At 31.6% G+C, this 60,948-nt stretch overlaps 8 protein-coding genes across 8 annotated transcripts; 5 read left to right on the top strand and 3 right to left on the bottom strand.

The window, feature by feature from the left end:
• The first annotated feature begins 33,271 nt into the window (after nt 1-33,271).
• On the top strand, nt 33,272-35,926 carry Bctpp1. Its single transcript, XM_024692404.1, has 10 exons — nt 33,272-33,722; nt 33,773-33,963; nt 34,019-34,134; nt 34,187-34,504; nt 34,553-34,674; nt 34,727-34,866; nt 34,919-34,979; nt 35,038-35,180; nt 35,280-35,396; nt 35,452-35,926. The coding sequence occupies exons 1-10, from the start codon at nt 33,551-33,553 to the stop codon at nt 35,500-35,502; spliced, it is 1,431 nt and encodes a 476-aa protein (XP_024548179.1). The 5' UTR covers nt 33,272-33,550; the 3' UTR covers nt 35,503-35,926.
• A 3,273-nt stretch (nt 35,927-39,199) lies between these two features.
• On the top strand, nt 39,200-40,385 carry BCIN_04g01730 (hypothetical protein). Its single transcript, XM_024692405.1, has 2 exons — nt 39,200-39,913; nt 40,048-40,385. The coding sequence occupies exons 1-2, from the start codon at nt 39,876-39,878 to the stop codon at nt 40,349-40,351; spliced, it is 342 nt and encodes a 113-aa protein (XP_024548180.1). The 5' UTR covers nt 39,200-39,875; the 3' UTR covers nt 40,352-40,385.
• A 13-nt stretch (nt 40,386-40,398) lies between these two features.
• BCIN_04g01740 (hypothetical protein) lies at nt 40,399-43,199 on the top strand. Its single transcript, XM_024692406.1, has 2 exons — nt 40,399-40,826; nt 41,021-43,199. The coding sequence occupies exons 1-2, from the start codon at nt 40,448-40,450 to the stop codon at nt 42,295-42,297; spliced, it is 1,656 nt and encodes a 551-aa protein (XP_024548181.1). The 5' UTR covers nt 40,399-40,447; the 3' UTR covers nt 42,298-43,199.
• A 4,360-nt stretch (nt 43,200-47,559) lies between these two features.
• On the bottom strand, nt 47,560-49,570 carry Bcrtt106. The gene is made up of 3 exons (XM_024692407.1): nt 49,321-49,570; nt 48,867-49,202; nt 47,560-48,816 (listed from the first exon to the last, which is right to left on the bottom strand). Exons 1-3 carry the CDS (start codon nt 49,406-49,408, stop codon nt 47,894-47,896), a joined length of 1,347 nt encoding a protein of 448 aa, XP_024548182.1. The 5' UTR covers nt 49,409-49,570; the 3' UTR covers nt 47,560-47,893.
• Nucleotides 49,571-49,802: 232 nt separating this feature from the next.
• On the bottom strand, nt 49,803-51,089 carry BCIN_04g01760 (hypothetical protein). Its single transcript, XM_024692408.1, has 2 exons — nt 50,609-51,089; nt 49,803-50,553 (listed from the first exon to the last, which is right to left on the bottom strand). The coding sequence occupies exons 1-2, from the start codon at nt 50,903-50,905 to the stop codon at nt 50,035-50,037; spliced, it is 816 nt and encodes a 271-aa protein (XP_024548183.1). The 5' UTR covers nt 50,906-51,089; the 3' UTR covers nt 49,803-50,034.
• A 36-nt stretch (nt 51,090-51,125) lies between these two features.
• On the top strand, nt 51,126-53,647 carry BCIN_04g01770 (hypothetical protein). The gene is made up of 3 exons (XM_001546661.2): nt 51,126-51,481; nt 51,538-52,418; nt 52,467-53,647. Exons 1-3 carry the CDS (start codon nt 51,346-51,348, stop codon nt 53,421-53,423), a joined length of 1,974 nt encoding a protein of 657 aa, XP_001546711.1. The 5' UTR covers nt 51,126-51,345; the 3' UTR covers nt 53,424-53,647.
• A 185-nt stretch (nt 53,648-53,832) lies between these two features.
• On the top strand, nt 53,833-56,103 carry Bcach1. The gene is made up of 2 exons (XM_001546660.2): nt 53,833-54,202; nt 54,307-56,103. The coding sequence occupies exons 1-2, from the start codon at nt 54,042-54,044 to the stop codon at nt 55,736-55,738; spliced, it is 1,593 nt and encodes a 530-aa protein (XP_001546710.1). The 5' UTR covers nt 53,833-54,041; the 3' UTR covers nt 55,739-56,103.
• A 34-nt stretch (nt 56,104-56,137) lies between these two features.
• BCIN_04g01790 (hypothetical protein) lies at nt 56,138-57,127 on the bottom strand. The gene is made up of 2 exons (XM_001546659.2): nt 56,377-57,127; nt 56,138-56,324 (listed from the first exon to the last, which is right to left on the bottom strand). The coding sequence occupies exons 1-2, from the start codon at nt 56,512-56,514 to the stop codon at nt 56,226-56,228; spliced, it is 237 nt and encodes a 78-aa protein (XP_001546709.1). The 5' UTR covers nt 56,515-57,127; the 3' UTR covers nt 56,138-56,225.
• Between the last annotated feature and the right edge of the window lie 3,821 nt (nt 57,128-60,948).

Genomic DNA, 60,948 nt, shown 5'->3' on the forward strand with positions numbered 1-60,948 from the left:
GTTTGATATTCTTGTGTTGTTGAAAAATCTATAGTATTGTGTGAAATCTTGATGTTCTAAGTATGAGATCAATGTACAATATAACATAGTTCCTAATACAACGAGCTTTGAAAGCAACATTTCGACCTTTATATGTTTTTATAATTAAATCAATTATTGTTCACAATATCAGATTTGTTTCAGATTAAGATAGATATCCTTTAAAAAGAATCGAGTTTCTTATTGAATAATTCTACAGTAATAGCCACATATAGCAACGTTTCATATATTAATATATCAAATATCAGAAATATAACTAAAATAATCTCAAATAACATTTTTAATATTTCAATCTCAACTTTTTTCTATCATATTGTTATTCTGGTTTCAATTTGAATCAAATAATAAGTTAATATTCTAGTTTTAAAAATATATAATATTTTAATCTCAATGCCAATTTGATTTGATGTTTTAATCTTAAACATCATACATTATTCTGATTTTAGAAATCACATTCTAATTATGAATTATAAACTTAAAATGATTTTTAATGATTTTTTAAATTTATAACTCTTTTCTAACTCTAACTTTAATCCTGAGATTTTCTGATTTGATTGATTATAATTTAAATAGAAAATCCTAATTGTGTTTGGTATTTAGATTAATATTACCTTTGAAATCAGAGTATCAATATCTCTATATATTTGAATTAGATTAATATGTTTCAAATTGAAACTAGAATAATAACACTTTTAAAATTAAAATGACCTGAAATAGTATATATTAAACCCCAACTAGCCCTTTTGATATTTGAGGTATCAATATATAGAATATTGCTATATGAGGTTACCACCATCAATTCTAAGATAGATTTGATATTGATAATCAATAGCTTTATAATATTCCTATTTCTTTTGATTTTAATTTATTTTGGAGATGAATAAATCTTAATATTAAAGACTTGTACGAAATTGTAATGAATAAAAGAATTTTCCATTAGGCCATTTCGAAGACATTAAATAATTAACATATTAGGTAACGTGATTTATCAGCATGTAGGCTATATCACTATATGAGCAATTTGAAAATACACCAAAATTAGGCCTTTTCAATATTCCAATTTTAATAACTAATCATTATTTTCAAAAAGTAAAGAATATTAAATAATAATAGAAACTTAGCTTTTTAGAAATCTAGCTTTTGTATAAACGTTTCTATTATATTGTAAAAAAAGTGGAAATTGTTATGATTTTCATTACAAAGAATTTGTTCCTTCAACAACTACTTTAATAATTCGAATTTCTAATCAGAAATTAGATTTTTATGATAATTGTATAAATTAAATTTTGTGTTTCAGATTTTATAAAATTATATTATTAAATGAAGAAAGTGCATGGTTACGCACAGACAAATCTTGTATATAAAATGAGGTGGCCTATATGATGATAAACCACGTTATATGAATGTGAAAACAATACTTTTAAAATAAAGAAGTATTTAATGTATATTCAAGATTTATAAGAATTCTAGTTATCTTCATATTGTAAAATATAAGAGGTATTAAATTGTTTACAATTATCTAGAACTATTTCAAAAGATCAAAACTTTATTTATTATTTTCCAAAGTCAATATGTATCAACCCCTTCTGGTTCACTAAAAATGATGTATGAACACTACAATAAAATAACCCCATTTTGAAAACATTATAGTAATTTTCAATTGAATAGATAACCTTGAACTACGTAATCTGAATACTAAAAAAGAAACTGTCAAATTAGGTCAATTGAAAGCTTTCAGAATGTAATTTTGAATTCAAATTAAGCTCTATAATGGTTTTGAATCAATTTATTGAAACTCAAAAGAATGATTGGAATAGATTTGAAGGCGCAATTGGAAGCAATAATATTAATGTACGAGGCATATATGATTTAACAAAATTAGAATCAGAATTTGCATTACAATGTGAATTTAAAAAAAGTGTGTTTACGGGCTTGAAGAGAGCTTAATAAAAACCTTGATAAAAGTCTATGTGAATGAAGAATCTAATAGATAACAGTAAGCAATAACTCGAGCAAAAAAATCTAATCACCGATAATGTTTATTTAGGTAACTTTGAATAAAAATCTAATATAACTTAATAATCTAACAAGGGAACGTGAATAATACTTCCATTATAGAAATATAATATAAGTATTATCAGAATACTATATGTTCAATTTTATTATTTCTTTCTTAATCTTTACATTATTCGACGGTCATTTTAATAATATTTTTATTGTTTTTGCATTGATTATGACATTTTTTATTATAATACTTGATATTGATTATCATTCTATAATATCTCCATTATTTATGGAATTCGATAATTATTGATTAATATTCTTACTGTTTCTATATCTTTTATATATAATTTTGTCACATAAATATTTAAAATCGAATTATTTTATAATGAATCATATCATTATAAAAATAGAATAACATTCAATTTATCTTTGATAATGTTGCAATTAAATCATTAAGAAACTATATATACATAATTCATTGAGAAAACTCCTATAAACTAAGATTTAGAAATTTCCATTATAATTCTATTTTGGAAATCTTTTAAATTTTTAATATTACCTTCATACTTATCCAGATCATTTTTATAAGATCATTTAGGGTTTTTAATATTCAAAAAATCGAAAAACTAACTCTATTTAAAGAACATGATTTTGAAACCCAAAAAGATTATATTTCTCAATAAACTCAAAAGACTAAACTATTACATTAAACTTTACTATATATATAGAAGAAGTGAAATTTTTATTCTAAATAATATTAATGTGTTTATAGAAAAAGATTATTATTAATGAATTTTAATTTTTAATTTCTGATAAATTCCATTAAATATTTACTCCTATATTTATATTTTTTATTATAATTCAAACCAAAAAATTGAGAATTGTTATTAATTTTATTTTGAAAAACATAATTACTATATGATTAGTATATGTGTCAAAATTTTAGAATTATTTATTCTGTATTGAAATACTTATTGAGATTCTATTCGTAAAGATTTTTAAAATAGAAAATGATATTTAAATATATGATTCATTTCTCTGTTTTGAATCCTACTTTCGATTTCATTTGGTTCTTCGTATATTCAATTACAGTTGTAATATTATAGATCTAAGTGTATTATTCTTCATTTATCCAAATTTTGTTATTTATTATAATTTATTAATTACTCATATTTCTCTATAGAAACTTTAAAATCTTTGAATTAATATTTAAAGCCTTTAAAGGTATAATCTCAATAATATTAATAACAATATTGATAAAAACATTACACAATTAGTTAATATCTTATTATTAGAACTCAAAACTTAAACGTTTTGATGTCAATTTCATAATTTTATAAAAGGAAAGAACGTTTTATTGATTATTAATAGCTGTTATCATGAAATATGTTTGAAAGATATTTTGTTCATCAATTAAAAGCCGTTAATTAAATTCATATCGTACATTATTGTAAGACATTATGTGGTATTTGTGCTGATGATTATAATCAATTGAATATTTTAAATCAAGAAATTTAATTTAATATTTTATTTTTAGTTCTTAATTTGCTTGCTATTCTTGAAATTTTATATATAATTATAAATTCTAATGTTTCATTTGATTATTTATAATCTTTCATAGTAATCTTAGATCATATTATTCCATAGTTTTTATAAGAATTCTACAAATATTCATACAACACTCTTTAGTAATTCTTAAAAAATATCTAATATATTCAAGCAAAGTTTATGAACTTTATACAAACATTATATGATACTATCATTCTAATAATTATTAAGTATCGAATATTATTCTAATAAATACTGAATTTCTGATATTCAAATATAATAATATTAAGCTTACAAATCATAAAATTTTGCTTAGACATTTTAATCTTATATCATTAGATTACAAAATTGATTTACAATTAAATGATTTGGAATAATTGAATTACTGAACATTATTTAATCAAAAATCAGTTGATCTAAAGTATCTCTCATGATTATATAATATTAAACTCTATGATATATAAGCTGCTTTGATTAAGAAATGAAAAGTTATTGAAAAATTTAGAGATTTAAAGAATAGCAAATTGAAAGGATATTAAAAATAAAATAATTATTATAATTTTTTCAATGGTTCTTATATTTTTGAGAAACTAATATATATTGTTATTATTGAATTCTGTATTATATCAAGGTCTCTATATATCTAATACCTCAAGTTTTAATTAAAATAGTTGATTTTTTATAATTATATAAAAATCATGATTATTTTAGATGTTTCTCTACTATTTGAATTATATTTTAAACATCTTGTAATATTTTAAGCTATGTTCTCAAAAGTATTAATAATTATCAATGAAACTTTATAATTATTGAACTTTTACATATTAATATTTAAAAAAAAACAATTATTTATAGTATTAAACAATGTATTTTAGATAATTTGTAAAAATGTTATCGAGCCTTCATTATTTTATTTTATAAACGTATCTATTTTGATTATAAAAAACCTAATTTTATAAAGGAAGTTGTGTTGATAATTAAATTATGTATTTGAATTTCAAATCTCTAAATTATTGTTATTCAGAATAACTTTATTAAATTTATTATATCTATTAAATTAATAGTGAATTGAATCAATACTGAATGAATATCAGCTTTTCGCAATAGTTTTATCAATCCAAGTTACTCATAAGTTTAATTCAAATTTGAATTTTATTATATACAAGTTTAAAAATTCAAAAATGAGAATTGAGTTATTAATTATTATAATGTGGCTTAATAACAAGTGGAATATATCAGTGGATAGGTTATTTTATTTTATTTTTATTTTTTTCATTTTCGATATAAACTTTAATGATAGTTTATAATGAATGTGAATAATTAAGAAGTTTGTACAGTTTTTATTATTGAAATTATTTAGAAAAATAGAAAATGAGTATATAAGAAGTTGTAAAGATATGTAGTATTTGGAATATAATATTGTAAGATTTTATCTTTTATTTTGATTAATGATTCAATTTGTTTAATTTTTTTAGAATAAAAAAAATAACTTTTTGGAATATTTGTTTAATATAGATTCGAAAGGTATTTTATTTAAATTTAAGAGTACAGGGAATATAAAGAATATTGAAAATTTTTCTAATTGGTCTGTGAGGTTCTGAATCGAACTAAAAACATGTTCTGATTTTGTTTATAATTTTCAAAATGGGCTTGTAAATATTGTAAGTTTATTTAAAAATACTTTTGATTAGTTGTAAATATATAAATAAAATATGACACTTGAATAATGATTCTTATAATTTTAATAAGACTGGTTTTATAATAGGGATTATATATATAATAGTAATTGTTATGAATATTAAAAAATATGATAGAAGTGAATCAATATGATTAGATAATTTCAAATGAAGCATAAATAAACTATAATAATGATATATAGAAATGGAAAGAATAAAATCATCATTTTATCTTGAGTAATTGAGATTTTTTTTTAGTATATTAAAATTCATTTTTTGTATAGAATTAATTATTAACTTAATATCTAATAAAAAAATGAACAATAAAATAGACTTGAATTAATGAAAGAATTTTAATCAATATATTAGAGATTGACAAAAAAACTTCAAATACTAATATTAAATAAATATAAAAATTATAAATCAATAATTTTTTCGGTATGTTACATAAAGAATAGTAAAATAATCTCACAACACTAAAATTGATATTTTTCTATTCTTATACTATTTATATTCTAAATATACTAATTTATATATTTGATTAAATCATAGAATCTATGGATTCTATTCTATTATTAAAGATTCTATTATAATAAGAAAGGGAGGAGGTGGATAGTTAAGATTATATAGATATGGTTTTTATTTTTTTGAAAAAAGAAGAGAAGAAAGAAATAGTAATAGGGAATTAGAATCTAAATGATATGAAAGTAAAAAGATTTCAATTTTAATGGCACAAAAGTAATTTATTAGACTTTTAGTGGTGTGAGAGTAATTTACTGATTATTGAAAGATGTTGAATGATTAACATCTTGTTAATACAAAATTAAAAAAAATTAATGATTGAAAAACAGAAACTTAAGTGTGTATTCAGATTCTTGTAAATTCTAATTATTTGATGACAAACATTTTCAAACTAGTATCAATTACCTACGTAAATATAGACTTATTATTATTTGCTTTCAGTTTGGATATATATTCAACAGCTTTTCAATCATTTTCGAAAACTTTTGTATCATCTCAAAATACTCAAATTGTATTAAAAACAAATAAAAAGCATTGTTTCTTACAATATTAATAATCATTTTCTTAATATTATTTATCAGATTCGAACCACATTTTGAAAGGAAATGACATGATTCGTTATTGACTGATATATGTTATCAAATAGACTGTCCTTTTCTTTTATATACAAACTTCGTTTATATGTAATTATAGGTTCGTTTTACCTACTAATATAATGTGATTAATTTTTTAAATTACATTATATTTCTTTGTTCAAACAATTATCTATAACTCAATTCAAAAATAAGAACAATGAATCAAACAGAATATTATTCAAAGAAATAGAAATCTTTAATATAAAATATAACATCTCTTAATATTAATATCTTTGTAAAACTTCTGACTGTAAAAATAACTTTTCAGATATTTGATTATTAGTTCTTAGCAAAGATTTCAAAACAGAAAACCCTGTTTAATTATAATAATAAAGAGATTAAGAAAAAGCCAATCGTAATGTATTTGAAAACGATCTGCTTAATTATATAACCTGCTCAATAATATAGGTCACTCGATGATTAATCATACTGTTGAGATTGTGATATTAAACAATACTATGTTATAGAATCAATAGTTGAATAAATATCCAAACAACTTGATATTTGATATAATCAACATTTTATTTTTGAAAGAGATATATATATTTATTTGTTTTAAAAAAATAATTAAAACTCAAGTTATCGTACCTATATATATTCTGTTTATAACTCAATTTAATAAATTATTCATTTTTTATCTCTCGTATTAAGAAATTTTATTATACATATATATTTGACATATTGATATATGAACCAAAAATATGATGCATGGGTATTGTATATAAACAAAATCAATTTGTATTAAATATATAACTTGATTTTGTTGTTCATTCCTATATGAATCAATATTTTAAAATATTTGTATAGATATCTCTCCTATAATTATAAATATGCTTACTATATAGAGGATCATTAATTTTGTTTTCTTTCCTAATATAGAATTTTTTATTAATAACGTTGAATCTTATCTTGTGATATTTATTTACATGTTTGATATTTTCTATTGTATAATTTGTTGTCGGTATTATATCTAGACTCATTATCAAAGGCGAAGAGAATAAAGAACAATAAATCTAGAATAAAAAAATCTAGTACCTTAGAATAATACTTTTTAGTAATATTAGAGTTACATAATAATATATTTATCATTAATAATATAGTTCAAAACACAATCACTATTGTTTTCAAATAAACTATTTTGGTTTTTTGAAAGTAAAACAATTCAATTAGTTATATTTTATTCATATTGATCTTTTACATGATATATTAGAATTTGAGAATTTCATAGTCTAATCCAGATATGAATAATTGTTAAAATTACATGAAAGCTTTATACTTCGTGAAATAGATAATATTAAATAAGACACAATAAAAATAAATTACCTCTTGAACCATTCTAGATATCAATTAACATTGAAACGTAGTGAGTAAAATATGTGAATAAATTAATCAATACCTAAATAAAGAAAAGTTTACCAAGTTCTTTTCTTTTATTGACATGAATATAATTCTAATGTATGTTTAATTAACTTCATTATATCGACAAAAATTTTGATTTATATAGTTAATAGGACGGCTTTTTCTTTAAAAAAAAAAAGGAAAAATCATACCAAAAATAGACATTAAAAAACAAAGAATATACTTAGAGTTATTTTATGAATACAGTGTTACAGGTACCTAGGTAAAGTAATACTATTGCTAATCAAAGCAATCTGTTTGAGGATGTATTACCTAAATAAATGAAATATTATCATTTAAAGATACTACAAATTAGATTAAAGATAATAAAGCATTTTAGAGAATTCTTAATAAATGAAGTTTGAAAAGAATTCCATATCAACCTTTAATTATCTAAATCAATCATTCTACTTTCTGATCACCTCTGTTTTGGGCCATCCTTTTATACCAAAAATTGCTTTTTTAACTTATTAATATCTCTATCAAAATATAATATAAATTAATAACATTTTATATCTATATGATTTAACTCGTTTTAAACTCAATTACAAGTTTTCAGATTTTTCAGATTTTTTTAGATTGAAAACTAGAAACTTAAAATATCAAATAAAAATTTGTTCATATATTTGAGTCTGTTTTATTGAATATAGTTTAATAATATAATAAGATTTATACTTTATTCTTAAAAATTTTTATTGAAACTTTATAAGAGTTTTAAATGGAATTTTGAATTTGTGTATAATTTATATACAAATCTAAAAATCGATATTTTGAGCTGTCAGCTTTCAATCCAGCAAAATCCTGAAAATCTGGAAGTTTATAATTGAATTCAAAACAATCTAAATTATATTATATTTAAATAGCGATATTAGTAAGCTAGATAAGCAATTTTTAATATAAAAAGATAGCCTAAAACAGAGGTGGCTAGAAAGTAGGGTGCTTGGTTTAATATTTATAATGATTCAATTGAACAATGTTATATTAAAGATTGAGATTTTTTGTAGAGAGAGAGACGATTGATTGTTTTAATATTGATTCTGAAAAGAAATTTAAGTAGATCAGATATCTTAAATGATTTTTCATTTATTTTAGTGAAAATGATAGAATCTAACATCAATTTCCATATATCAAATAATAACGATTTATTCTATAGCCTATATAATTCAAATGTTTATTTCTTTTTTTATCAACTTTGAACTTATTAAAGTTATTGTATTATTTAAATTAATAATGCTAACTTTACATATTTCAAAAAACCTAAAAATATTATAATCATAGCAAAATTTCATTGCAATAAGTAAATGTACCACTCATCCATGATATAGAAAAGCTTCTTTAAAAGAATTATTATAATGCCGTGGTATACTTTGTTAGTAATGTAAATTAATACATGTAAGCTTTTTCTTAACCTTTTATAACTGAAGATGATAATGTGTTTATTAATACTTGCTATAGTTATCTCTTATATATTTTAAAATCCATATTTATGTTTATATTCCACGATTTTGAGAACTATTTGAAGATTTTGGTTTTTTGAAGGAAAAAATATACATATCTTTTTATTTGAATAAAGTAAGCTATTAGAACCTTCTTAATTTTAATTCCAGATCTAAGTATGAGTATATAACAACAAAAGTTAATGACAATTGTTATCCTGTACTTATTATTTGTCTCAAATTTGAACAGAAATATCAAAAGTATTTACCCATTCATTACATGTTAAGATTGTTAAATTTTCAATAAATCTAAAGCTATTCAAAGATTTGAATTTTAATGCTTATTTAAGTATAAAAATCCTATTAAAGACAAATATAAGATTGATATTTACCTACTCTTAGTTTATATTGATCACTGGTTTTCGCTTGAGGCTCAAGTAGAGGCACTAACGGTGCTTTCAAGTGTGAAATTTACTCTCGTCATTAAATTTGCTAACCATCAAATTTGAAGTTATTTGATTTTCTTTAACCTTCAAGTCTATATTTGAATCTATCCTTGAATCTATACTTAAGTCTCTAGTTAAAACCTGCATGTGAATCTTCTATACAAAATGTCAAGAATTGTCTTTTACATTTATTTCTGAATCAAAGGCTATTCTTTGGCCAAAAGTCTTCAAAATAATCAAAAATGTATTATCTAGTTAGCTTTAGACTTTTGAAAATAATTTAAATAATTAATAAATAATAAGTAGGTAAATAGATACCTAGGTAGTTAAGTACTAAATAGAGAATTATAAATGCACTAGATATTGAATCTTCTAATTTAACAATCGATTTAACTTCTTTTAATATCATCTTATGAAATAATTCATGACTATTATGCTCGTTTCTTTTTTTTTTTTGATATTGATGTTTGAGCATTTCATCCATAAAAAATTTATTCTTTTCTTCACAATCAATCAACCTCTAATTATGAAGAATGTTTTGCATTATATGATTCAAAATTGATGATAATTATTACTTTTAATTACATATAGTATTAGTTTGTTGAAAATCAAAGATTATAACAAGTGTTATATAGTACTATACATTAAGTTTGTATGAATCGCCTTTTTACACCAAAACTCATCTTATTCAAAATATAACTAAAAACAAACCTATTGTTTTAACAATAAAAAAACGTCAAAATTAAAGAGAATTCATTAAAATTTTGATAAAAAATAAATAGATTATTTTTATTAATTTTTATTTTAATAAAAAAAGTCTTTGAAAAAAAAAAAAAAAAAAAAAGTTACAAAATTCGCTTAATTTTAATACAGAAATTGATTTCCAAAAAATATTCTATCTCAATTCTATATATAATATTAATCAATAAATACAAAACTATAAGATTATTATATAATTAAATTTAAATGATTCCAATTTTATGAATATAAAATTTATTAAAGAAATTCAATATATAGGGATTGATATTCAATTAAAATCAAAGTATTGATTTCTTTATTTTATAATATAATTAGTAATGATTCTATTCAGATTCCTTTTTATATTATAAACTTTTTTTCGTTATATAATATAGTTAATTATTTATGAGAATAATAAGTTTTGAAAGAGATATATTGAAATAATAATTTAAAATCATTTATGAAAGCTATTGAGTTTGTTTGTAGAATCAATTTCGCACGAATTTAATTAAGGTTATTGTATTCATGAAAATGAAACTATTGAATTTAGTGACTAAATTATTGAATTTTTATAGAACTTTGTATATTACATCAATATTAATAGAAATACAAAATAGGATGTCGGTAAAGTAAATAGTAATGATTTTTAATCAAGATTTATGTAGATTTCAATGGCTTTATAATTATGTTTCACAAGAATCATTTGGTAAGTCACAGTTACAAAAAATTAACTACCTAAATTTCAACTTCAACGAAAATCAAGACGATATTCAATATTGTAATCGTGGGCTCAATTACTTTATAAACAAATTATTAGCATCTTACGATATTTATATACCTAGGTATACAAATAAATAAAGACGGGTGTAGAAATACCGGGTGTCATTACCTAGGCATTTGAATTATTTAGAAAATATTATTCAATATCGTTTACTGAATTTAGTAAATTTTATAAATATGATTCATAATCCTGATAAATTTGAATTATGATGCTCTTTTCATACCTAATTACATTGTACTTCAAATGTTGTTGTATAAAAAGATTTAATTAATAGTACATTAATTGTATTAAAGATTCTATATCTATGAAAAAAATTGCATATTTTCTATTTCCAGACCTATCATTATATAGCTTTTGCTCTTTCTTCTTTGAGCTAATCAGTTTTATAAAAAGTATAATTGATAATATTCATCTTTCTTATTTTCTGATGAATAAGAAGAAATGAATCAAGCAAAGAACATTCTTTTTTTTCGATTGAATATAAAAGTTTGATCCATTTTTTTGGCATTTCCGAAACATTATTTCATAATGTAAAGTCAATTCTACTCTAAAACGATGATTAATTTCTATTGGAAATTGCTTGACAGTGTTATCAACAAAGAAAGGTTCAATCCTGTTAAAACCCGAATTTTATATTATTATGAAAAAAATTCTTTTGTTATTTAATTGATGGATAATATTGAGATTTTATCAACTATCTAGATACCTAGGTATATCAATTAAAGCACTCTTTATAACTAAAAACTGATTGATCAAGAAAAGTATGTAAAGTTCATACATTTGATTTATATTTTCAAAAATTTGAATTACTATCTTAAAGTGTATTGAAAACAGATACAATAGTTACCAAAAACATTTAAAGTGAAACAAAAATTATGTAGTTATTCATTTTGTGAACTGTTTTTGAATGATTTCATTTTTATTACTTCATAATTAGCAATGGTTTATTCCTTGCATAATAAATTCTTTTGATAAAATTGTTTTAATAATTTCTGAAAACATTCAAACTAAATGACTACCTAGGTAACACATTTTTGGTTTAAGATATTTGGGGTTAAATAAATTACAAGTAAAAGTAAAAGAAAACACTTTACTATACCTACCTAGACATCATACGCATACAAATTCAGACTTAAATTTTAATTCAAATTCAAAAACTTTATGTAATCTTTAGATGTAATAATCTTTCATTTAAATCTAAAAGTATTTGCAGTGCTTTGATCGAGTCTGGAACAAGTAGATAAGCAAGATACCTAGGTATATAGATTTCAATTTGAGGTTTGTTTCTGGATACCAATTTTGATTTTAATTTCGATTTTCATTTTATATTAGATCTCCGAATAGCTTCAAATTTCAAAGCTTTTTGGACCAATAGTATCTACAATATCCCTACTCTAGTCCAAAGTGAGATACTAGATTTACATTAATATTTGAATTCAAACATATTTATATTTAGATTTCTTTAGACTTAGATTTTAGAGAATCATAAAAGTTCATCTCGCTTGAATGAGTATATAAATCAGCTCTTCAAAATCCTAAGATCTTGGAATATCTAGGTATCTTCAAAATTCAAATTTAAATAAAAAATAGTTTTCAAAATTTTTCGAATTTATACAATTCTAAGAACCATATAATATGAGTATAGATGTAGCTCTGAGAGGTATCAAGAATAATTATAGAGAGTATTATCGAGTCTGTTGTTAATTTTAGACATACAGAGCAGAGAAAAAGCATGTTTATGTATAAGTTGTATCTTATACTTCAAATATATTATAATAGATAATAAAATTATTTTTCCTTAAAACCTTACAGAGGTACCTAACAGTTTTTACCTAGGTATTGTGAAATTTGTGGTTTTGGTTACGTTTGACTATTCATATTATCTATACAATAAGATCCTTATTCTATATATTGATATCGTATTTCTTGTAGACACTATTTGGAATTGATTTAGTTAAAACAACTTTTATTGACGTTTCTCAAGATTCAATGATTTTTTCAATCCATTTCTCAATTTTTTATCCATAAAATCCTCAAATTATAACTCCATAAAATAATAATAATCTACTTCTAATCTTATTTTTCTTATTTTTTTGCAAGAAATGAAGAATTCTGGAGAAATATCATAATATCCTAGAAAACTTGATGAAACTTAATCTAAGATATTTAGGTATCTTCATTCAGCAATTACTTAAATAAAGAATCAAATATCAAATATATCATATGCATTAATTAAAACCAAAAACAACGTATTTGAATAGAAAATATTAATAATTTGATAATTTGATACTAATTATTACATAGGTACAATCAAACTAATAACTTACCTGGATATATTTAATGTTATTACAAAGAAATTAGTATCTTTAAATATACTACAAATTACTCTGATATCTCTTCAATATCATTAAATTACTTTTATTTTCTAAAATCCACATTTGTCTTACTCTTATATTTTATATGAAATACACACAACATATGTAATGCAATGAGTAGATGTTTTAGTCAAGAAGTGTAAGTATAGTGAATGAGTTTTGTTCAATAGTTATAATAATACGATTTTCAATAACAATCTCATATATTATCATTTCATAGGTTTATAAATATCTACCTAGATAATCTATTATACAAATTGAAATTTTCAATCCGAACTAACATATTTGATATTTCAACGTCTATTCTCTTGAATTCTGTTATTCTAAGTTCTTAACTTATAAATAGAGAAATAATAGATTTTTGGGTTTTTTCGATAGAGAAAATTGATTAAAAAATTAAAGAGATAAAAAGAAAGATACAGAAATGATTCAATTCGAATTCTTCTATCTAGGAATAAAATAACTATGTTCTATGTTAGAATTGCATTATTAATATCTTAAATAAAACTATAACGTGGTTTATCAGCATGTGAGTCATATCATCATATGGGCCACTCCTTTTTACATACAAAATTCGTTTATGTGTAACTGTGCACTTTCTTTATTTAATAATATAATTTTATAAATTTTGATTATAGAAAAATTATAAGAATTGAATCATTTATTTGAAATTGTAATTATTAAAGTAATTATTATAGAAATAATATTTTTCTAACAAAAATCATAACAATTTTCACTTTTTCTAGAATATAATAGAAACTTTCATTTGAAAATTAAATTATTTAGAAACTGATTTTTTATTATTATTTAACACTCTTTTTTTCTTCAAAATAATAATTAGTTATTAAAATAAGAATATTGTAAAAGGCCTAATTTTGGTGTGTTTTCAAATGGCCCACATAGTGATATGGCCCACATGCTGATAAGCCACGTTATCTGAGTTAGTCCTCAAATATTATTTGTAATAGATAAAATATCAATACATAAAATGATAATATATGAGACTAGCTGTTTTAGTTCTAACATTTTTCATATCTTTATTCAAGACTTATCTCTTGAAATACATTCAATTAGCTTTTTAGAATCTAGTATTGTAAGAAGATTTATATTAATTAAGAAAAATATTTGTTTTTGTTATAACAAGACACAATTAAAAACTCTATTTTGATAATATTAATAAATAAATAAAAACAAGGAAGTAATTATTTCCAATTGGAAATAAAAATAGAAAATAGTATTTATGTTAATTTAATAATATTAGCATAATTGATTAAAAAGAAGATAAAATAGTGTAAGGAAAAGAAAAAGAAAAATAAATGAAAATTTGAATGATTGACATGTTATTATAAAATAGAATTCTATTATAGATAAATATTGATATAAAAGCTAATAGAAATAAAAAAATTTATAAATCCAAATACCAAGGTAGTTTCTTTAATAATTATAAGAAATACTCAATTTCTTTTATAATTATATCTCAAAGTATTCCATTATAAATAAATAAAGAATACAATATTAATAATGTACTTGTTTATATTACCTATTTTTATTCACAAAAATATTACTTAAAGTAAATTGTGCGCTTTCTTCATTTAATTTTATAATTTTATAAAATCTAATTGCTTATTAGAAATTTGAATTATTATAATAGTGATTAAAGGAATAATTTTTTTGTAATGAAAATCGTGACAATTTCCACTTTTTTTTATAATGGATTCGTACAATTAATGAAGACCGATTTGTATTACATTACATAAGCAGAATTATCTCTATAACTAGGTTATTTTTATAATGTGTGATTATAAAACCCTTTCTGATTGGTTATAAGTAATGTGTGAAACTTTTTATTGGTTAGAGTTTAGTTTTTCTGGTCGAATAGGGGGAAAATTGTATGGAGCTTAGTTTTTTCGGTTGAATAGGGGGAAAAACTGTGCGAAACTATTTCAATCTAGTATATAATCTTAAAAGAAAAGAAAATTCGATTGAAAAAGAAGTAATTAGATTAAAGCAATTAAGAGTTTTCTAATAGTTTAATTAGTTTTAGGGTAAGTTTTATAATAGTAGTAGAATTAATAGATTGAATGGATTGAATTGAAAGGAGGTGTATTCAGAGGTGTATTAGTAAGTAGGAGGTGTAAATGCCTTAGGTATAATTGTTTTGAATGTTTTTCAATATTAGAAAGAGAATTAGAAAAGAAAAGAGAATTATAATATTTTAAGGTTTTAAAGTTTAATTACATTTCTAATATCTTTATATATGTTAGAAGTAAGAGATTAGTAAAGTTTATAAACTATTATTATTACTATTATTTATAATTAAATCTCGAGCGTAGCGAGGATCGGGGGCTTGGGGGCTGCCCCCCATAAAGATTAAAGAAATAAAAATAAAATTTTATATATCTTAAAAAAAAGAAAAAAAGAAAAAAAGAAAAGAATTCTGCAATTCCACGGTCTGAAAAATTCTTTTTCCCCGATGACTAGTATAATAAAAATGTTTATACAAAAACTAGATTTTTGAAAAGCTGACCTCTTATTATTACTTGGTACTTTTTTTTGAAAATAATGATCAGTAATTAAAATAAGAATATTAAAAAAATCTAATTTTGATATATTTTCAAATGGCTCACATAATGATATAGCCCGCATACTAATAAACCACGTTAATTTAATTTTAAATATAAATGTTGAAATTTTGATTTATAATGCATTATTTGAGATTTTACTAAATTTATTTAAAAAAGAATTTCAATAAAATTGCAAATAGTTTAGAGGATGTATCAATTTAAATTGAAAATAAAAAGGATATAAATATATGAATTTAGGTATTTAATTCCGAAAGTAGAATCTAAAAATTAAATAAAATTAATTTTATCCCATGAAATCTTAATTTTGTATTTTGAACAATAAGTGATCTTTAAATATAATTTAAAAGGCTATAAAGCATTTAATCTTCGAAATATAATTAATTTTTATTTCTGAAATTGTGCAAATAATTAATACTAAATAATAAAGTTAGATAATTTTAATATAATAATAAACATAAATATATAACATCATTCTTTTTATAATATATTTGAAAAGCTATTGGTTTGTGGCTTTTACATTTATTTGATATCAATATTCGATATTTGTTCTTTTCTTGATCATTAATATATTTCTTAAAGTGTTTTAATTATTTTAAATTTATTTTAAATTTATTTTATTATTTCTTTATCTATTAAAGATTGAGAAAGTAAATCTGCTTCTGAATTGTTAAAAATCAGAGAGTTGTTTTATCTTTTTCTTCTATATATTATTATTGTAATTTAGTTTCGATTGTTTAGTTACATTAACTTACTTTTGTTATATTCCTCAATATTAATAACAATCATTGTTATACTTATAATCTTTATTTTTAAAGTTTCTGTTATTTAAATAATAAAAATGATTATTCGAAAAGTTATGTTTTATTTATATAACTATAACCAACCGAAATCACTTTTTAATATAATAAAACTAAGATATTTATGAAAAAACACTTTACAAGTCATTAATACGATGAAAACATATTTTTAATTTAATTTATTACCTTACAAATTAATATATTTGATACTTTCTAATACATTTTATGTTTTTTAATTCAAAAATAATATCTTCTTTGAATATCAAACTTAGATTGTTATATAAAATAAAGAATAACATTTTTTAATTTTTTATTATAAAATTATATCTATGATATGATATATCTGTAATTCTTTGAATACTTATTTTTTTTTCTTTTCTAAATATTTTTGATAATAAAAAGTTTATAAGCTTTTTGATTATTCGAATTTATTATGCGTTATTAACTAAATGTGTATTAAGAAACAGGAGAATAAATTGAGGTAAAAGTGATCTATTCATTAATATAACCCACTCCTTGATAAATTATGTTATATTTATAATTAAATTTCATATTTAAAAATCAATCTAGAATATACTTGTTACTATTAACTACCTAAGTGATATTATTTTAGCAATAATATAAAAACATAAAAAGTGATATATAATTAATTTAAAACAAAAATTATCAAGATATTATCAATTTAAGATTTGTTATATCGATCGTTAGTTTTATTTACATAAAGTTAATAAAATAATAATAAATAATAAGAAAATAGATCCTCTAATGAAATGAATGAATCTTTCAATAAATAATAGGAATATAAATTCTATAATATAATTGATAAATTCTTTAATAAACGATAAAAAGACACATTACCTAGGTATATTATAAATAATAATAAAACAAGTTTTATAATAGGTGATAGAAAAATGGATTCTATGATAAAGAGATAAAACCTAGTTATAAAAGACTAGAACCTATTCATTTAAATGAAAATCCTATTGTAGACTTCATAATAGACCTTTAAGTCGTATAAGAGTAAATTCTCTTTCAATTTTAGAGTACCGAAGTAATTAAATGATAGCTGGGGAGCATAAGTGTAAATTTCCATTAAATGTAATATTAAAATTTGATATGTACTCAAGATCAACCTTTTCTTCTTAAATTTTGTTTAATTCTTCTTGTCTATTTTTATTCAAAATAAGGTCACCGTTGAATTAATAAATAAAACTTCTTAAAAATTACTTATTAGAAACAATACTTTGTTTGATTTAATAAACTAATGCTTTGTTTAAAACTTATTCAAATTGTTAAAGAGTATGTATTCATCAATATTTCGAATATAATTTGTATAATTATAAACAAGAATTTTCGATATCCAACCCTAAAATACATATAATCAACAGGAGACATTACAGATTACTAGTATTATGAATTTAAAGGGACTAACATTTGATACTAACATTTGATACTAACATTTGATACTAACATTTGATACTAATATACGATAATAGCATTGACTTTTGTCTAGCGAGCGCTGATTTGTGAACTGTATTCTATGATTCCCCAGAAAGCATAAAAGTAAATTAAACTAAAAGATTTTAAAATCAGAATATATCAATAATTATAAAAAGCATTTCTTAATTATAATACACTTTTTTAATTTATTTGACTTTAATTTTAATACTTTATTCGAAGTAAACATACATCAATTCAAAACAGCATTTGCTTTTACTTTAAAAAGGAATACTCTGAAAATCTATTATAATATTATTAACAAACCAAAAAAAAAGAAATAACCATTTCAACCAAGAATATAAGTTTTATAAAAAACAGACTGATACAAAAATTGCAAATTGTATCAATTCAATATTACTAATACAGACATTTAAGAAGAAGGCAAAATAATAAAGGGAAAAGAAAAGAAGAGTATCTAGATAATTGATATATTAATGTAACACAGAGTTCTACTGAGGGCAGATACTGGTGTCGTGATATTGGAATATATAATATATTATAACGAAGCTATATTATGCGATCTCATAAGTAATTCTATTATTGAAAATTATTTTTCCATGATTTAAATGATAATTACTTTCACAATCTAAGTATCAGAGATCGATCACTTTATTGTTAATTCATAATACCGTCGAGTATTTCAAATGTTTTTAGAATAGTGATTATAAATATATAATTATATTAGAAATATAATAATTATAGTTGAAATATAATAATTATAGTTGAAAATGTAATCATTCTTAAAGTATAATTCTTTTCATTTAAATTCAATAAGCAGAAATCTCAGACTACGATACTTTTCTATTTCGAATATAGTTTCAGGCATTGAAAACTCTATTATTTGTCTATAAGAATGTAGAGTATTCCCGATACTTTCCTAATAGTAATCATATTATTAAAATTGTATCAGTTGATTACTCCCTTATATTAAGCTTATAAACTAATGATTTTTCAATCTAATAGATATTTAAGAAAAGATTTATATAGAAAGAACCGGTTTCATTATCAATTAGGATTCAGAAAATCAAGTATTATAAAAATCGTAAATTTAAAATAAAACTAGATTTTACATTAAACTTATTAAAGTTTCAATCATAAAAAAAAACACTTAAAAACGTCACTATAGACACATCAATCAAATTCGTAGGTAGTATATTAAATTAAAACCTCAATTTTAATTTTAAAGCTCTAAAATGTATCAATCAGCCTTTTAAAGTTTAATCATTATTCATGCAGTTCTGATTTTGTTTAAATGATTTTTTTTTAAGTTTGTATACAAGAGTAAAAAAATTACTTACTATTATAAATATCAATTTAACTCGAAAATAGTGATTTATAGAACAGAAAAGATATTAAGACAGATATAGAATAGTAATAATATAAGAGTATTATCATAGATTCTATATAAAATAAAAAGATTTAGTTTATTGATCTGAATATTGTATATTTGATTGATTTTAGAATGATGTTTACCTAGGTATATAGTTATTTATATTAATAAAGCTTTTAATTTGAAATTGATAGGTAAAATACTTATATGTAATTATATGGTTATATATTAAGTATTATATATGATATTAGAAAACTTTAATTAGAATCTATAGCTGAGATAATACTTCTGTTAGTTGATTTGGAATATTAATGATTTTTTTCATAAAAATCTTTTAATAGATTTTTTCTTTTAAAATAAATTTTCTATATAATCATTATGACTTCTTCTTAGTTTTATTGAAATAGATATTTGTGACATTTCTATACTAAATACCACTATGTATTTCTCTTAAATTATTATTAGATCTATAAAATGTAACACAATTAATACCTATGTTAGTTTTTCTTAAAGATGAAGAATATCAATAATTTCGGCTTTCTATAAAAAGGCATATAAAATACAGGAATAATAACAGCAATGAAATCAACGGCAAAACACTCTTATGCTCCCCAAAAGTGATTTAATTGCTCTTATATCGTAAAATTGAAAGAGAGTTTACTCTCATACCCCTTAGATTCTATGATGGAATCTATATTGAAATGAATAAATTCTAGTCTTTTGAGGCCATTTTCTGCGTTTAAAGAGAGTCTTTTTTTATCAGTTGCATCAAAGTGATGTAAAATCTATATGAAATCTGTTATAAAATCTATTATAGAACCTATTGAACATAAATACAAAGCAAATATGAGCTTTAGGGTATAAAAGTAATTTGCTGTAAAATCAATCATATATATTTATATCTATTTTTCACATTTTAATTGAAATATCTAATTTTGATCAATAATATTGAAGTAACAATCAAAGTTTTTCTTAATTATTCACGAGGAACTATACATATTTAATTTATCGGTAATAATATTATACATAACGTGATTTAATGTCGAGTGGACCACTTCAAAATACACCAAAATTAGCCTTTTGTAGTATCTACATTTTAATAATCAATCTTTTTTTAAAAAAATAAAAAGAATGTTAAGTAATATTAAAAAATCAATTTCTCATAAATCTAGTTTTTATACAAAAAATTTGTTATACTAAAAAAAAGGAAATTTTTACAATTTTTGTTACAAAAAAAACTATTTTAATAACAACTATTACTCTAAATCAAATTTCTAATAGATATTGTAATTATTTATCAACAAAAATTGAAATTTATCGATAAATAAAGAAAGTTCACAGTTACACACAGACGAATCTTGGATATATTTAGAGTGATCCATTCGATAATAAACAACGTTATTAATACTTCAAAAATCAAAATTATAGCTAATGTTATCTCAAATGATATTTTTAATATTTCAATCTCGATTCTTCATAATGATATTGTTATTTTGGTTTCAATTTGATTTAAATAAAATGTTGATACCTATTCTAATTTCAAAAGTATTTATTATTTTGGATTTAAAAATTATAATGTAACAACAAATGAGAGATTAAAAACTAAAGAAAGATATTATTTGAAATTGGAACGGTCAATATAAATCTAAAAGGAAATTAGAAAGGAAGCTTTTAATTCATTTTTAAAAGATTAACTAATGTAACTAATATAGTTAACTATATATGCCTTAGAGAGTAGTTATCTACATTTTTACCTAAGAAGTTTAGTTCGATTTGATTTACTTTAATCATATAGAATTTTATTACCTAAGCACAATAGTATAAATCTTAAATTTGAAAATAGAAGATATTATATGTATAAGATATATATATATTATTTTTTCAATATTTAAATTGAAATAATATTTTGAATTGAGATTAGAATATCAACATTTCAAAAAACAAACCGATCTAAACTAGTATATATTAGACCCCAATTAATAATCTTGACACCTAGGCATTTGAGATATTAATATATAAAATATCGCTGTATGAGGTTATTATTACTGATATATTAATACAAATTACTATAAAAAATAATGTTGTATAAATTCCGAATTCTTTTTTAGTAATTAATACAATATTAAAGTACAATCTATTAATGTTTATTTATAATTATTCACTTATAAATTCATAATTATATACTAATTAGCCCTGACCAGGAACTTAGCTGATCAAATTTTCCGAAAAAATTAACCTTTTGAAATCACTTTTAATAATGATATAATAGTTCATATAATGATATTCTTCTATGATCTTGTTTCATATATTAACATCTTATTTTAATGAAAATCTCAAAAATGAATTGCTTCATTTTTATTAAATCCTAATTAGAACTACATTAATACAAATCTCAAGCTAATAATACCTTAATATTTTCTATTTCAAATTAAGTATGAATCATTTTTTGCAGCTTTATATTATTTTACTTTTGTTATTTTTACGAAGGTATTATTTTTACAATTATGTTATTTAATAATGCCAAATATGCCTTGGATTTTTTTTAATTTGAAATTTAATGCAAAAAACTCTAAAAATCTTAACTATTAATAAAGTTGTGTAATTAAAAAAAAATTGTTTTATTATATTCTACAATCAACCAAAACATTTTTGATAAAAGAAATCTTTATTACTAATCATTTTAAAATGATAATAAACAAAAACGAATACAAAACCAAGGAGATGTGTAATACAATATTGATAGTCATATCATTCATTAATAATTCCATAATGTTTTATTGCCAGAAACTACTGGAATATACATTGATATATAATTTATCTCAAAAAATATTATTATTATTATTTCTTTTCTCGTAATAGGTTAATAGTAAAATATTAGAATGAAAAAACGGGGTTAGATGTAGTACACATAAAGTCTTTTAAATTCTTATTTATATAGATTTCTGATTGCAATTGTTTTCTACGCAGGTACCTAGGTAAACTTCTTGTATGAATTCTTACTTGAATTCTTATTAAATTACATTCCGATTTAAATTCAAATTCTAATCTTAAAAATTATAAACTTCTAAATCAAATATACCATAAATATTAATCCCCATATTTACAAATCCATCTTTCAATATATTCCCTAATACATCTTTCGAACTTCAATTAATTGATTCTAACATTATCATAGAATTTAAACTCATCATTATTTTTTTGATTTTTATAAGATTATATATGCCATTAAATAATTTTTTAATACTTTTTATACGGTATTTCTTTATATTTGATTGGAAAAATCAAGTCTTAATCAAATAAAAGTTTTATCCCTATATATTTTACATAACAAGCTTTTCCCCAGCCCTTTGCGACCAATAATAATAATGGGATTTGCCACCGCTCTCAATAGTTATTTTTTATCCTTCCTATAATTAACACTTACATTTTATACTTCACAACCTTAAGAGCTCTCTAATTTTAAAATTCAATTACTTATTTTATTTGAATTCGAGTTTTAAAGTTACTCAGAAATGCTAGATTTGTTTTTAAAGAAATTGTTTTCATATTTATTCAAATAAAATAAGCTCTTATAACTCTTCTAAATACAAGCCTAGTAAGTCTAATAAGTCTATGTCTAAATACATAAATACGAATATCAACATAAATTGATACTTTTCGCTTACTCTTCGCATTAATGTCAAATAAATGGATTGAAAGTGTTTTCAAATCTAAGAACTACTTTTTTCATTAAGTCGAAAAAACCATTAAATTTTAAATTGTTTAAAAACCCTTAAGTTTCGAGTTGGAATTGGGATTTAAATATAAATATGAATAGGAAGTTAGAAGTCCTGGATTTTAAATTTGAATTTATGTTTGAATTTCATTATTAAACTTAAAATTTTTGAATTAATCAGAGTTGTGTTAATCGCTTAGTTCTAAATTTTCCCAAAAACCATTAGAATAATCAATAAAACAATGTTTGGATGAATAACTATCAATTCAAAAACTATAAGATTTTAATTAAATTTTATTAATAAATCAAGAAATTATGTGGATATATATATACAAATCCTATATGAAAAAATGATTAGTACAACAGCTGATGTAATGTATATACAAAAATCATATTATGGTATTTTTAAATTGCTTAAGAATCTAGCTCATTAATATATTAATAATAAGTAAATAGTTCTATTTGAAATATTAAAAAGTCTTGAATAAATTCTTATATCGAGAAAAAAAAAGTAGATTAATCTAATACCTTAAACTCTAGATGTCTTTGAATTTTTGAATTTAATTTTTTTAAATTATTTATATAATTATTTTAAACATCACATTATTAAACAACAACTTTATAAATTCAATTTTCACTGTGGTGATGATGATAATAATAATAATAATAATAATTTACATCTAGTAAGACCTCCTGAGAGATATTGGGATATACTGCGCTAAGAAATTACAATAATATATTATCTATTCAAGGATTCAAAAATCACAAAGGGAAAAAGATATTCTTTAATAAATAATCCTGAATCCTTAATCCTACAATATTATAACTCTATTATTTATTCTAAAAAGAATTTTGAGCTTATTGTATGTGGCTTCACAATCACCTTTTATATATGAATGTAGTTATTGTTTATATAATCTTTTTATTTTATTTAAAACAGACATATATTGATTTAAGTAATAAAAGACTTGAAATTATTCGAATTTCTTTTAAATAAATTTTAAATCTTTGTCTTGATGTTCTTACAAGTCAAAAATTCTGAAAATTCAAAAATTCCCTTTTTACCTAGGTATATATTTAAATAATTTCTTTCTATTTTCTATTTAATATCCTTATTTCTTTATTTATTGTCTACTTTTCGATTCATACAATCGATCTCGTATTATGTGAAAACATTAAAAAGATTGATGAGAGGGTAATTGGATGTCTAAAAAATAATAATTCGAAGAAAACGGATTAATACAATCTGTGAATTAAGAGGAGGATCAATATTAATAATTCAATCTTAGTTTTATAGATTCATAGAGAGTATTATATACAGGTGTCGAGTCTTTGTCTTCCCGGCTAATTTTGATATAATTTTGAAATAATATATTTACTGATATACTACACATACTGATAAACCATATTAGTACTATTCTCAAAGAAATATTAAGAAATTTTATTATAATTTTATTGAAATATAGACTTATAAGGTTTTATAGAAGTAACATTTAATAAACTTCATATGAAGTTTAAATATAATATTATATAATAGTTATGATTAAATCTATATATATATATGATTTATAGGATGTTATTAATCTTAAATGATATAATGATTCATTGTTATTACTATTAGATTAATAACAAAACTTTTAATTTTTTTAAAAAATTATTAGAGAATTAAAAGATAAAATCAAAGAGTATTTTATATATTTTTAAAATACAAAAATTTCAAAAGTTAGATGAAAACTACTAAAAGCAATAATAAACCGCTTCTATAATATATACTTACTTCTATTCTATTTAAATTATAATTTCAATTCTAAATTTCGCTCACCATTATAACATATCTTAAATTAATAATGTCTTAATACTTCCTATTTCAAATCAATTACAGATTACTTTTTATGTGTCTATATTATTCTATTTTCATTATTTTTGTAATAGTGTTGGTTAGTGGCGTTAAGTGTACTCTAGATTATTCTTTTAAGTCTAGAACCCAGTTTATAGATTTTCAAGATCCTCAATTATTAATAAATTTATATAGCTTAAAAAAGTAAAGAATGAATAAAATGAATAATCTTACTTCCCTATACTTTTCTTATAATAAAGATATATCTGATAAAGAATTTCTTGTTATTAGCTATTTTAAAACAGTAATGAATAAATAAAACACAAAATCAAGGAAATATACGATATTATATTAATATTAATATAATTTATTGATAATCGCATTATGTTTTACGGCAAATTACTCTCATGCCCCTCAAATGTCATTTAATTACTCTCATGCTTTGAAATTTGAAAAAAAAAAAAAAATTCTCATGTTTTTTAGATTCTATAATCAAATGAATAAATCCTAGTCTTTTGAGGCTAGATTCTATATTTGAAAAAGATACAAAAATTACAAATTACTTTATTGTAGAATCTACCTTAGGGTTAGGATTACAGAAGAATAGATTCTATAATAAAATCTATCATAGAATCTAATCTCAAATGACTAGATTCTATAATTTTAAAGTAGATTCTATAATAGATTCTATTATAGAATTTAAGAAACATAAAAGTAAATTATTTCTGAATTTTAAGACATGAGAGTAATTGTCTGACATTTGAAGGGCAGGAGTATTTTATTTTAAAGAATCTTTAAAGTATAAAATAGTTTATAATTTGTTACAAAGAATGCTTTTATTTCTAATATTATTATTTTGTATTGAAATCAAAGGCTTTTTGTATATAATAGTTAATTTCTATAATCTTATATTTATAGTTATATTGAAAATGAATAAGACAGTGTTTTTTGTAAATGTATCTTAATTAAGTAATTTTTAGAATTTATTTTATTTGAAATCAATAAAATTATTGAAGTTATAAAAATTTAGTAGTTATATATCGAAAAAAGTTTTGTTATAAAGTTTTATAGTTAATAATATTTGTTTTAATTATAATCACAAAATATTTGATTATAATATTTTAATCAAATATGATTTTTAAACTTTTTTGAATTGCTTACAATCTTTTCTTTTATAATAATAGAATAATTGAAAATAGAATAATACATTTTATAATTTATATTATTACTACTATTTTATTATTATTAATTGAGCAATAAACCCTTTCAATATTATTATATGTAATCTACTATTTATTTAAAAGGATATAAAAGTGATGAAGTGAATCTTCAAAACAAACTTTTTTAAATTATTAATAGCTTAATATAATTATATAATTACTAATATTCTAGTAAACTATATAAACCTTTTTAGTAAATATATTTTGATTAATAAAGATTTTATTTATAAAGAAGTTAGAATACAAATTAATATTAAATTTATTAATTATAGCCTCTTAAGATGTAGGGTTAGTATAGATATTGATAAAATTATTTGAATCATCTTTTTCTCTAAATTTATGTACCTTTTTTAACTCTTTAGTATTGAAGATAAGATTAAAATTATTAATAAAAAGATAGCAATAATTTATTAAAATTTCGGATACTAAGGCTATTATAATTTGATATAGTATATTAGATACTCAAATGGATTAATATAAGAGGCTATTTAGTATCAATTACATTAATAATCTTTTTCATATTAATTATTATAAACTCTTCATTATAAATTATACAAATTGTTCTATTATCTTTAAATATAAAAATGACAAATATATTAAGTTTATTTATAAGGAATTTAATATTATTTACAAATATAGAATACTTGTATATAAATAGGTTTATTAAATATTAATTAATAAAAAACTATTCTTATTTTGATATAAATAATTATAAATATTTCGATTCTTTTTTCAATCAAATATTAATATGATAAAGTTACAGCTAGATATAAATAGATTAGTATAGTTATATAGAAAATAGAGTTTATTGAGAAAGTAGTTTTAATAAAAGGATTTGATTGTAGGATATTTATAACTTTTATTTGAGATATTCTTAAATATAAGAAAAAACCAAAGGCTACATTTTTTAAATTTTTTTAAAGAAAAAATAATGTTTTTATTTCAAATATTTTGAAAAATGTTTTTATAAATGAGAACAATATAAATAAGTTTATTATTAATTATATAATCTCTACTTTTTTATGATAATATATTAAAAAAATAACAATTAATATTATAATTCAAGTATTTCATATTTTTTAAACTTAAGTAAAGTATTAATCTTACTTTTATACTTAATATTATTATAAATTTTTGTGTCTTATTTACCTATAAAATTAATTCATTATAAAATATTGTCATTTATTTGAGAAATACTTTTTTAATTAGTTTTATTAAATATCTAATCTGAATTATATAAACCTTATTAATACTTTCAGGAAATTATAATTTTTGTACATAATCGATTAGATTTCTTTAAATCTAAAGTATATATTTTATTTAATAATTGATTTCAAATATTTTATAAAGTTTTTGAATATAATACTATAATGTTTTATTGAGTTAAATATAGCCTATAATAGTTTTTCTAAATTGAAAGTAATATTCAATCTTATATAAATTATAAAACAAATTATAAAACAAATTATATTATCAATTATTTATTGATATTTGTAAATATCCGTTAATTCATTATCTAGATACATAGATTACAATTGATTATAATTAGAGATTAATATTTTTCTTAGTATATATTAATTATAAGAAATTCTGAATTATATAAGTATAATGTTCAAATACTTTTTTTGATTTATTATTATATTAAACTTATTTTTTTTAATTTAAATAATATAAATATTTAGAATTTTACTTATCTTTTTCAAATTTTTAATATTAAAACAAACAAATAACTTTTAATAGAATTATTTGATATTATATTTTTATATTATATTAGTAAATAAACTAGAAAAGTATATTATTATATATAGATAACATTTCAATAGAAAGAAGAATAAATCACATTTAAATAAGTTATATATTAACTGATAAACTATATTATTATATATCTGAGTACATAATATTTTATTATATTTATCTTAATTGAAAACTAGTTTAAACCAAGTAATACTTTAAATAGAAAGGATCTCTTAGAAATCTTTTTTCTTTTTAGCTTTTTCATCATAGTTATTTAATCTTTATTGATTTGTTTTAGTATATAATCGTGATAGTTATAACGTAGTTTATCAGCGAGCGGATTATATCACCAAGCAGATCACTTTTATTTCAATTTACACCTTTCTCTTTCAATATGTGTTTTATTAATCAATTGAAATATAATCAAATAATAAAGAAATCCAAATAATCTTAACTATTGAAGTTATTCAAAAAGATAACAAACTTAATATTCGAAAAGCTATTAAGCTATATAATTTATTATATATATCATTCTATTACAAAATGAATGGTTTTGCTTTTTGTATTGAAACTCGAATTAATTTTTATAAATTTATAGAATTAAAAAAAACAATTATTATTCAATATATTTTTAATATAGATTTGAAAGGATTTCTATTTAAATTTAAGAATATGGAAAATATAATAAATTATATTCTCGAATCGAAAAGTATGAAATGTATTGGGAAGCTTTGAATATATCGATTTGTAAAATATTAAATCGAATTAAAGATATGTTTTAATTGTATTTAAAATTTTCAAAAAGCTTTTTATAAGAATTTTAAGTTTATTGAAAAGTGATTTCAATTAATTGTGAATATGTAAGCGAAATATAATATTTTGAATAAAGATTTTTATAATTTCAATAAAATAGGTTTTATAATAGGGATTATATGTATGATTATAATTATTATTAGTATTGAAAGATGTAGTAGAAGTAAATTAATATAATTAAATAATCGAAAATGGATTATAGTAATAATATGTGGAAATGGAGAGGATGAAATTATTCTTTTATTTTTAATAATTTAAAAATAGATTTATTTTTTCAATTGATATATTGAAAACAATCTTTTTATAAAACAGATTATTAAATTTATATTTAATAAATAAATAAATAATAAAATGGATTTAAAATAATTGAAATATTTTGATAAATATATTAAGAATTGAAAAAAGAATAAATATCGAATATTAATATTAAATAAATATAAAAGTTATAAATCAATAGCTTTTTAAATATATTATAAAAAACGATATTATATATTTATATTTATTATTATATTTAAATTATTTAATTTAGTTATTTGATATTAATTATTTTAATAATCTGAAATGTTTATATAAAAATCAAATTAATATCTTTATTAAAATATATATCAAATATACTTCAAAGATTAAATTCTTTATAACTTTTAAAACTATATATAAAAAATCAATCATTTTTCAAAATATAAAAGCAAAATTTCAAAAAACAAATTTAATTTTATTTAATTTTAAAACTATACTTTCAAAATTAAATATTCAAATTCGTATACCTACCTTTTCCTCTTTCAATTTAAATCAATAAATCTCTCAAACCCTTCACAATCTAATAAAAGCTCTTTTTCAATCAATATTAATTAAATCTTAAATAACTTATTATCAATTAAACTCTCCTATATCTATATTCGAAATTATATTAGTTTTAATTAAAAATACAAAAAGATTGATTTATAAAAATATATTTTTAAATATAAAGAATTATATATTTCAAACAATAAATAAAACATTAAATAAATATCAATATATAAAAAAAACTCAATTATATTAAAAAGGAATATTTATTAAATAAAAAACTTTTAATATATTATTTCAATAAAAGATTGATATTCAAATTCAATATAATAAATATCAAAAAAGAAGGAATTCTAATAAAGAATCATTTTCTAATTGATATTATAATAAATATAAAAAGATAAATTATAATACAAAAACCTATCAAAATAATATAATAGATTTTAGATTATTAGATTCTTAATAATTTCAATCAATTGATTCAATTGTTATTGAATAATATAGAATTGAAAATATAAATTGAGACAAAAGTGATTTGCCCAGTGATATGATTCGCTTGCTGATAAACTACGTTATATATCTTCTATAAAGATCATTTATAGAGAATTATAATATATATAAAATGACATAATGAAATAATTTCACAACTCATTAAAGAGTTTGAAATTTATCTCAGCAACTATAAGATCTTGATTTCGTATAAGTAAGATCCACTAAAACTCTTAAGTATATAAACATATAGTTAGAAGCCTACTCATTGAGTCATATGTTAATACTAAGACTTATACTCAATACTACTTCGGAATTTCAGATTTAAAATATTGCAGCCGGACATGTATAATATAACCCGAAAATGTAACTAAAGTATGAGATTATAAAGCTATTATTAAGTTCAAGCTTAAAGCGGGGGGAGGAGTAATCTATTTGGTGGAATAGAGAACTTTAGATAATCGATTCGAAAAGACGTCCTTCAGGAAACACTGAGATATTCTGGGGCCAGAAGAATAAGAATGGTGCTAACTTATAGTCTGAAGTCATACAAGAAGCTCTCAGATCGGTAAAGTTAACTCTAAAGTATTTCCCACTTTTGAGTTAGTTGTAACCGTTAGCCTATAGATTCACGGATATGAAATAAAAGATAACGAAGGTGTATTATACATGAATATGGCGTGTAGATATCTTTTATAGTTAGTCATGATACAAAGATAATTTCGGAACTCAAGGGTGTAGTTATTTGCATCAAAGCAGAAGATGACCAGGATGACGGAAACATCATGACCTGGTTGTTAAGTAGCTAGTCTGCGCGTTTTACATAGTACGGAGGAAATTTGAACTGCATATTAAGTATATAGGTAATAATACATAAATGTTCAGATAATAGCAAGGAATACTGTATTGGAGACAAGTAACTGCACTTACCGGTCAATTTTACTTCCCCCTTTTTAGTATAGAAGATGCCAGCCGAAGCACACAGAGTGACTTAAACGATAGCGTCTCATGATATATACCAAAGATAGGCTTCATTTACAAGCCTAGTTTCAGCATATCTTACTATCCGAACTCACACCTGCTAACGATACTGGCTCTCCGGAGTTTCTCAACTTATGTTGGCCCTACCTCAACTAGCCAGGAGGAGTCATTCAAGTGGGCCTAGACCCCTGTGCATAGAATTGCTTTCTGTAGCATTAGATAAGTTCATAGCTTAGCACATCTTCATATCCTAAGAGAGATTCCCAGAGTCAGCTCTATATCGGCTCACTGGATGTTAATAAATACTACAACTACTACTTACTAACCATAAGACCAACTCAGAATGGTCCGGGGATGGGCTCATCTGATTCGAGGCCACATGTCGCACAGAGGCCTGATTATGAATCAGAAGATGAACAGAAATTATTGGCTGAAAATGCTACTACTGAGTATTGCGCAATTCTCACCCTTCCATTGAATTCATTGACTGTGGATGGCCATTTAAAGATAGATTTACAGTCAATATCAATGATCTCATAATTGCTACATTCGATATTGACAGATAGACTGCGGACAGACAACAATTTAAGGGGCAGATAGTGATTTTCAATGGCTATATGAATTGTATATGGTTTAGGATAGTTGATCTGCTGGCTCGTGGAACAATGGACCAGGTATGCGACTTAACGGATTAGACAAGCGAGTGTAAACGGAGCTAGCTTCTGTGATTGACTAGATCTTCTTTAAGTAAGATGAGTTCTGATATTGATCCAATTGATCTGAAGTCTAAAAAAAAACCCCCAGAACACGAAGTGTTGACAGAGAACCACTGTAAAGATTGTTGGGATATTATAGCGGAGAGGAGAAAGTGAATCAACACAACCACTTCATCTGAAATGTGCATATAGCTTGACAATAAGATGCGCTACTTGAACAATGTTTCTTCATATCACCATATATCAAATCATATGAATTAATGGCAGTCAATATTTGGCTACCGGCGGGACGTGGCGAATGATCATAGTTTGTAGTATATATACCCCCTGTGGTGGCAGAATCCGCGATTGACGAAGTGGCCGCTTTATCAGCCCCAGAAAATATTCAATATTTTTATAATGTATTGAAAAAAGCGTTTTTAAAGTATTGATTAGGGGGCTTTTTCTTTTGTAAATGATTAGAAATTTTTATTCCAAAGGGACTTAGTGAAATTCTTGAATTCTAGTTTAAGATGATCAATACTTTATTTATATTGAATTCGATTAGTAATTGAATTGAATATGAATATATAAATTAAAGCTAGGTAGATAATGTATATGAATAGTACAATCTGTATGGCATGGTACAGTGGTAAAGCTTCTGATTGAAGAATAAATTGAAAGTGAAGTAAGTGAGTGATTTACTCTTCATTCCCTTCCCCTTTAATCTTTCGGTTAATGCCTCTCACCTACATTCTAGCTTTTATACTCGCTCCCCTCCTCCTCCTAGCTCTTACGTTTGCTTCTCCCCTCCTTCTAGCTCTTACGCTCGCTTTCCTTCCGTTCACCTTTCCTACAACTCTAATATCGATCCTGAAATCTCTAAAGGCCTTTCAGAGCCTCCATTTTCTTTTTTTCTTTTAAAAGTCAATACTAAATGGGTCTCAATTTGTGCTGATTCTATTCGTTATTAATGAATTGGCTATGTCGTTATTGACGAATTGAATATGTTATAAATGTAATGTACGAATGAAAAATTTGTATGGGGATTTATATTGAATTTCTTTTCGTCGAAAATATTAACTTTGCCACCACAGGGACCCCAAGCATGTCTTAATATGCCTTGAACCTATATATATATGCAACGAAACTTCTCGTCAAAGATCTTGACAATAGATATTCTAACGTGAACAAGAGGGAGGATAGTAATACTAAAATGCATAGCTCTCAGGGACTTACATATACTTCCAAAAGATGAACTTCATGGGGTGTACATAGAAGGGGTGATTTGAGGCTGGAATTTAGTTGTATGTGCTTCGTTCTTGTGGAATGGAAAGAATCTCAATGGTTGTGTGACACGTGACTTTCGTGATTTTCGTGATTGCCTCGTGCGCAGCTTGGACGGCCTGGCCATCTAAAATGTTTGTACCTGATCAACAAAAAGCCAGAAGCAACAAGAAAGTCTGGTAATACATGCTTGACATCAAGCTGGTTGCTGTATCAGCAAAATATCTCCCGACACCGACCTCAAGATTTATTTGGAGAACTATGGCAAGCCCTGGTAATGCACAAAAGAGAAAGTTGAGTACAGACCGCCCAATATCACCTCCACCATTGCGTCGCAAAGTACACTCTACAACAACAAGTAAGCTCCACCTGAACTATATGAGAGTCGATAACTAAACCAAGTGCAAGAGACTGATGTTGCGTCATTTTTCACGCCCACGTCACAAAAACCACCCGAGAAAATTTCCTGGCAAGAACGCGCACCAGATGAAGATTCACCAAGCACGTTGTTGGTTGGTAAATTTGAACCATTGAACAGCTCAGATAAGAGGGCATTATCACACAACTTGAAAAGAAACAAAGTTGCTGCTTTCGATTTTGTGAGTATTGAGTTTGCATTACTTGGAGTAGCAATCTAATAATATTTTACTATAGGACTCAACTCTCATACAAACATCCTCTGGAAAGAAACACCCTACCAATGGCCAAGATTGGAAGTGGTGGCACCCATCGGTTCCTACTATGCTCAGAAAACTATACTTGGATGATGGGTTGGTAGTACATTTTCTCGTATGTCGTTCCGAAATGCTAAATGTTCTACAGTTTTTGTGTCGTTGTGATCAGCAACCAAGCTGGTATTTCACTCAAAACGGACCCCAAACCCCCCAAAGCTCGACTTGCTGAATTCAAGTCGAAAGTATCTGCAGTCTTCAACCATATCAATATCCCAGTGAGCATATATGTAGCAACCGAGAAGGATATCTACCGAAAGCCACGAATGGGCATGTGGAAAGAATTACTTGAGGACTATGATATTCATCTCCCAGGTGACCTCAAACTTCAAGAATCCATTTTTGTTGGAGATGCTGCCGGGCGCCATGCAAGTACTGGTAAATCAAAGGATTTTTCTTGTTCAGATCGGTAATGCTATCGGGAATTCTTGATCTGGATTATTGTTGACATTTGCAGGAATTTCGCCGAGAATGTCGGGATCAAGTTCTACACCCCCGAAGAATATTTTCTCGACGAAACACCGAGATCGTTCACTCGCACCTTCGAACCAGGAGATTACAGCTCTGAAAACACCACAGGTTGGTCTCATTAACTTTGGCTGTGGCCGCTTCATTTTTGACGTTGTTTTAGTGTCTCCAAAGTACAAAAAAGACAACCCGAAAGACATAGTTATTCTTTGTGGTAGTCCTGGCGCTGGAAAATCTACATTTTATTGGAAGCAATTGGAACCTCTTGGCTATTCCAGAGTTAATCAAGACATCCTCAAAACAGTACGTGCTGCGTTTGCCAGCGATTACAGAACACAGGCTAACGTCCAAGAAGCGTGATAGATGTTTTAAAGTCGCTGGCCAATATCTAGATGAGGGGAGGTCTGTGGTTGTGGGTGAGTAGTCGAGCTTGCACCGCATCCTTATGAGGACAGCAAAACTGATATCTTCTAGACAATACTAATGCAGATCGAGATGTTCGCAGTAAATGGATAGCACTGGCTGCCAAGCATTCCGTGCCGATCCGCTGTGTTCATTTCCTAACAAGTGTACAAGTATGCGAGCACAACGATGCTGTGCGAGCCTTGAATGAAACCGTATGTCTTTCTTCACCCCAATGGATTGCCCTCTTCATTGACGAGAAGAATCCATGCCATGCTGTCTTTCCTAAGCCATGACTTTCTGATCCGATATAGATGAACCCTGAAAAGAGAAAGATACTTCCTAAATTGGCTTTCACAAGCTTTACTTCAAGATACCAACGACCTGAATTGATCGAAGGATTCCAGGATATTACAGAAGTGCCATTCAAGGTACGTCTCACTGCATACCCCTTCTCCCCTGTATGTTCAATGCTGAGATCATAAGTTCGAGGGAAGCGAAGCCCAACGAGGGATTTGGACTCAACATTGGATTTGAATAATCAATCAATGATCCCGATAACGACCTCGGTGGACGAACGTGGCATATTTCACATGGCAGGAGATTACCCGAGGGATTGTCCTAATACTGAGGTACTATCCCATGTGAACTAACGAATTTTGCTTCGTTCGATTGGCAGCCGTGATGGACTGCAGCAACGTTGCAATAGTGTGCCGGTATTTATTTGTCTGCCGCTTCAACGAGATTTAGATTTCTAATTTACAACGTTGAACATTGCTTGTTGTTGTGATGCAATACGGAATCTTGATTTTTCCTCAACATAATGATGTTCAAAGCGAAATATTCGTGTGCCCAGCCTATGTATTTTGAGTTGCACTTTATTTTCTCAAGTCGCGTTTACTCTTTGCTAGCTACCAATGGAGCTGTTAGGTGTTGAATTTGGTCATAGTGAGACGGGACACTCCACGCGAAGACTGGCTAAATCAGGAGGCTGGGTGTCTGGACCACGTCGATCGAACTCAACTCATCATTCATTTTGATCCATGTTTTGAGCGACCTGAGAGCTCTTCCCAAGAATCACCCAAACAACGGCAAAGCTCTTATTCGACTGTTCTGCAGTTATTACAAACGTCGGCAGATATTTAGTAGGTAAAGATGCTCTTCCAATCATCCACTTCAGGATACCCGAGACACCACCGTACTATAAAACGAACTGGAACCTGAGGTTGTTGGGTATGCTGTACTACTCATTATCTGCGGGACCATATGCAACGGATATTATTACATTTCTAAGGGGCTGCCTCGTAAAGAGTGTTATGCGAACAGTGCACTTTTTTTTGTTTACTTCCTCCAAAGATGAATGAATGGGAGCTTTCACTTTCCCACTTTTTTGTCCTTCTACCACTTCTGTGGTCCTGACTATGGGGTAATAAACAAACCCAAAAACATACTCCGTGTTACCAGCGGGTTGACGAAGCATCTGGTTAACCCGCCAATTAAAAGTTTGCGGCATCTGTATCCTTCCATTCCCGCACGGATTATTGATTGATTGAATCATTGATTTGGTAGGGGTCCATTTTAGTTAGCAAACAACTTGTTCTGGGTTGATTGAAGAAAAGGCGAGAAGCTTTACAACCAACTGAGTTGATTCTGTGACGCCCGAAACTTTGCTCACACAAATAACAAGATATCACACCTTTTTCGAAGTCATGCACATAGCGTCTCTTTTTATTAACGATAAGGCAAGGCGGGCGGTAATGTATTTCCTGGCACAGCTTGAACAAGAGATATCAGATGTGATGAATCGCGAGGCGGACTAGGGACGGGGTAGCACACATTGCTTGAAACAACGAGAAACAACGGCATGGCCCTCGATCATTGGATCGACGGTCGGGTTCCTGCACCAGGGGTGTCTCAAATGCTGTGGACTTTGACAGGGCAAAGCTTAGCCTCAATAAGGAATCTAGGCGATGCGCGCATAAATACATACGGAGGATCACCATTTTAGGTGTAGACTGAATATTTTCACGGTGCATATTTCTTCTGTTTGCACAACTTTCGTCATTATTACATCGCACATCCTACATCTGAAGAAAAGAAGCTTAAGTTCTGTAGAAGCTAGCAAAGATGTGACGATCCTTCTTCAGCGCAACGCTTTTGTATATATGTGTATAAATAACCGACCAAGGCTGGGTTGCTATTTAAATCACCGACGATTGTCTCAGTTTCGTCCGTGGTGGTATAATTAGAGCAATGTTAGGTCCCGAAAATTCTCTAGTTTGTCAAAGATTTTCCGTTCAACTATCTTCCTGGGCCGTCGAACGCATTCCTTTCCGCCTTATGACCTAATACCAGCAAAAGACCTTTCAACTAGAATTAACCACTGACAAAAACGGGCGGACTACGACCCACTACTAACTATGGATGCAATAGGTAATAAGACCGACTCTTTCATGCCACCCCTGTTCCCCGAGGCGTTGGGATCCGTCTTCCTTTGCCATTTTTCTGTTCTTTCCAAGTCGGTCTGCATGTCCGATACACCTTGTTTAGTTCTTATTCGATTGGGTCAGCCAGGATTATGGAAAGATGAATCGAATGCCCCTAGATTAAATCCATCCATACAATAGAACAAGATACTAATTATCACGAGCAAGGGATTTTGGATGAGCAAGCATAGATTGGACGGGTACGGGTACCGGTAGGGGTGCTGTCTGTCTGTCTGTCTGTCTGTCTGTCTGTCTGTGGTGGTGTCGATAGAATTCTGTACACTGTACGGCACGGTACGGATTCCGGAGCAAGAAAGTTAGTTTGAAAAAAGAGGATCGATTCACGACCAGAATAACGATATGACCCGCTCATTATGTGAGAAAGAAATCTGGACTTTCTCTCAACTAGGGAGGGGGAGAGAAATTCCGACGGCATATCGGCGTTTCCATTAAACCACATAAAGAAAGCCATTTGGAAGATCTCTTGCACGAAGGAAGTATATATGTAGAGTGCAGGTTGTACTACTCTGTGTACTACTCTGTATAGTTGACTCTTGAGTCTTGAGAGATCCGCCTATTTTTGGGCGGTGCTTAGGTCTTTCCTATCAGGGCACTGGTAGTGGTGCTGGTGTTGGCGTTGGTACAGTACTCAAAATGTCTTGCGCAAGCTCCGAACGAGCGAAGAAGAGCGGCAGGTAGGAAAGGGAGAAAAAAAAGAGGATATGTGTAGCGAGCATCGTTGTTGACATTACCTACGCCATTACCTACACTATTACATACACCATTACCTACACCATTACCTACAAATCAAGGTATGAAGGGATGGTAACATGTGACTAGGCATTGTGATCAAATGCCACACAGTAGATGTTCGTTCCCAGGGGTGTAGTAGTAATGCATCAGATATCCGTCGGCACTGTATTTGGAAAGAATGTTCTACCAATTAAATCGTCTATGTATTGATTGCCATCCATTCATCACTCTGTCCATCCGTCTCCTTTAATAAAGCTATGGACACTTCTCGCCGCGTGAGGTTGGTGGCCATTGATTGCAGCCTGCTTACTGACAAGGACGCAACGGCCGGTGCAAAGTTCAATGGTCCCGAAAGAAGAAGAAGAAGAAGACGAGGAAGAAGTAAAAAGTGGACTTTCCCGAGATACCTGGCTTGAAAACCGAGCCTGAGCCTGAGCCTGAGCCTGAGCACTTTCCATAGGTATTATGCGATGTATAGTGAGGGTGTCTATTAGATACGATACTATACACCTTGCAAAAGAAAAGGAATCTTGTACTCCGTAGAGTTTCTCAACAAGTCATGGATAGATCAGGGCAGGGCAGGGCAGGGCAGGGGAGGAGGGTCGGAGGACAGGAAGGAAGTAGGCAAGTGAAGAAGAGCACGATTGAGTCGTGTCGTGGTGTTAGTCGTGTCGTGGTGTACACCCAGGTACCTTTTTACTTTATTGTACAGAGAGAGGGAGAGGGTATATATCCATAGGGGTGATGGCGAAATAGCATAGTCGAGGATGGTGGTGGTCGAGAGTAGAGGAGAGTATGGCAGGAGAGTATGGCAGGAGAGTATAGTAGTAGAGTATCATAATAGAATATAATAGTAGAATACAATAGTAGAATATAATAGTAGAGTGAGTATAGGAGAGAGAGTATAGTATCGTAACATAGTATAGCATGGCTCCACAATCTTTTTTTTCTTTCTTTCTTTCTTTCTTTTCCAACCCTTTAACTTATTGCTAATTGATAATTGCCCACATCCACATCCACCCACCCACCCACACCCCCCTCGTGGGAATGCTCCGTACACCCACCTCCCTACCTTTCCATAAACAATAAATGGGTCAATGTCATATCAAAACACAAACACAAAGTCTGAATGACTAGGAGACGAGACGAGGAGACTAGATCCTCATCTACTCCATACCTACCTCAGCCTACCTAGAACTACCATCCATTCCCACGGGTCTGAGTTCTGAAAGGTCTGAGAGGTCTCGTTCACATTAACACTCTTTTGGAATCTTCCGCTTTCTCTCAAACTTCACTTCAACTTCCCCCCCTCCCCCCCATTGCCAAACCTTCAAACCTTCTGACTTGTTCATTGTCTTCTCTCTTCCAATCGCCAGAATCCACTCGTCAATCGATATCAATCTTCATCAACCAGCAGGACCCATTTCCAGCCAGTTAGACCTCCAGAATAGCCACCCCCAGACACTTCCGATAACCCCCTTCACCGTCGTACCCCGTCACGTACATCACTCCGCCCTCTTGTCAAACATTGCTCCCACATCCTACACTACATACATACAGACTACTACATACATACATACATACATACATACATACATACATACATCCATCCATCCATCCACCCACCCACCCACTCACCCATCCATCCATCCATCCATACATATCGTTTGGATGCAACAACTCAATATCAACCCATCCATCCAATCACTGTAAGTCTTGCCTAGTCCCCGAAGTCCTGCACGCTCTTTTCCTTTTTCTCCAAGCTAAATCCTCCACGTGAGGGTATTGGACGAGAAAAAAAAGAAGAGCGACTAGGGAGAGCAAGATCTAATTGGTTCCGTAGAAGAAAAACAGTTCGCGACACGATCCAGAACTCCCAACCACGCATTCAAGTCTTCAATCATCCATACATTTCTCCCACCGCCGCGCACACTTTTACTTGCTTACCTACCTATACACATAACTACGTGGTCCATTGGAAAACGCATAACTTTCCAAAACGTCCACGTATGATTCCAAGTTGTGAACAAGTTACTTGTGCAGTCTCCTCCCCCAAGTATCTCTACATCAATTCATCCGAAAGAAAAAGAGAAGAATTGCCTTCATATTATGTTGTCAATTGCACGTCAAACTCGCACCCGTTTTAATTGAACAAGTACACTCGCTCATCGACACCACGCAAGTCGCCTGTATCGACCAGCCACTAGCATTTCGAACAACTACATACCCGTCGACTCCTGAAAATGCCCACAGGATTAGCTGAATTTCGCCTTCCAGGCCATATTGCCGAGAGAAAAGCTAGAGAGAGCTTACCAGAATTAGATATGGATCTTTCGTGCTCAATTCATACACAAAACTCATCGGCATCGGAGCTACCATCACCAGTCACACCAACCTTCTCTACACGAGGACACATGAGGCATCCGAGTTCAGCTTCGTCAATTGAATCCCAATATCTCTATGAGAGTCCGTCTTCACCCACATTCACAAGTCACATAGCTGGAAAACGATCACTGCCCGATGTCCAAGAAGAACCTCGCTGCGAACGAGAAAATGACTTCGTGTTTGAAGATGACGACGATGACGATATCCCGGATTGCGATGAACTATACAATTGCTTGTGTAAGTCTCCTCCACACCTTTACTCGTGCCATGCACTGTGAATATCGCATAAAACACTCACATATTCATATGTTTATTTATTGTTTACCCTTCTTTTGATGATTACGCGGGGTAGTCGATCATCGCGCAATACATACATATTCATTGGTTGAGATTTGAAGGGCGATAGCTAATCCTTGCTTCTCGTGATGTAGGCGACGATCTGTATTGCTTGCATAGCGATACATCTATGGCCCAAAGCTCCGTTCAACTGTCTACGAATCATGACCTTGATTATGATCTTTCCGACGGATTCTTTAGCGATGGAGAATTTTCAATCAATTCGAGATACAAGAAGAGGAGAGGAAACGAATCGCCACTCAATGGACTCACATCTCGATTCGGCACCAAGTTCCCCTCCTTCGCACGCAAGTGGAACTCGAGAAAAGCTACGGGTTCATCGGCAGCATCTATATCATCCGACACACAAAGAGATTATGCGACTTCGAGGGCGCCGTCTAGTAGATCCTCATCAAGATCAAATTCCGGCCGCAGACCTATGGACGACAATTCTGATTTCCAATTACCACTCACTCCATCTAGAAGCTTTTTTGGGAGTCGTGATAACAGCTCCACAACATCCTTCCTCGATATCGAAAAGGCGAAAGCAAGCACATCAGAATTCGAAGAAGGATTGGCTGGCACGCCATTACTTCCACCTCTTATGACCGATGTTTTAGCCAATGCTCAATTCAAAATGCAATCACCTTTACAATCACCCTCTGTCGCCGACTCGAGCGATCCAATGTCTGGTACCAACACGCCAATTGATTTCATAACTACATACCAATTACCCGGAATCCCATCGCCGCCCCTTAGTACTAAGCCCTCGATTTCATCCTTCCATCGATCAACAATCAGATCGAATTACATAATTCCTTCCTCAGAAATTCCCACGATTCTTATCGCCGAGGAAAACGACGAGTGGGCGAACAAACTCGGCCATGCTAACTTCGTTATTCATCCTGAGCCTTATGTTCCAGAAACCTTTGATCTTGAAGCTTGCCGACAACTACGAGCCGACTGGGACCTTGCACGTTGTAACTACACCAAGCATGTCGTTCGTACAGGCGAACACTATGGCGTTACTTCAAAAACTTACAAGTTGACTGAGGAAAAATGGGCCCAAATAGATCTCCAGTGGATGAAAAACAACGAACTCACAATTGCGACCACAGCTCAGAGCTCCACAGACGCATTCGCTACTTTGAAACATAACACACTCGGCAACTCTTCTTCAAGCAACGTTATGACTAAAATTCCATCACTCAACGATCCACGCAGCGAAGGCAAATTCCCTCAGCTTGGCGACGAAGACATCGTTGGGCCAATGGTTCAAGCTGCCGCACAACTTCGACGAAACCCCAGCAAGAAAGCCAAGCTTCTTCGATTTCTCACTGACAAGTTTCCCGTGGGATTAGGGAAACCTTGAATGCCATCCACATCAAGCATCTTTTAGAAGCTTCTGGCCCTCACGAGCCATCAATTTTATTCCTGTTTTTACTTCTGGCTGGTTGATGGTTGTACCGTCCCGCCATATCTTTTTAACGACTTTACGAACGAAACGAATTTTTATTATACCCATACACTCCTTGGCAAGCAACTATGAAAAATACCAACTTGAGATCCGAGATCGTCACTATCCTTTTTTTATATTAGCATTGCTATTCATGTGTATTGTTTACTTTTCTATTCGAAATCATCCATACTCATACTATGGATCATTTCCTCTCATGCGTCTATTTCCTTTGTTATTTGTGTTTTCATATGAAGCGACGGAGCTGGAGCGCAAAAAAATTCACTCGGATTGGAGCTGGGTCTAGACTGGCTTGGCTAAGGGGGGTGAATAGGAGCTTGGATTATCGGATCGGATGGGATTAGGCAAAAGTCCCCTAAGCGGGCGAATAATGGGACAACAAACACCTGTGCGCAGTTCTTGTAATATACCGGTAGCAGGTGGAGGGAAAGATACCAAGAGGGAGGAATGGGACAGAACAGGTAGTGGAGTGGTGGGAAGAATAAGGGCGATCTTGTGGAACCGGGGTAGTGAAAGTGGACAAGCAGTAATATTCAACGGGAGGAATCTTTCGCATCGCCACGCAATGGCGGCTATCCTTGAAGTTATCTTTTCAACGAATATTTCAATGTGGAAAAGCGCAAAGGAAAAGGAAGCGTCCAGGAGAATAATCCACTACTAGCCAGTCAATGATGGATTGAACAAATGAGGAGGCAATCAATACGGATGGAGGATTTTTGAATACTAGTTCTAGATACCCTATCGCTGAAAAAAATGGAAAAAAAATTCTATCAAACAATATACACTGATCCTTGACAATTGAGTGGTGCCATGAGTATAGACGTGTGGAACGTTCACTAGTCATTGTAATCTCTCAGCACGATCTCATAATTCGAATATACTGTCAGAATCTATACATCTTTTCTACAATATCCTGATGATTTAAAGCTGCGATTTTTTTGATGTGGCTTTTAACTGCTGCACTAACGGTGTGCTGTAATTTCATCATATATTTAAAGCATGGGCACGTACACGCTCGAGACACGTTAAGAAGACTCAAGCTCGACCGACTAATAACACAAAGCAGAATGTATCTAGGAGATTTCTTGAAACCGTCCTTTTGTTGTTTTTTTTAACTTGAAGTGATATCATATCGGACCGGGTGTTCTCCGATTGTAAAAGGCAACTAGATTTGAAAGAAGCACCAACCGGGGCAGGATTTAACAATATGTTGCAAACTCAACATAAGAAATTTTTCAAGCACCTAGTGAGATCCTCGTAGCTTCTTTGCGATTCTATGGACAACAATGCATGGACTTCTGTTTAGAGAAGCATAGCTGGAATCTGGACATCCAAGGACGTGAGTGCGTAGCCAGGGCCCAAAAAAGTGTACCTGCAGTTCTGGGCAGTGAAGGTTGAAACAAGCCAACACAGTTGTAGTTAGCAGACTCTACCGAGTAGATAACTTAAAAAGAACGGATAGCCTCCACCGCTCGAAACCACTACTTATTTGAGGCGACTATCTTTTCTCTTTCCTGTTTAGGGGATCGACGCTGCACTTGGTCTGGAGCTGGATGTGTGCATACTGTGTGTATGTTGCTATGACGCTGTCGATGTGATCGGTGTGATCGGTGTGTGCCTATTTGTCTGCGTCCCCACGTTTTGGGGAAAGGTTGGGGGTCTGACTATTACAACACTTCATACATGCTAACAGCGAACATATGGGAAAATTCTAATTGGAGCTCTTAGACTATAATCTGGGAGTGCGATTGGTAAGGTTTGGTGAAGTAAGTTTTGAAGCGGATGAGTTTCCCCGGATACTAGATGGCAGGTAATGTTTACAATACAGAGGAGGAGACTGCATTTGAAATCAGGCACGAGTTTTGTGTTCACTATTCTTCAAAAGCCTATCTGATCTCGCCACTTAAACTTATCTGCAGATGCGGGCTGGAGAAGGGAGGGATTCTTCAAGGGACAAGCCTCGTCCATTCTCATTGACTCTCACCCTCACTTCATTCCCGTCTCTGGAATACAACTCAGTCAGCCGGAGCCCTAATCAGATGAGAATGCACGCACGAGCCAATGCGTACAGCCGGTATTGTGAATTGCTTTAAGGCTTGTAGCAACTTGTTGATCTGGGGTTGGACGGACTGATTGAACGGCTCGAGCACATTTTTCTGAACGTCCGTTTCTACGTACCCATGGCCCCATCATCCGTGATGTGAGACAGCGGTTATTATCGCTGTAGGGCTTCACTAGTGGTACGAAGGAAATGATATGTCGTGAAGAGCGGAACTGGCGATGTTGCTATGTACACCTCATGTACTCGTACCGTCAATACAGTATCATGCTTTGAAACGTTGGGCCTCTTCACGCGAGATTTGGCATGTTCATGTATTGTGAGGTACTCGAAATCCGCATACCATGCATCATATCATATTAAAGCTCATGTACTCGCCCCGTTGGCTTGCAGGTAGGAAGGTACATGCATACACACATACACGAGTATCTTCGGGGACGTTGATCTTGCTGCTGTGGTGTATACTGTAAGTTTATCAATACGTCCGAGTCCGACGATGATGGCGTTTCGGGGTCTTGAATTAGTGGAGGTGATACTACAGTTTGCCAGTTTTCTATTCTGAGAACCCACTGGGTGAGGGTGATTGATTTCCCGTGCCTATTTTTGATTTTCAACGCAGACACGACATGTCGTGGGCGTTATGGTGTAGTCTGGTAGATGCTGTGATATAATTATGATAGGGAACCAAGTTGAGTATAATATTGAATTGGCAAGTGACTTCTTGCATGCTGGTTTTCGAGGTCTTTCGCCCGATAATACTTACTGTACGAGAAGGTACAGTAGATAAAATCCTGAAAGTCGCATGACTTAAATTCACGTACGAGTACACTTGGGTTACAACTTTGCCCGTGAACTTTTCATCGGTTTTTTCACCACCTAATTATGATATTGAAGACTATTCGTTAACATCTCAGATAGATGTTGTTGCGTCTGCAACATACTGGACATTGCATGCAAATGCCAGTGTATTGACAAAGCACAACCTTTTGAAATGTCATTCCATATCCCACCCACATATTCCAATCCATTATCGACAACATGCACCTTCGGAGATATAGATTTATAACATTTCTTGGCTTGCCTCGAGACATCTTCACAGACGGACCCTTCAGATGTTGCGAACCAAGCCCACATGCACGGGAATACATCCGATACACAGAAATACGACACCGAAGCCCTTTCACCCTTCATTCAGCCCCTTCATCTTACCCGAGAAGGGTCTTTTTCTTGTATCGTATAATCACGGATGAGAATCATACGATACAATGTACTTTCCAATCGAATTGCGAAATTTCAATATGCAGGCGACAAGAATTGGAACCACGATGTAAGTTTATGCAGGTACAGAGGTCTAGACTTGGGGTTCTACGAAAAATCCTAGTATGAATGGTTTTATGTATACCGATTGTTGGGTTTTGAAGCTTTCTTTTTGGGGGTCACCTCATGCTTCTCGTGCTCATGCATCAATAATTGAGCATTAGGAACTGCAAGTCGACCTCCCCCCCCCCACGCCAACATGCTTTTCAGGTTTATTTCAAGGGCTACATGACACATGTGCTTTCAAGTACCAAGCCTGATTTATCCCAGTTCCAGTAAGGGTGGAGGAAAAAATCAAAAGTAGTATAAGCACCGAAGTATCCCAACAACTGGTTCTCGCCCGTTCTAAACATGCTTCTCAACGACGTCGTTCTTGATGTAGATCGAAGTTGTTTGGGAATCCATCCATACAGAATGTCTCGGTACTGGATCCCGATAGCAAGGTCTCTCGGTGTGCGCATCCGAATCCAACGACATACGGAAGGTTCTCATGCGCAAAATCCCTGTTGAGTATATTCCCTGCTCAATTTTCTTTGTTCCAGGCGGAATCGGCCGGTCGAATTTCTACTGCATATAGAGAGTACTCTCAGTGGTGGGGTATCCTGAAAATTCTATCGAGTGAAGAGTTTTCATTATCATTATTTTCTTCATGTGTGATTATGTATGTTTTGGCGTTAGGGCTGGATGTCGATGGCAGTGGGGTCCCCAGTAGTTCGAGATTCCAACTTTTTAAAGTTGTAGCTGCACAATGGCGTAAGGAGAAGATTTTTCATATCGGTGGGGTTGACAGTGGGGGTAGATGTGTCATGGATAGATGTGTCATGGATAGATGCTTTGTGGACTTTTATTTGTGAATATGCTACAAGTACACAATGAAAATTGTGAGGAGGTTGTCGATGAGCCGACCTTCTGAAAAGACTAGATGCACGTGTAAGACGATCGAAGATGAGGGCTTCTTACTGGGATGATGGCTCCACCGCAAGTGCATGGAATGAGTTAGTCAAGGTGAGTTTCGTTACCCAGTTGGCCCCGATGCTTTGATGATCCAGGCAATGAGATGATGACAGACATTCGTGGAGACACAACTGTTTAGTTTCAGCCTGTCTATCATCACTAGATCATTGTGTGCACTGGGCTCTACGTGGATGATGCAGAGCGTTAGCAAATTTGATCACACCAGTAAATATCATGTAGTTGTATGATATTGGTCCTGCTGGAATACGAACATGCCCCCTTTAGAAATTCAAAGTACCCGGTTTGAAGCTTCATAACTGAGATCAACTCTAATAATAAGACGACATAACAATGCCATTGTGAGATGGAGTCTAATCTATGTATGGAATAAGTATGACTTATGGAGCAAAAATACATACTACCAGAAGGTAGGGGTCTATAGTAGTTAGCGTAAGACATACTGGAAATATATTCTGAATTGCACCATCCAGATCAATGTCCACAATACAACAATCTGATCTAGACAGCAAAAGTCTTTTGGCCCCCTTATTAATGTCCATAGCATGTACACGTACGAAAGCCCGTTGAAATAGGGAAGAAATAGTTGGACCGTTTCCAAAACAAGCGCAACTACCAAACAACTGCACAACGGTGCGAATGATTCACTGCCATTTTCCCTTGTGCTGGTGGAAGAAAGCCCTGCGAACATCCCCAATACTTGGATTTGTTTAATACGCAACGAGAGAAGAGCAATGGGGGATTGAGACAAGCCCCTTGATAGAGCAAGGAACATCACAAGAGATGTGAGAAGTTCCATAATGCCAGAGTGATAAGTAATGAGATTCCAGAACAGTGATACTTACAGTCGATCTGAAAGTGTGAACTTCCTTGATCATTTCAGGCGACATAGTACTATTAGTGGATCTATGTTGGCACTGAGACTCGAAAAAATTACCCCCAAGATTCAAGATGGAAGAACGCACTTGTTCCATGAGTTAGACTGATGCTATTCTGACCCTTCATGCTACTTGTGTACTCACACAAAGGCTATTTAGCACCCCCGATTTGCTATATGTCCGTCTGAAGTTCTGAAAAGGCAGATCTTACCAGAAACCCAGTACCAATCACAATTTAGACGGTAAAACATGAGTCACTTCATTCCTACAACTCTTCCTCCTCCCCATCCTCATCATCCTCGTCGTCCCCAGCACCTCCACCCTCCCCATTCTCATCATCGTCCTCTTCACTATCGCTTGTGCCACTCCCTTCGCTTTCACCCTCGCTCCCTGGATCGTAATCTTCCTCATCTTCGTCCTCCTCATCCATCGCTGCCTGTTCCGCTTCTTGGGCTGCCCTTTCTAACTCTCCCGCTTCCGCATTTCCTACAACGTTTCCTTCTTCATCCTTCATCACATTCACATTCAATCGCTTGGCTTTACGCTGTTCGGCCATACTCTTATCCTGTAATCCATATCTCTGTACATACTCGTTTATGCCAGCGAAATCTTCTTGATCTATCATTTGAAATTCCATTTCCTCGGTGGTGTCTTCGCCGCCTGAGACTGACATGTCAATGTCGAGTGAAAGGTTAAAGGTACGCTGTAATACGTTTGTGAAGGATAGTGCAGCAATGCGGTTGTGTGGTAAGAATAACAACGGCTTTTTATATCCCCACAGGATTCCAGTAGGCAGAAAAAACAAGTATCCGTCTTTGGATCCTCTGAATGCTTTGACATGCACCGCTTTCTCGCTTGGTCGATGACTTTGCTTGATTGCACTCGCAAAAAGCTTAGGGTCTGATTCAGTGATCTTGAGGGTATTGCCGACGGCCTTCAACCGGGTGGTAATAGCCCAGTTAAAAAGGGTCTTGTAGTCATCGGAAACAGCCGAAGCTGCTGAACTATCCGTTCCAGTGATAGTTCCTGATTTTGGCGCTCCATCGGTGATGGTAAAAACTAACGGTTCAGGTACAGGCTGTGCAGTTGCTGAAGGTTTGGAGGGTGATATAATAGAGTTCTTTGGGAAGAGTATGTAATTGTATTGTTTTTGCGTTTTCTCTGGGACTGGGAGACAAAATATATATTCTATGATACTAGTCAGCAAAGTTCCAGTAACTTAAGAGTACGAGGAGTACCAATGTCCTTCCAGGCATAGCTCATGCCAGACGCAGGTTCCTCAGAGGACGGCAATCGTGCATAGAGATGTGTTGATGTGAAACAAAGGGTGTATTTCTTGCGCTGCGGTATTACCACTGAGATCTCTTTTATCTCAAGCAAGACTGGATCTTCTCCAGTAGCAGGCGCACTCCCAACGCTGTTTGATGTGCCATTTGTGCTATTCGGGATGCTTCGACTTGCGAGGCTCTCATCTATGCGACGTTTCTTTGAAGCCGGTTCTGATGCTTGCTGAGTTATTGTCTCGCAGACATGTAGGGAAATTTGATTAAATAGCTCGATGTATTCTGGACCAGCTATGCTTATAGGTTAGTTAGGATGTCAGAAATATCAATTCTTCCATGGTTGTTGGCGCGTTATTGCCTTTTCGTATATATTTATTTTTCTTGCAAGGCTGAGAGATATGTACTTTACCTTGTGATGCTGCCGCTATGGCGTTCTGTATATCTGGACGAGACTGGAAAGCCTTTTGTAGACTAGCTTGATCCAATTCAATACCCATACTGGAATTCTGAGTGAATAAGTACGTGTATGAGTAGAGTATGAGTATTAATGTGATAATATGTTGGGATTTTTTACGAGGCAACGCGAATCTTCCAGCATATGGAGAACGCGCTTGGGTGACAGACGGAGCCTTGTGATGATGTCAGGCTATGATGAGTTCTGATGCGAAGAGATTTGGTTTCTAAGGAGAACAAAACAAGCAATGTCAGCTATCTACCTAGGTGTTCTATAATCAATCAATCATATCCTGCGATAAAACCACTTGTTGTCTTAAGCTCATGTAGTTTGCCTTTGCCGCCGAATTTCCTAGACCTTAGCCGCTACCATTAGGAATATAGATCATTGGGGCAATTGACAAACATAGCCAATCAATCACAGACGAACAGCGTAGATGCAGAGGAATTTAATACTCGTATATTAGTTTCAAAGGTGATGGGAGGACGGTGACATGATACCTGATCCTATCACCCTCTCTTGCTTCATTGAAATCGTTCTAAAAACATTCTGACCGGCAATCGTACAAATGACAAGGAAAGTGTGAAGACATGGAAGCAGGATGCCATGGGAAAACGCCAAAACTCCCCCAAGGATATTAACACATAGAACCGTTCCAAAGAAATGCGCCTACCCTAAAGTGGCTGCGAGTATGATGATAGTGAGGATGACCGCCAATATCAATAGTAAGCAGCAAGCCTTTGACCGAGCATTCTTTTGATATCTTGCGGCACTCCTCAATTCCAGATCAGCCCCTCTAGTATCCGTATGTACGTTTTCGACATTATTGGCAATCGAATCAAGAGTCTCGCCCTGCTCATTGACAATATGTGCCACATCTCGAAATAACTCGTTCAATTCAGTAACGCCTTGTTCGATATTCCGGATCTCGGCCTCACGCTCTACTATCAACGAATCCTGAAAATCAACCTCATCCTGGGAAGCCAATCGAAGCTGCTCTTGAGATTGTTGTTGTCCAAACTGATTGCCCCCCTCAGCTCCTGGTGATTGCGCTTCTTCCATTGCCGTTCGTGCTGCAGTAGCAGAGGATCGTTGTTTCTCGAGAGCTCGGCGCTGTACATTTTGGAATTCGGTCAAGTTGTTTTGGAACTCGCGCGTAAGCTTTGTTTGTGTATACTTTTGCGATGGCTATCATGAACTATCAATACCCGATCGACATAATAGTGGACATCTTGTTGCTTACATTTACATCCTCCCATGATTGTATCTGCTTGACGCCATCGCCAATCTCTTTGAAGGCATCCTTTGAGTCTTCCAAGAGATCGTGGACTCTTTCCCGAACCCTCTCCGTGTCCCTCTTCGTTCCCAATAAGTTGATTTCATTTGAAAGTCTTGAGATATTCCCCGTCAATGAGAAGAGCTTCGTCATAAGGTCTTGCGATAATCGTTGGAATTCCGGATCGTCCGCATATTGAGGATCATCCTCTCTTCGCATTGTCGTCGGTTGCGACTCCAGCGACGACAACTGATCGAAGGACATGATTTGTTTGTTATTGATGGTTTGAGATGCTTTCAAATGAGTGTAGATTTTCTATGGTTTTTATGTACAGATTCGCTCGCTGCCTATTTCGACCACGAAAGTTGTGATAATCCGGAACGATAGGTGGGTGAGTGATGTTTGATGTGTGATATCCTAGGTTGGCTGACGTACGGTATTTCGTACCGTATATGGTCTGTACCTTACCTACCAACCTAGGGCGGGTCACCCACCAAAGTGCCCAAGTGCCTTTCGCGTCAACCAACTCTAAATTTATTTTACATAGAAAACCGAATGTCAACAAAAGCGTTTCCGTGTATTGCTATTTTGATTTCATTTTCCAACAACGACAACATGATCAATAACCTTTCATAGATTCCAACCTCTTCTATTGATGCGTTAGTCTTTCAAGACGCAGCAGCATCTTCACAACATTTCCCCCAATGCCACCCGCAGTAAGGATTCGTCCTTATAAGGACTTTTTAACTCCAGCCTTGCACAGAAGATTTGCATTGGCGACCGCTGTCTTAGCAGCAGTATGTTACGTCGAAGCGGTATGGATTGGGGAATGGAATTCATGTAGGTCTTCTTCAGCTTCACAGATTTCAATGCACCATGCTAATCAAGTTTTACAGTCCTTTGGTCATGGTTTCCTTTGGGTAGAGCTGGTATCCGAACCGGCCTCTTCTTCACCTGCGCATTTATGATATTCATCCTTCGAGTAGCACAATTACACGTAGGAATTCGAACCTCAAGCTCGAGCTTTCACACATTTACACAATATGCGCCCAAATATCAGACGGTTCAGACAGCACTTTGGTATCTCTTTTCAGCGTGGTTTTTCAGCGAGATATACGTTTGGTCGGTTCCTGAGAGCGCAGGTCTTAATCGCATCAAGCTTGCAGCAAAAACAAGTCGACCAATATTGAATGAGAAACCTATATATTTGACCGTCTTCCTTCTATTTAATGCTCTCGTCCAAGCCGGATTCCACCTTTGGTACGACTATGATCGCATCGACATTCCACTTAAGAAGACTGGGCCAGAAGTTTCATCTGAACAATCTTCTCACACAGCCGTACTGCCAATGATACAATTGAAAGAAAAGGCAATGCCTCTATTCATTCAGTGTCTCAAGCGTGTTTCTATAGTGGCAGTGGTATCTCCATTTATCTATTCTATGAATATCAGTCTTCCCATCCCATTCATCTTGCCGATTTACACTTTCAACATTAGAGAGAGCGTTTGGGGCTTTACTCGGTCATTTGCAAAGATTTTCTGGAATTTGCCCAAGGCTGCCACTCCTCCGAACGAGTTACCCTTTCACTGGACCATGGTCCTTAGGACAATCATTGCCGGACTCATGCTTACGCTATTGTGGGAATTTGGAAATCTTGCTTTCTCTATTTACGTAGCGCAAGCGCCTTTGAAGAACGACAGACCAATTACCTACGAATCTCGAGATCCAAATGGTAGCTTGTTAACTGGATTAAAGGGTAAAAAGTTGCAGACAAGAGTAAGTCTCTCCCCACAACTCCTACTAAATTATACTAACACCACTCAGGCGTTTGCATTTTGGGAACTCGTAGAAATTGCTCAGCGATATCAAGGAAGGCGAAAAGCCATATTTGAAGATATTGACCGTGCTGGCGGTTCAGCTTGGTCTCAAATCCTTGCGGCATGCCTTGAAACCGTTAATGAAATCAACCAGCGTATCGAGGAATATGATCCCAAAAAACAAGCACCTGTTATCAGTGCGTATGAGGAGCAGGATACACCAGAACCAATATCATCACTTCCTCGTTTACTAACCGAATCGCTCAAAGATGAACCAAGGGGCGGTCTTGTTGAGAAATCCGAGCCAGCAGAGTCAAGAAGCAGGCGCTATTTAGAAGCTGTGGGCTCATTTGCAAAGAGCCAGGGAGAATTATCACCGCCTGATAAGATATCTCGCCGCCGCCAGTTGAAGGACGACAAGAAGAGTGCAGCAATCAAAGCCGCACTTCCTACAAAATTTCAACAGTCCGAAGGACTTCAGAACATTTTACGGGAGCAGGCAATCATAATTCTCAAGTTGCCATTCGGAAAACCATTCAGGCAGGAATATCGAAAGGAGATTGCAAGCGTAGTATTGGGAACGCCACATGGCGATTTAGGTATCATCATTGATGCTATCGACTCGATAACCAGGTTTGCTGTGTGTAGTCTTGTTGAGGATAAATATGGAAAAGTACAGAAGGACATCAAGAAAATCGTGGAGACATATACAAAGACAATTTTCCAGGTGCAAGACTTCAGGACTAGATTGGGGGCTCATTGGACCGACGTGGAAGGGAAACAGGAGAGTCCCGAGGTTGATCTGCTCCTCGCCGTCCTCAAAGGCGGACTTCGAGAGCTAGTTGATGCATTTGGAGACTACAGTGTTGAGTTGAAAATAAACCAGACTGCGTTAAGGGCAGCAAGAGAAGCCATGAATATGGCTCCTCCAAGACAGGAGGATATGGAGCAAAGGCGTCGTTGAACTACTTGTACAGAGAATGAAGTGAATGAAATAAACGTATAATGATTCTTCGGATGTAGGCTTGATTTCAATGTGTAATGATAGTAGCACTGAACGAGATGGTCTCAATTGAGTGAGACTGGCTGACTACTTGCAAAGAGTACTTACCACCTATTTGTTTAGTTGCTGAAACTGCCAAGAAAGCTTTCTTTAACGTAATTTGATAATGTCATCCCACGCAGCCATGATGTTGATATCTGTTAACAAGAATTTCATAATCCTGACTTTCTCCACCAATCAAAGACAATTTCTCAAGTTTCCATGGCTCTCGAGTAGCACTGTAACAGTACAAGCACCATGTCAGTGTGTTTGATATGTTACCGAATAACCGAATTATTGCGATGACGGAGTGAAATATCTCCTTGTAACCGATCGTTGCGGGGCGCCGTCGTCCCAGCAAACCCGGTTGAGCTTCACGATTTGACTATGCTTGCCGAAGTAAACAGATCATACAATGGTTTATTAAATACGTAGATATCTCCTACCTTCAATCCTTATTTTCTGAATCTCCTCTCCTCTCTTGTTTTCTTTTTCGCTTTGTTTTTCTTTATTCCGTCGCTATAGCTCAATCTTCCCAAGATGGCATCTTCGGCAGCTTTGACAGCTTCTGCTGCATTGAAATCTCGAGTTAGGAGACCATCTTTGCTTAAGAAACTTGCTCACCCCCAAGATTTGATCCCTCTTTTCCCTAATGGAGCTTACATTGGGTGGTCTGGGTTCACGGGTGTTGGATATCCTAAGTGAGTAACAATTGCAATTGTGCTGAGGTGCTTAGCAAGAGAGGGGTCAAATGATAGCATATGATTGATTCAGCGGGAAACCAATACTGATCGAAACCGTGTAGGAAGATCCCAACAATGCTCGCAGATCATGTCGAGAAGAACAACTTACAGGGCCAGCTTAAGTACTCCCTTTTCGTAGGTGCTAGTTCTGGAGCGGAAACCGAAAATCGATGGGCAGAGTTGAACATGATCGAACGACGAAGCCCTCATCAGGTCGGAAAAGCTATTGCAAAGGGAATCAACAATGGCAACATCAATTTCTTCGACAAACATCTGTCTATGTTTCCCGTAGATTTGGTTTATGGATTTTACACAAAGGATCGTCCCAACAAAAAGCTGGATGTGGTTATTGTTGAAGCTACAGCTATTACCGAAGATGGCGGTATTATTCCTGGAGCTTCCGTTGGAGCATCACCAGAATTGATTCAAATGGCGGACAAGATCATTGTTGAAGTCAACACCTCTATGCCTTCTTTTGAGGGTCTCCATGATATTACCATGACTGAGCTTCCACCAAAGCGGAAACCATACTTGATCATGGCGCCAGAGGACCGTATTGGAACAACCGCAATTCCTGTTGACAGCGAGAAGATTGTTGCCATTGTCGAGTCTGATTATCAAGATCAAACTGTACCAAATGCGCCAGAGGATGCTACATCGCGTGCAATTGCTACCCATTTAATTGAATTCCTTGAGCACGAAGTCAAGCATGACCGACTTCCCAAGAGCCTGCTCCCAATTCAGTCCGGTATTGGAAACATTGCCAATGCTGTCATTGGTGGTCTAGCCGAATCTAACTTCAAGAACCTCAAAGTCTGGACAGAGGTGCTTCAAGATACCTTCCTTGACCTTTTCGATTCTGGACGTTTAGACTTTGCAACCGCAACCTCTATTCGTTTCTCCCCAGACGGGTTCAAGCGTTTCTACGATGGATGGGAGCAATACTTCGACAAACTTTTACTTCGCTCACAGCAAGTCTCCAATTCCCCCGAAATCATCAGAAGATTGGGAGTTATCGGAATGAACACACCAGTTGAGGTTGATATCTACGCACATGCAAACAGCACAAATGTTATGGGTTCCCGCATGTTGAACGGCCTCGGTGGTTCAGCTGATTTCCTCCGTTCTTCTAAATACAGTATCATGCACACACCATCCACTAGACCATCTAAGACTGATGCTCACGGTGTTTCTTGCATCGTTCCTATGTGCACACACGTCGATCAAACCGAGCATGATTTGGATGTTGTCGTTACCGAACAAGGTCTTGCTGATGTCCGAGGATTAAGTCCAAAAGAGCGAGCCAAGGTCATCATTGAGAAATGCTCTCATCCAGATTATAAGCCAATCTTGGAAGACTACTTCAGAAAGGCCGAGTTCGAGTGTATGAGGAGAGGCTGGGGCCACGAGCCTCATCTATTGTGGAACAGCTTCGACATGCACAAGGCATTTGATCAAGAGGGAAGCATGAAGGCACTTAAGACTTGGGGTTAGATAGTGTATAAAGAAACGAGATTACGTGGCGGGGAGATGTGGATATTGGAACACTGGAGCATGGCATATATCATTGTGGGCTTACTGGAACGGGGCGCACATGAGGATAGATTTATACTTTAAATCAAAAGGCAATTCATACCGGGGTTTTTTTCTTCGTGTGGTAGATTATTTACGTGATAGAACACCAACATCCAATACCGGTGATCTAAGACCAAATCAACCACTCGCACTAAATTATCTAGTCTCCAAGCCAACGAATACACAAACAAATGTTTATACCAGTGTCTTGGTCCGACCTCATCGAAGATTGCCAAATCCAAGACCTATAATTTGAGAATCGATCCTCCGGTCCGATCTGAGCATCTGATACCGTACCAAGTCACAACCAAAAAAACGTGCGGGGAGGCTACTTGATTCAAGTGATAGAAGTGGGCTACATAGCCAAATGTGAGAATCAAAATGTTGCATAGATCGAACGTTCAATCTAAGAAGCATCTGATATAGAGCCGGGCTCTTTCGATCCCGGCGTAGTTGTTGACATTTTGGAGCCAGAGCTGGAGCCAGTTCGTCCATCTCTCGCGGCCTTTGTAATTTGTTAGCGAATACTACCTGTCAGAAGGGTATAGTAGGCATACCATTTCGGCTATTCTCTGGTCTTCTCTTTTAAAACTGTCTTTTAGACATTGCTTTACGGTCAAGACTTTCTGGCGTTCGCTTTTCTCTCGCGCATCCTCAGTGAGCTGAACTTGGAAAAGCTTGGCGGCGGAGGGCATCTTGACTTCAAAATGCAGTTCTGTTGCGAATGTTTGAGATTTTTCGTTAGGAGAGGGTTGAGTTGTTCTTTAATAAGAGAGTAATTTGGAAGACTGTTCTGGTAGTGATATTCGAAGATATGTTGGCTTTGGCTTCTAAAATGTTTTGATTGTGAAGTATGGGGAGGTGGAGCAGGAAGGGGGCCTTAAGTTGAAGTTTCACGGAGAAGAAACCCAGTTATCATTACTCGAAGATAGTCATGACAATGAAACTCTTCCACAGTCATTCATTCTAGACCGAATGACTCAACTCATGCTTGGATCTATAAGCTTCGATATTCAAGCTTTATTATTTCCCCGAGTATTCAACACTGGTTGCATACATATACCACTTGATAGTCCATGCGAGTGTGATGAAGCTGCGAATGTTGGTTCTTCCCAACGATTCCTTGGAAACATATAGGCTTCAACTAAGTAACCATAATGCCTTGTAGAAGTGAAACGATGGACATGAGTTGCATGACTCGAGCACCTGAACGTTTGGATTTAACTTATGCAATGAATCTAGAATTCTCAATGACAAAGCAGAAATATGCAAGTAAACAGAAACTATTGGTGTGGTACTACTAAGACCTCAGAATGTGCGGTTTTCATTGACTATGTTTGAGATTCGCGCTGCACTATTATATATCCTGCTAGCTCATGATCCTTGAACCTAATAACTTCTTTAAAATGGCGACCAGGTCGACCCGCTGCAAGAATAACTAGAAGGAATTTCAGTAGCAATCCGACTCAACAAGTTGCCTTCTCTATGAAATATAAACTCCACCACTACGAGCCTGTCATGCCGCCAAGTGGACCAACTTTCAGTCTTTACCATCGGTTAGCCTTTGTCATTTGTGGGGATTCAGAGAAACATATTGATATGGCTTTCATGGTTTTGATAGAAGAGATACTTACGAATAGTAGTTCTATCTATAACTTAAGCTTCTTGATGCTTTCAGAAAGCTCTTTGACTGACGTCTGTAGTTCACGGATGGTTCTTTCTGCAATATCAAGTCTATCTTGGGCTTGTTGAAGTTCTTTGAAATGGGCCCTTAGCCACTTGACGTCTTTTAATTGTTCATCTGTGGGATTTGTGAAACGCCCCACCTCAGGCATGATGATGAGTCTTGTATTGGAAAACAGAATCGGAAGGAGTTGGTCGTGTGGTTAAGTAGTTGGATGCTTGTGGTACTATACTTGGTGGTTTGGTTATTTGATTTCAGTTCGATTCTAGAAATTGGAGCTCGATATGATGATTTCTGTTCTTTGTCTGAGTTTGGGTGCTCAAAGAGACTTTGTCCTTCCTTTATGGTAGATGACTATGAATACCTGCTAATGTGTGTGATTAACTACTACAAATGTATGAAATTACATATCTTAGCTATTTATGGACAGGGAGAATTTACTGCTGTGGCTATTGAATCTTTATAATCATATCAACATTTTATTCGTTCAAAACATGATTCACAAGTGTACCCTAAACAATTTCAAACCCGCTCAGAAGTTATTCGGACACCCAGGATTCAGATCGACATCTCAAGATTTACAATCAACTTTGTTGACAACCCAACAATCAGATAGAAATTTGCCTCGCCAGCGTATAGATAGTATTCTGAATATCTAGCTTACTAGGTCAATTTGATGGCTAGAATTCAGTGCTGCTAACCTGCCAACTGGCTGACTACCCTTTTCATTTACTCTGATACGAAATTCTGAACACACATAGTCACTTGATAAGGGATATTAAGTGAACTTGGAGGCTGGAAGATCAGAAATATTTAAACCCCCATGTTGCTTCATTTGAAAATGCATATTGCAGGTTTCCCACTGAATCATGATTTCAAGTCGCCTCTATGTAGTCTTATGCACTCGATCATTACCGAATACAACCCCCCCTCAAGTTTCTCCGTATGTTGAGTTACCAATTTACACACAAGCATACCATCACGATGCATTGGTCCTCAATGTCTTGTCCCTAAGTAGTAGCAAAATCGACAACGTTTCCGGAATCTCCAAATCGACCGCCAAAGCATACAAGCTTCCCATGTTCTGAAGTTGTTGTTGATCCGATGAGTATGCGGGATCAGTCTACAGGGTTTCGGTCTTGGCCACTCGTATTTGAGGGTCATTTCGAACGATAAACTGTAGTTTCGAGCTGCCTGATTCTTTTTTCAAAGTCTTGATTGACCCCCTTCAATTCGTTTTCAAGTGTTTTGACTTTGTTCCTTAACTTCTCGATTGTCTCTGAGTCCTTATTTCTGGACAATCGTGCTTCTTCCTGGGATTTCAAAAGATTGTTGACGAGTGCCGACACTTTCTGTAGCAGAGCCCAAGCCGAAGAGATATTCATCTTCGGCAAAGCTTTGGATTCTTTTTCGGGCATAGCGTTGATTCGATTTGGGGTACTATGAGAATGGTGAGCAAGCTGTTTGACCTCGATGAACAAATTGTAGACTCACTATTATGTGAGGCACTATTGCTGGATGATTGTTTCTGCAGTTGTCAAGTTTTCGGGTTCTTGTATGATTTTGCGTTTATCTGTGAGGGCAGTATCTGTCTAGGGAATTTTGTGACAAGCTTTATGGATATAAAATGTGCTTGTGCTATGAATAGATCTCATGACTGCCATGAATTTTTCATAATAAAGTGAAAATGACTCTCATTTAAATTCTCAGCCACCAAATGATACGCGGGAATAGTTATTCACTCATAATTGTTAAAGTTACCCCGTGAATGCGAGAGCTGGGAACTGCGAAGCGGTGTTTCGGCATTTTCAAAATAAATGCATGTCGGAGGATTCCTCTTTGAATGGTATCCAGAAGTCGAAAAATACTAGATTTTGCAGAAATCTGAAGTCAAATCATTATTCATAGTGGATAGAATCAAATTACTCAACAGGCGTATTATCCGAAGTTGTACCTCTGACACATAATCATCAGTTTGGTGATATTTTAGTCGATGCATATCTAAACCAGTCACGGCTTGCTTTATCAGATGAACCTTCCCTTGAGATTATCATTCTTTCCTGAGGGTTAGTAAAATAACAGATATCCAGGGCTCTCATACATATCCGAGGGATACTGTCGTCCCTAGTAGGGAATATGTTTTAATCTTCGTCATATTATGTTTATGGTATTTGGGGAACATCACACGAAAACGGTGTACTCATGTTCTTATAGAAGCCTACAAGAAAGCAAAAAAACACCAATTTTGGAGTTCCAAAGAATGAATATGCCAGAACGTAATAGCATCGAAAGTCCCATTACAATCAATACTTCGTAATGAAATCTGTGGTCCACTCGACAGCCTACATCATCCCGCAGCTCCTAAACCAGCATTTTGCTTCCTCAGTCTGTGTGAAAGTGTCAGTAGTGTCTTCTGAAATATGCTTCAAAAAGATCCCTCACTTGAGTCTGCTCCTCGTATGCAGTTGCCGACCTTACTTTCCCAGGAGGTAATAGCATTTCGTCGAACGTCTTGGCAGCTCCCGTATTCTTTACCACGCTCTGCAAGTCTTCATTGCTGCTAAAATCTTCGACAAATCTGGATGTTAGACCTTTCGCTATCATTCCCGAATGAAAGGTTTGTGGCTGCGCAGCCGGACAGGTGATGATGGAAGGGTTTCTAAGCACCGGGACCCGGCTTAGACAGCGGTTCCGCGATGGTGTGGATGTTTTTGGGGGGTTCCTCTCTGTAACTTTTCCATCTTCCCGCTTTGTAGTTTCGGGGTATCTTGCTTCCAAATTTTTGTTCATAATGTGAATGCAAGTCGAAAGTGTACTTCCAACAACATTTTTATGAGTATAGCCCCGCTATATATTCATACAAATATAATATTCTTTGATTGACTCTAGTCGTTTAAGTCACTTTCTAAGAACGATCCAGAATTGGAAAGACATTTCTTTGGAATGAATATTTCAATAAAATATGAGAGTCGAGCTTCCAGATTTGCAGGAACTGGCTCTATTGCTAGAAACTTCCTCCTCTGTCTTTATTGTTGATATACCGTGCGAGAAAATGCAGCATTGTTGTTTGGGTTTCAAATCTTCACATACATAGATTCAGAGAACACTAGTGGGTGTGCGTACTTAGGGATATCTCTTGAAATATTGAATTTTTATATCATGTGAATTTTTACAATGATTCGTTAGAAATTGAATGAAGAAATGATATAATTCTGATATTTTCTTTGTTGATTTTAATGATGAAACTGAAGTCTCCCGCTCAAAGAAATATCCTTAACTCTTGTTACATAAACTGTCCACTCCCAAATTACTGTTGTGCCTTCAAATCTATAAGAATTTATGATATGTAAGAGTTGAGGCCCCGGCTTATCGCACACTAAGCGAAAACACAGCAAAAACCCTCATTTATTCAACTTTTTAACTATATGAAATTTCAATAAATATA

This window comes from Botrytis cinerea, chromosome 4 (assembly GCF_000143535.2).
Source record: "Botrytis cinerea B05.10 chromosome 4, complete sequence".
In the NCBI taxonomy this organism is placed as follows: Eukaryota; Fungi; Ascomycota; class Leotiomycetes; order Helotiales; family Sclerotiniaceae; genus Botrytis; species Botrytis cinerea.

Coding starts and splice junctions, on each gene's coding strand:
- Bctpp1 (XM_024692404.1), top strand. CDS start 33,551: ATGCTTGACATCAAGCTGGTTGCTGTATCAGCAAAATATCTCCCGACA. Junction 34,505..34,552: donor GATTTTTCTTGTTCAGATCG/GTAATGCTATCG, acceptor TGACATTTGCAG/GAATTTCGCCGAGAATGTCG. Junction 34,867..34,918: donor ATCAAGACATCCTCAAAACA/GTACGTGCTGCG, acceptor ACGTCCAAGAAG/CGTGATAGATGTTTTAAAGT.
- BCIN_04g01730 (XM_024692405.1), top strand. CDS start 39,876: ATGCAACAACTCAATATCAACCCATCCATCCAATCACT. Junction 39,914..40,047: donor AACCCATCCATCCAATCACT/GTAAGTCTTGCC, acceptor TTGGTTCCGTAG/AAGAAAAACAGTTCGCGACA.
- BCIN_04g01740 (XM_024692406.1), top strand. CDS start 40,448: ATGCCCACAGGATTAGCTGAATTTCGCCTTCCAGGCCATATTGCCGAG. Junction 40,827..41,020: donor TGAACTATACAATTGCTTGT/GTAAGTCTCCTC, acceptor CTCGTGATGTAG/GCGACGATCTGTATTGCTTG.
- Bcrtt106 (XM_024692407.1), bottom strand. CDS start 49,408: ATGGGTATTGAATTGGATCAAGCTAGTCTACAAAAGGCTTTCCAGTCT. Junction 49,203..49,320: donor CATAGCGGCAGCATCACAAG/GTAAAGTACATA, acceptor CTATAAGCATAG/CTGGTCCAGAATACATCGAG. Junction 48,817..48,866: donor CTATGCCTGGAAGGACATTG/GTACTCCTCGTA, acceptor CTAGTATCATAG/AATATATATTTTGTCTCCCA.
- BCIN_04g01760 (XM_024692408.1), bottom strand. CDS start 50,905: ATGTCCTTCGATCAGTTGTCGTCGCTGGAGTCGCAACCGACGACAATG. Junction 50,554..50,608: donor AATCATGGGAGGATGTAAAT/GTAAGCAACAAG, acceptor AGTTCATGATAG/CCATCGCAAAAGTATACACA.
- BCIN_04g01770 (XM_001546661.2), top strand. CDS start 51,346: ATGCCACCCGCAGTAAGGATTCGTCCTTATAAGGACTTTTTAACTCCA. Junction 51,482..51,537: donor GATTGGGGAATGGAATTCAT/GTAGGTCTTCTT, acceptor CAAGTTTTACAG/TCCTTTGGTCATGGTTTCCT. Junction 52,419..52,466: donor GTAAAAAGTTGCAGACAAGA/GTAAGTCTCTCC, acceptor AACACCACTCAG/GCGTTTGCATTTTGGGAACT.
- Bcach1 (XM_001546660.2), top strand. CDS start 54,042: ATGGCATCTTCGGCAGCTTTGACAGCTTCTGCTGCATTGAAATCTCGA. Junction 54,203..54,306: donor ACGGGTGTTGGATATCCTAA/GTGAGTAACAAT, acceptor GAAACCGTGTAG/GAAGATCCCAACAATGCTCG.
- BCIN_04g01790 (XM_001546659.2), bottom strand. CDS start 56,514: ATGCCCTCCGCCGCCAAGCTTTTCCAAGTTCAGCTCACTGAGGATGCG. Junction 56,325..56,376: donor ACCAGAGAATAGCCGAAATG/GTATGCCTACTA, acceptor CAAATTACAAAG/GCCGCGAGAGATGGACGAAC.